General features: G+C 49.8%; 1 protein-coding gene across 2 annotated transcripts; it reads left to right on the forward strand.

Annotated features, from left to right (window-relative positions):
- Positions 1–16,516: 16,516 nt before the first annotated feature.
- Positions 16,517–56,588, forward strand: FAM167A (family with sequence similarity 167 member A). Of its 2 annotated transcripts, XM_087866594.1 has the most exons (5): positions 16,517–16,830; positions 21,409–21,491; positions 23,047–23,132; positions 33,427–34,223; positions 53,993–56,588. In XM_087866594.1, the coding sequence occupies exons 4-5, from the start codon at positions 33,855–33,857 to the stop codon at positions 54,254–54,256; spliced, it is 633 nt and encodes a 210-aa protein (XP_087722720.1). In that variant the 5' UTR covers positions 16,517–16,830; positions 21,409–21,491; positions 23,047–23,132; positions 33,427–33,854; the 3' UTR covers positions 54,257–56,588. The 2 variants fall into 2 exon arrangements, with proteins under 2 accessions (XP_087722720.1, XP_045655360.1); XM_045799404.2 differs by lacking the exon at positions 21,409–21,491.
- The last annotated feature ends 14,576 nt before the right edge of the window (positions 56,589–71,164 follow it).

The raw sequence follows: 71,164 nt of genomic DNA on the forward strand, positions 1-71,164 counted from the left end.
CCGATAACAAATGGAAATTGAACACACAGGGGCACTGGGTGGCTCATTTGGTTGGGGGTCTGACTGTTGATTTTGGCTCAGATCATGATCTCAGGGTCCTGGGATCGAGCTCCTGTTGGGCTCCATGTTCAACCAGGAGTCTGCTGGAGATTCTCTCTCTCCCTCTCCTTCTGCCTCTCCTCCTGCTTGTGTGCATGCATGCTCTCTCTCTCAAATTAATAAATCTTAAAAAAAAAAGAAATTTGGACATACAATAGAAACACAAGACATGCAAATGAACAAAGGCAAGGTCATGCAAAGACACAGGGTGAAGTTGGCCATCTGCAAGCCAAGGAGAGAGGCCTTGGAACCAAAACCAGCTAACACCTTAATCTTGGACTTCCAGCCTCCAGAACTGTGAGATAAATGTCTGTTGTGTAAATCATCCAGTTTGTGGTATTTTGTTGTGGCAGCCCTAGCGAACCAATACAGAGTTCCATGACACTGAACTTCAGATGGACAGCCACAGGCTAAGTGCTACTGAAGTATCCATTTAAGTTGACTACCGTTCTCTAAGAGAGTAGACAAAACAGTTTGGTGCAATCTGTGGAAGATTGTAGAAGTTGTTGTTTTTTATTTTGTTTTGATATTTGTTTTGTTCTGTTGGCTTTTTCTATCTGCCTGTCAAAATTTCCCATCTCTCTATTTCTGGTCACAGAGGAGGGCAACTCAGGGCCTGACCAGCCATAATACCCTACCTCTCTTGACAATAGGGATTGGTCTTAGACCCCAGCACGGCCAACAAGAGCCCCTTGATTGCTGTAGTGATAGTAATGACAGCTAACTTTGATTGCACCTTACTGTATCCACCTCCTTTTTTAAGCCCTTTATGGGAATCATCTCCTTTAGTTCTCAAATAACTTTATAGGATGGCTTCTTTCACTATTCCCTGAGAGGTTAAGTGACTTACCCAAAGTCACAAGATTAGCAAAAGGCTGAGCTGAATAGATACCCAGAGAATCTGGCTCTAGTATCCATGCTGTCTGTGGAGGACACCAAGCTAGAGACACTGGATGGGTGTTTTCCCCACCAGGCAGAGGACAAAGAAGCTAGGTCATTCAGTGTGATAGTACCCAAAGGGTGAGGCAGCAGAAGCACTGTATTTGAAAATCACCCTCCATGAGATAACATTGGCATCCTCTACTCTCCACTGGCCTCCTTTGGCTGCACTGAGATGGGGTTGGCCCCTGAGTCCCATCTTGGTCCCTGAGCATGAACTGTTCTCTGCTGGACCCTTGGGCAGGTCAGAGCTCACCTGCCTTCTTGCAAAAATCCCAGGCCTTGTCCTGTGGATGAGGTAAAGATTCCAACTTGGCCAACAGCCCCCTGGTCTCTTTCTAATCGGCCATCCTGCCCCTCAATTGCAAATGGAGATGTCAATACCTACCGAACACAGATTGTGGGGTTTAAAAAGAACTGACAGGGAAAGAATCTCATATTGAGCAAGGAGCAGATGCTCATTGGGGAACCCTATCCCTGTAGTACAACCTGGAGATAATGGAGCTTATTATCTGTAGAGTTGTTAAGATGTTTCTTTATCCCAGAGTTCACTGATCTTAGCTGTATCACTGGAACCCAAACCTATAATTTCCATGCCTGATGCAAGGATAAGAGCTTCCACATGGGGTCTTTGGGGCACCCCCTTACCAGGAGCCAGCAGCCTTTTTGTCTTCTAAAGTTCTCTCTGGGAAAGGAGCCTACCCCTGCCCCAGAAAGCTCCTCACATGGAGATTCTAAGGCCTCAGAGGATACTGAACTGCTCAAAGCCAGGCTCCAACCTAAAACATCCCAACAACTTCATCAATACTGTGTTTGGATTGGGACATTGTTCCTGTGACCCTACATGAACCCTCTCCCTGCCCTCCCAAAAAGAGAGGGAAAAAAATACCCTACCAGAGAAAAAGATGCCCAGTGTCACCGGTAGTGAAAGGTAGTCTGTGGCTGTTTCCTACTTGGCAGCTAACTGGGCCCATGGGTCCAGGATGGAACGGGTATGGATTTTGTGCCAAGAAGTGAGAACGGCCCCAGAGCCACCTACAGAGGAAGTTTGGGGCCAGCACTGGGATGCTCGAGGCACTGGGAGAGGGGGCCAGTGAGAGGACATTTGAAAGGGGATGGAATGGGTGGGACATGTGTAAAGAGGCCTAGAAAACTGTACCCATACTTCTGCTAGCCCTTCACCATGTGCGAGCCCTTTGAATCTGCTCTGCATCTCTACACAACTCTCTGAAGTAGGGAGCCCGACTGCCTTCATCTTATCCCCACTTGGGTGTCAACTTAGGATCTCAGACTTAACATGTCTATGACCAATCTCTCAATTTTCTCTCCCAGACCCACTTCTCCCATTCAATGCATCAATACCATCATTGACTCTGTTACTCAATCTAAAATGCCTACTAGCTGGGGAGCCTGGGTGGCTCAGTCGTTAAGCATCTGCCTTTGGCTCAGGGCATGATCCCGGCATTCTGGGAACGAGCCCCACATCAGGTTCCTCCGCTGGAAGCCTGCTTCTTCCTCTCCCACTCCCCCTGCTTGTGTTCCCTCTCTCGTTGGCTGTCTCTATCTCTGTCAAATAAATAAATAAAATCTTAAAAAAAAATGCCTACTAGCCATTCTCTTGATCCCAACCAGCAAATCCTATGGACACTACCTCCAGTGTGATCTAGAATCTGCCCATTTATCTCCACTCCCATGGCTATCACTCCAGTACAAGCCGTTAGTGGCCTTCTCTGGCACTTTTAACTCCGCTCTCCCGAGGATTCTCTTTTGAGCCACCATTTTATTTTCTTGATCATACTTATCAACGGCTCAAGTTGCTTCGTTCATTGGTTAATTTGGTTGCTACTGCCTGTCTTCACTCACTAGAGTATAGGTAAACCCCACAAGAAGGATTCATTGCTGTATCCATAGCCCTTTGAACAGTCCTTAGCACATTGAAGGTGCTTGGTCATGGTCATGGTTATTGAATAATTGAAGGAATCGTCATCTGGGTCTTATCGTCCCCATTTTACAAGGTTAAGAGAAGGAAAGAGATCTGCTCAAGGCTGCAAGCTGGCAAGCAGTAACACCAGGACTGGATTCCAGGTCTCCTGACCCACAGTCCAGTCCTCTTTTCTCTCCAACACTTGGCTGCTTAGAAAACTCTTCCCAGACTTCCATTCCACAATCCCACTAATGACTGGTTTGAGTTGAGAGCAGATGTTCCAGGAGCTTCAAACCCTGAAGGCTGAGCTGCCACAAATCAGACTTTCTCAGTAGTTTAAAGAGAGGTCAGCAACGTCTGCAGCTTGGCAACTTTAGGCCCTCCCCAAACCACCACTCCCCTCCACCAGGGGCCCCCAGGACTGCTGGGGGCCTGCCGCTGGTGAGTCATGGCTGAGTCACTGGAAGCTGTTTCAGGGATGAGTGCCCAGGAGTGTCCTGGCCTCTCACAGAGCAGTAGCAGAAGCTGAGACAGAGACGGGCAACTCAAGCCTTAGACAGACCAGCTCCGGGGCTGAGGCTGGGAAGACTCAGTGGCTGCAGGGGTTGGAATCTGGAGAATTCTCCCACTGAAGTGGAAGAGGTCCCCACACAACTTTGGAAACTTCTAACTCACTGGGATCAGATCCCAAATGGCTCCCACCACTATCTGAAATATTTTAACTTTTCATTTATAGGTCACCTTACTACTTTGTTCCAGAAGGGCCTGCCATCTCACTAAAAAGAGGCACTTCAACAATGCACTAAAATAAAACCTTTTTTAAAGTAGATGGGGGAAGAATGAGTCAAAGGAGAGAATGAGTAGAAAAGTAAGATGGAGCCAGGACTGAGGACAATAGGCCCAAAACCTGCTATGAAGTCCTCACCACTTGCTAAGGAGGGCCACACACTTGGCTCTGAGTTTTCTAGAACCCAGAGTGAAGAACACAGCACCACAGCTCAAGAAGCACAGTGTCCGAGAGAGAAAAGCAAACCAGCTGTTCAAAGAAGCTCAGTTCTTCTGAGGCTGAGGTCACAAAAAAGTGCATCCAATGCTCTGGAGTTGTCTGAGTTGTCTGGTGGGTCCTCTTGGTGGGGGGGAGGTGGGGGTGGGGAACACTGCATAATGTAGGACATAACTCCTCAGTGCTCCTCACAGAAGCTTAGGGATGAGGCTGTTTTCTGTTGTGCGCCATCGTCAGTTCAGGTCACACCAAAGGAAAACAAAACGGGCAGAGGAATCACTAGAACCCCATTTGAAGCCCATGTCAGCCTTGGGTACTGGATGAGACAGACCATGGACAAATCATGTTAACTCTCTGGGCTTCAATTGCTCATCTGTACAAAGAGAAAAATAATGACCCTTAACAGAATTTCTATGAGGATTAGCAAACTAATATTGGCACTGTTATGGACTGAATGTTTGTGTCTCCCACCCCCACTCCCAAATTCATAATTTGAAATCCTAACCACCAATGTGACAGTATTAGGAGATGCAGCCTTTGGGAGGGGCTTAGTCATGAGGATGGAGTCCTCATGAATGGGATCAGTGCCCTTATAAGAAGAAACATGAAAGAGATTATTTCTCTCTCTTTCATGTAAGGACACCATGAGAAGGTGGTCATCTGCAAACCCGGAAGAGGGCTCTCGATAGACCCCAGATCCACTGTTCTTTGTCCTGGGACTTCCCAGCCTCTAGAACTGTGAGAAATAAATGTTTATTGTTAAACCATCCAATCTATGGTATTCTGTTACAGCAGCCTGGAGTGACTGAGACAGATACCGATATATAACAAAGCTATACTTAAAACAGTGTGACATTGACTGAGTCGGGAATAGACAACTCGATCAGTAGAACTGACTAGAATGATCTGTATATATGAACATAAAATATATTAAAATGTTGACATTTGAAACCAGTGGGAAAAGAATAAATGATTCAATAAATGGTGTTAGAGTATTTGGACATTCAGGTAGGGAAAAAAAAATTATATGTGCAACCTCAGTGGTAACCAGAGAAAGAGAACTAACAGCAAGATCTCATTCTCTCACATCACACACAAAAATGTCAGACCATACCAGGAGCTGGCTTGGTTAATGGATAAATGGGTCCTAGCAGTTGAGCTGTAAGTGGTTACATCTCTATATGGAGGGGAATCTGTCCTTCTCTAGCAAAAAGGGAAAGGGCTAAGTCACCCACAATGTCACCCCCAGGGACCTACATTGGAGCAGCACGGGTAGGTAAGGATGACACTGTGCTCTCGTGACAGGGAGCAATGGAAATATTCATTAGGAAGGGAGTGGATCCAAGTGGCTCAGATCCATGTGTATTATCACCAAACCCTACTGGGGAGGCAAAAGGCAAATTGCCGAGCAATACATGTAGGATTATGCCACTGGGGAAAAAAACCAAAATGAAACTGTGTGTGTGTGTGCTTTGTATGCAGATGTGCATGAAAGTAAAACCATGACTAAGGAAAACGTACCCCCAACTCACGGCAGTGGTTATTTCTGGGAGGAAGGGAGAGAAATAGTTCTGGGGAGGGGCAAGAGGCAGAGGTCGGTCGAAAGGGACTTAGCCTTACCTTAATATTCTAATTTTTTAAAAGAAATAATCGATCTACTTTCAACTAATATACTTGTTAAGATAACATATGCTATGGAAAAATATAGACGCAAATACACTGAAATATTAATAATAATTACGAGTGGTGGAAATACATATAATTGTTCTTTTCTTTTTGAAACTTTTGATTTCCTTATTTCTAAAATTTCCCATATCTGCAAAGAAATGGGGCCAAAACTGAAGCTAAGGCCCCAAAACCTCTGTCCCCCAGGAACAGGGTTCTCTGTGGTGACCCCAGCAGGTCGGGGTCTGGCAGGGCTGGGCCAGGAGTCAGCAGCGAGAAGACTCAGGCTGCCTTGGCCTTTGGGCCTCACTTCTTCTCCCCTCGGGCTTCTCAAGAAGTGGATTGCCACTGCTTTGCCCTCATTGCACCCTCCAACCTAGCCTGTCTCTTTCCCACCGACTCTGGCCTGGCCTTAGCCCTGGCCCCCACAACCCAGCCCAAAATAGTTTCCCAAACACTAAGGAGAGTTTCCGGGCTACACAGGGCCTAAAGCCCGAGGGGGCCTAAATTCGCACTCCCTGGCTCAAGCCATCAGGAGGGACAACCATCACAGGAATAAATTTGAGGCCTGAAACACACTGGGGCCGCTTTCCCTCGCTCTGCCCCCGCTTGGCACAGGAACGTTCAGATACCCAGGTGCGAATACCTCAGCTGCCTGGGCCTGGGGGGAAGGTGGGGCAAGCCGTGGAATTTTCCCAGGCGGTGACTCCTGAATGGAAAACAATTGCGGGGCAACTTGCTCGTGAGCTCAAGGCTGGAGGGGAAGGAAGTCCCAGACTAGCTGCAGGACTAGAGAAGGGCCAGCTTCCCTTCACTTTGGGAAGTGACCTCTCTAGCCTCAGCCTCTCCATCTACAGAAAGGACAAGGTAAAGTTTACCTCTTGCTGATTTCCTGGAAAAGGAAATGAAGTAATCTACTACCCCCTTGTAGCTCCTTAGGAAAAGAGGTCAACCACACAGGTCCATTAATAACAGGGAAGAGACCCCTCCCTGTCTTTCCCTAAGTCAGAGTGGGCGAGGCCGGTGGTGGCCAGACCACATCTGAGGTGAGCTAAAGGAGTCCCAGCAAGCTCCTTCCTAGGGGAGAGAGGACAAATGGCCTAGCCCTCAAACCACCCACCCCATCACCAGCTGCCCAATTACAACATTCTTGGAATCCCTGATTTCCTTCCCATTCCTCCTTTAGGAGAGGAGACTAAGCACAAGGCTTTGTAAGAGTGCACTCTCATTCATTTGTTCATTTACACAAGCATCACTGATTGCATGCCCACCAAGTGCCAGCCCCGTCCCAGGCACTGGGAACAGAAGTAAGACACCATCCTTCACCTCACAAGGCCTGGGATCCATAGGAGACATGGACAGGAGACCCATGACCTCAGGGTGAAGTGTTAGAGTAGCTGTCTGCCTCAGGTGACAGGGAAGCATAGATGAGGGGCACCAATTGCAGTTAGAGGAATGGATATTAGGGGAAGGGAAGAGAGAAACAGATTAATACATTTAGGGAGAGATTGGAGAATCTATGTATTCTAGGATCTGCAAATAGGAACACCTGACCATATTTATTAAACACACATCTCTATTCCCTTCTAACACTTAAGGTAGATCACACAAGTGTAAATGGCCTAGAACCTCGTGTTTTGCAGGTACGGGATATGTTTGTGTGGGCACGTTTGTGTGTGAGCGGATTTCAAAAGTCAAATTGTTCTTCTGATGGCAAGAAGTCTTTTGTAAAGACATAGTTCAGAAGGACGATGATGTTTATAGTTTGGGTCTTATTTTAAACTTGGCCTCTGACTACTTCCTCTGGGGCTCCATCTGATTTCTTTTAGCCTCTGAGATTGCACAGGCCTGAGTCTTTTGCACAGCTGGACTTCAGGGTAAGAAGGACCAGTGGGGGAAGGCGGGGTGGGGGAGTTGAGAGGATTTTGTGTAGTCGCTCTAAGCAGCTCTTCTGTCCCTACTGCCAACAGGTCATCCCCTCATTAGTAAAATTCTAAGAGAACCCAACCTCTTCAGCACCATGAGCCCTGACTTGCAAGGATGCAGAAATGCCCATGTGGGGAATTAGCTCTTGAAATGGAGGTCAGGTTCAAGGAGAACAGAGTGGGTCCTACAGACAGAAGGCATGGTGAGGCTGTCTTGAGGTGGGGGTATACCGTGGCTAAGGCTTAGCTGCACAACTCTTAGCCCCCAGCTGACCCAGCCCTTCCTACAACAGTCAGATCACCCAGGCCTACATGGAACAAGACCTTCATCAGAGGGGCAGGGGAGAGAATCAGGAGGAAGAGTCAGGTTATTAGTTCATTCTGGCTGTGTCATGTTCATAGAGAGGCTCCTGACTCCAGGAGACCAGGCCGCTGAGGAAGAATGCATCCCACTATCTTAGTGTTCGGGCTGCTCTAAGTAAATACCACAACGTGGGGCTTGTCAACAACAGACATGCATTTCTCCCAGTTCTGGAGGCTGGAGTCCAAGGTCAAGGCAGCGGTAGATGGGGTGTCTGGTGGGAGACCACTTCCTGCTTCACAGCTGACTGTCTTCTCACTGTGCCCTCACAGGACAGACAAGGAGAGGGAGCTCTCTGGGGTCTCTCTATAAGGGCACTAATCCCATTCAGGAGGGCTCCACTCTTATGACCTTATTACCTCCCAAGGCCCCACCTCCTAATACCACCACATTGTGGGTCAGGATTCAACATATGAATTTTGCAGGGACACAGGCAGACCATAAAGCCATTCTGAACATCTTCCTTTTCTTCCTCTCTCCTTCTCCTTCTCCCCCTGCCCCTTTCTCTCCCTTTCTCTCTCTCCCTCTCTCCCCTCCCTCCCTCCCCTCTCCCTGCTTCTTTCTCTGTGTCTCTCTCACTCTCCTTCCTTCTTAGAGGCTTATGACATCATCGCAAACAACCGTTTTCAAGGAGGGCTGATTCTGTTTGCTAAACATTGTGAGCCAATCATGAAACATTAGCCTGAAAGTGATTTATCCAGGGGCGTCCTGCAGAAGTGATTTCTCTGTGTTCATCAACTGTCATTTGTACCTTGGCTTCTCCCATCCTGGAGGGCGGTAAAGAAGTCCTTCTCTGTGTGCCTGCATCTGTTCTCTCTCTCTCTGTCTCCCCCCATCCCACCCCCGTTCTCTCTCTGTGAACCAGGAGCAGTCCTAGTCATGAGCTACTAGCCAGGAGAACGGTCGCTGACCCTGCTGAAGTGGCTTGCTACATTCCCCACCACGATGTGCTCTGGGTCTGTGCCTGAAAACTGTGGCCCAACCAGGTGCATGTTTATCTGCCTGGAGCTTCCTCCTGTTTTCTTGATGTCAGATTCCAAACAAACAGAACTACCTCATGTTCAAAGCAGACAAATAAGGCCACTAAGATATTTGGGAGGACTGCCAGCTTGATCGTTTCACATTTGCTCAGGCTGTGCGTTAGACTAGAAAGAGCAACAGGCACGCCTCGCTTCAGATGGTACAGGATCGAAGCATCAGTTGGCGCACAGACAACGGAAGAGACATCATTTCTTGGGTGCGTACTCTGTGCCAAACACTATGTCAGGCATTTTATAGCTATGAACTCCAATCTTCGCAAAATCCCACTGTGGAAGATACTGTTACCCCCAATGTGTAGGTGAGAAACTGAGGCTCGGAAGGGCTAAATATTGGCCCCAAGCAGCCCAACAGCAAGTGACAGAGCCAGGATGTCCCTGAAGCCTGAACTGCGCACCACAATACGCTTCCTTCCAACCTCGACCATCAGGATGGGGCGGGAGAGGAAGTGTGTATCCCACGGGCTTTCACACCTATGGGGGCAGTCGGTTTGAGCTGTTGTTTAGGAAGCAGTTACTTATAACTGGGGGTTTCTGTCCCCAGGTAGGGAGTTCTGTCCTCTGGCTAGAATTCCTGGAAAAGGGCTGACTATGAAGATCCATGGGCCAGCTTCCCCTAGAATCCCACCCCAGTGCTCTGTGACCGATGACCAACACTGGCTTACCTTCCGTGAGCTGGTCTGGATCTGTCTAGGTTTTCTTTGTGACAGAATGATAAAGCCCGACTTCATGTCTGTGTGCATCATGTCTTCTCCTGACACCCACCCCTGGCTTCTGATATCATCAGACACTGGCTGGTGGAAATGAGAAGCATGAACTCATTAGCGATAGCTGTTGGCTTGGCTGCTAGGCGCACGTTCAGTTTGTGAAGCAACAGGCTTCCCCGTGCTCTCTACCTGAAGGGACAGAGTTCTATTACAGGCCCTAGGCTTCTTCATTCTGCCTGCGGCTCTGTGACCACCTCATCACCCACCCAGGCCCCCAGCCAGTTTACAGCAGGGCAGAGAACCGGCAGGCTCTCCTCCAGGATATGGGGGCATGTCTGTTTGTGTGTGCCTCACCTTCTGGCTCTCATCCTGGCCTCTGTCTAGCTGGCTGGGACCCCTTGCTGGCACAGACATGTGGTATGTCCCAGACCCTCCCGCTTTGCAGTCTCTGGCCCTGCCCCCTGCCACCGCCCAGCATGACAGGTGGGTGGGGAGTATCATGGAATCATGGGTCAGAAGATGCCAGAACTTGAGCCCCTCATTTTGGTGAGAAGGAAACCATCCAAGGCAGAGGTGGGGGTGGGGGTCAGTAGTAATTTGACAAAGGTCTACCTGGTTACGGATCCAGGACTGGAGTCTGGATCTCCTGGTTCCTATCCAGAGCTCTTTCCATTATTCAAAGGAACCAGGCTCCTTGGCTGAGATAATGCTTAGAAGAATCTAGAAGGCTCTCCCCTGCCCATCAGGGCTGCTTCACTGCCATCATTACTGGAATCATTTCTGGTTTCCTTCAAATGCTGTACATGCCCTGGAAGACCTCATTCAGGTGGTCAGTAGGATGTGCAGGTGCTGGGCCTGGAAATACTCTCGGCAGCATCTTCTAGATCATGGTTCTTATGAGTGACCACAAGACAAAAGGACAAACTCCCTAGGAGATACTGTGATTCCATGATGGGGAATACAGTGATCCAGACAGCAGTAGCTCATGATTGCCCGCAGCAGGCAGTGTGCTTGGCATCTCAAACAAGCAAGGCCAGCCTGTAATCGCCCCCCCACCCCAACATTGGAGAGGTTCAAGGCAAATGGGTAAATGGAGGCCTACATGTCATGTGTCTAGATATTTGAGAGTTATAAATCAGGTTAACAAACTGTTGGACAATATTTGTTCTTTCCTCTTGCCTTGACAAATATATCTTTACAACAATCTCAAAGACAGGTTCTAATTCTGTACCCTTGGATTCCTGGAACAAGGAGTAAGGCCTTAGCCCCACCCATGCCCCTCCCTCTTTCTTTTCCTACATGAGGTCCCTTATGCTTAAGCAGGGGGATGCCCCAACCCTCCTCCACATTCCGTAGACCAGGAAAGAGGACTGCACAGGCCCAAGTGTGGGCAGGAAATTCCTGGGTCCTGGATACTTACAGCTTGGAGTAGAAGGGAAGGTGTGGACCTTAAGTGGGCCTGTTCCCTGGCCCCATGGCCAACTACCTGAAGGAGGCCCAGAGCAGGGCTCTCTAAAGTGTGGGATCTGGAGTGTCTGGGTGGCTCAGTCGGTTAAGCGTCTACCTTGGGCTCAGGTCATGATCCTGGAGTCCTGGAATCAAGACCCATGTCAGGTTCCCTGCTCAGCGGGAGTCTGCTTCTCCCTCTGCCTCTGCTCCTCCCCCACTCGCTCATGCTCGCTCACTCACTCTCTCTCTCTCAAATAAATAAATAAAATCCTTAAAAAAAATAAAGTGTGGGATCCAAGGCGGGCCCTCTTGCCCATTATAAGGACAGTACTGTTAAAATTATTTCCATTTTACAGATGAAGTAACTGCAGCTCAGAAAGCTCAGGTGACTTTTTACAGGCATACACCAGCAACCAGAAGGGCCCGGACTTGAACCTGAGTCTGCCCGCCTCCAGACACCCGCTGTTTCCCTTCACCATGCTACTTCCCCCAACATGCATCCTCACCCGGGAAATGCAGTGAGCCCCTCCCTGCCGTGGGTCTAGACTTTTATCGCCTTTCACCCCCAGTAAAATGGAAACAATCTCTTTATTGGCCACCTTGCTTCCTGTCTTGTCCCCACATCTACTTGGCCTCTCTGAGATACAAAAGCCATGACATGCTCCCTTCTTAACCCCTTGCCTTCAGGATCGTGTCCAGAGGCCTTATCTGGGCCCATCATGCCCTCTTGTAGCCTGCTCAAGTGCATTTCTGTCCTGCACACGCTGTTCCCTCTCCAGCTGCACTCCACCTCAGGTCTCCCCAAAACCTCTCCTAACCAGCTCCCACTCATCCTTCTCATCTGGGCTTAGAGGGCATCCGTCACCTCCTTGACTCTGGTTCTAAGGTCAATGCATTGTTAATTATTTCCCTACACTCATCAGCTGCAGACACTGTGCCCCAATGCCTAGCACCCGGTGACACATCACTGAACTAATGAGTTCCCCACATGATGGGATGTTGCCCCCCCCCTCCCATCTCCCTTCTGTGCTTCAGCTTGAATTAACCCCTTCGGAGAGATAAGGGCAGAAAAGAGCCATTACTGTTGCTAGCGTCAATGCCAAATGACCAACACTTCCTGGATCCTCTTGACACACGGGGCCCCTCGATGGAAAAGTCTCTCCTAAAGGCAGATGGTGGAAACTAGTGGACTCTGGCCCAGGCCTGCAAGTCCTAATTGCTCCCCGGGGCAGGAGAGGGTGTCACCCTACAATCGGGTGAAACCTCAAGCAGAAACCTCTTCCTTCATTCTTGCATTCAATGAATGGGGACCAAATCTGAATCACCGTGAGGGATACTCAGGAGCCTTAGACAATGGAGTTTGCCCTTGAGTAGCTTCAAAATACCAGTGGGCACAGATGAGACGAATTTAGACAAAGTCTTGCCATGCAGAAGGGTCAAGGAAGCAGAGACCCAACCCAGTGGTGCATTTTGTGCATTCCCTTGGGAGGAAGGCGAGGCCTCACCACGGTCTGCCAGGTCTGCAGGATCTGCCCCAGTACTTCCACTGCGTCCCCTCCCTGGTGTCATCTAACCACAGCTCTTGTCACCCTCTCCCGTCACAGCACTCCAGCATGAAGCCCCCTCACTCTTTCCTGATTATATCAGACACATTTGCTCACGAGGCACCTTTGCCCTGGCTGTTCCCTCTGCTATTTCCCCAGAAATCTCCTGACCAACGCCCTCGTCTCCTTCAAATCTTTGCTCTAAAGTTACCTTATTAACTATGGACTATGAGAAACAAACTGAGGGCTACGGGGGGGGGTGGGGGAATGGGATAGACCGGTGATGGGTAGTAAGGAGGGCACATATTGCATGGTGCACTGGGTGTTATACACAACTAATGAATCATCGAGCCTTACATCGAAAACCGGGGATGTACTGTATGGTGACTAACATAATATAATAAAAAATCATTATTAATAAAAAAAATAATAATAATAAAGTTACCTTATTAATGAGGTCATCCCTGCCTGTCGTCCATGGATCGAGCACATGGCGGTCACTGCGGCTGCCTTGCCCGTTGCTCGCCGGGACTGTAGGATCCATGGGCAGTGACAGGCCATGCCCTAGACTCACGGTCCAACAGTGGGCACAGGTGAGATGAATTTAGATAAATTCTAAATGGGAGCCCTGCCACTACCAGCTGTGTGACTCTGAGTAAGTCCCCTAACCTCTCCAAGTGTGGCACCCTCATAGCTAAGAGGGAGAATATTTCTTGACTCCCCTATTTCACAGGATTTCTGTAGGAACAAGAGAGACATTGTCCCACTCCTCTTGGGACTGCTGGAAAGGAGACGGCTCCGTAAGCTGTAAAGGCCTGGGCTAATGTCAGTGAGGCTGCTGCGGGCCAGCATATATGCTCAGTAAGGTACTCCAGACACCTGGGCCGCCCACCTCAGACATCATTTCATCTTGTCCCTGGAAAGTCAAATTGGATAACTGGACCGACCCAAAAGGCAGCCCTGGAACCAGTGTACTGTCCTGACTCATTCTCGCAGACTTGGCCCAGCGTTCCCTGGTCCACGCGGCCAACTGTGGGGGAAGATCCCCTAGATGGCCCTGCCGCTCTGGGCTGTGAGGATCCCCCTCCCTCACCGGGCTCCAGCCTAGCCTCACAGCACCCCACATAAAAGGCATAAAAGGCCATAGAAAGCAGGAGACATCAGGTACCCCAACCCCAGGACCATTTTCAGTTGGTAGTGGTATTTCCTGATATTGCTAATCACAAAAACTATTCATTGTAGAAAACACAGAAAATTAATGCAAGTTTGTAGAAGAAATTTTAAACCTTGTTATTCTGCCACCCAGAGATAACCACAGCTCCTATATGCATATACCCTCCTAATCTTTTTTCTCCACGTATAAAAAAATTAGACATTAGATATTAGAATTAAAGCTTTCATAATGTCTTATTTACCTAGACATTTCGTATTCCTACTTTATTTACTTAGCATGAAATCAGTAGCATTTTCCTATGTCATCAAATATTTTTTGAAAATATTTGTATGGCTACATGCTACCCTATGCTAGAGCTCTAAACATAACTCATTTGACCACTGAATATGGTTAGATACTAGGGTTGAGACTGTGCCAATGGACACCTGGTTCCTTCTCCTGCTCCTCCTCTCCACCCTCCTCGCTGACTCTCCCGGTCTTCATCACTGACTACCCTCCTGCCCAGGCATATGCCAAGCTGAACGGGAAGCACAGGGTAAGATCCCATCCCTGCCCCGGACAGGCTGTCTGTGCTCGTGAAGACGGAAGACAGTGCACTCTTAAAAAAGCAGAAAGGGAGCCCCATGCCGAATGAGGGGTTAGGAGGGTGAAGGTGGTAGAAAGCATTTCCAGATAGGGTGGGATGGCTCCACCAAGAAGACACTGGAGCACTTACCACACACTGGGGCCAGAATACAATGGACAACATGGGGCAAACGCTCAGTAGTCAGCACAGGCTAGTGTGGCCAGGTACACCCAGCCCAAGAGAAGGCTGAGCCCCTGAGTCTGGACCAAGCCCTCTGCCTGCAAACATGGCTCCTGTCCCGCTCAGCAGACAGCCTCGGAGGGAGACAGATATTCATCAAAAACTTCACAAGTAAAGACAAAAATTACAACTGGTCCCTGAAAGAGAAATAGGTAGGGCTATGAGGACATATAACCTGGGGTTCCTTCAGGAGGCAGAAGTGCGGCCAGCCCCATGTGGAAGGAGCAGGTGTGGAGAAGGACCCAGAAGAATGTTTGTCTGGAAAGCAGAGCAGAAATGTAAGGTGGAATCCAAGGGGTGGGCAGAGCCAGACCATGCAGGCTTGATGGGCCATGCTTGGTTTTAATCTTGGGAGGAACAAGAGGTTTTGGAAGGCTTTAAGCAGGGAGAAGGCAGGACTGGATTTCCATTTTGAAGAGTGTGCTCTGACTGTGGACAGATCACTGGCTCAGGAGTGGGGGCAAGAGTGGTGCAGAACGGCCAGTAAGAGGCTGTGCTGGAGCTGGGGCAGGCTGATGGCGACTCGGGGCAGGGTAGTGGCAAAGGGGATGGGAAGAAGTGGAAGGATTGGATCGATATGTCTAGAATCAAGGTTGGGTCAATGATGTGACTTTTCAAAAAATCCCTGTTCAAGTACACTTGCGAGCTAGAAACATGGACCTGTTAGCATGAAGGGGTGCTCACAGTAGCAGGATGTCTCCTTAGACAAAGTCCCTTGGCAGACGTCCTAGTGAAGGCAGAAAGGAAGGAAGTGGGACAGGGCCCAGACAGGGAGTTGCGGTGAGGGACGGGGCACCAGGGGGCAGCACAAGGGGCTCAGCCTCTGAGTTGCCACAACCAGACCAGCCCATGGAGCCTCAGCCAGTCACTCTGCAGCCCCACACCTCAGTGTGTACATCTGTTCCTGGGGAACACACCAGGCCTGCAGCCCCCCACCCCCACCCCAAGTGGTTGTAAGGATGGCAGGTTAGATCATTTTGAAGGATCCTGCCAACCTCAAGTGTCTTAGGAAAGGAACTTGGCCATGTCCCAGGCCGCCCTAAGAATGAAGCCAACTTCCAGTAATCAGCCCTGGGGTCAGAGGTTCCAGGGGGAAGTGGAACCCTTAAGCTCTGGACCGGAGCCCTGGGTCTCCAGGCAGGACTGACCCTAAAGGCCAGGATAGGGCAGCCCTGGCTGTGTCCCATATGGGTTGTAAGTGCCTGGAGCTGTAGGCTCTGGTGCAGCACGGACTGGACCTTAGAATATAACTATCGCTAGTGGTTGACACAGCACAGAGAAGTCCATGCTGTAACGCACCCCATGGTTTGTGGGGAAAACACGTGCTCTGGGGCAGGCCCCTCTGGACTACTCCCAGATGGTCTGGGAGACAGATCTGGAAGAACGTCTGTTTCTACTTAACTTCTGGTTTCTGCAGAGCCTCTCTGAGCCTCAGTTTCCTCATCCGTAAGCTGGAAATGCCCACACCTACCCTGCCGCGTCGCTGGGATGGTGTGGCATGTATTAGGCACTCAGTAATGGGCCATGCTGCCGGGAGTTTGAACTCAAGCCGCCTGTGGATGGGGTGTAGGCTCTGAGCTTGCTCACGTGCGCTGCAAGGTCGTTCTCTTGCCTCCTCCACGCAGGCAAACTGCTGACAGTGGCAAAGCCACGTTGCCATGCTTGGGGGGAAGACTGCCTTGGTTTCGGGTTTAATAAAAAAAAAAATTTAAAAAAAGGATATTTGGGTTTGGTTTCGTCTAGGGTTTGGCAAACTCGTGTGGTTTGCTTCTCCTTGCGGCTGGGCGGCGGCTCCGGTTCAGGTCCTGGTGGGAGGGAGCAACTAGCGGGGCTTTAGGACCCGGCTGCGCGTCTGCGGGCCCCCGCGGGTCCCGGGTCCCGGGAGCTGCGGGCGAAGAGCCTTGAATGAGAGGCTGTCGGGGATCGGACTGAAACTGCTCGCGGTGGAATAGCTCCGCCGTCGCCAGGCAACCGCCCTGACGCAACGCAAAAAAAAAAAAAAAAAAAAAAAAAAAGAAGTCCCTTAAAAAAAGAATAGTGCTGAGAATTCACGGGAGCAGAGAGAAAGGGAGGCGGAAGCCGGCTCAGCCCCCGAGGCCGGGGCCAGAGGCTTCGGCGGGCGCCGGGAGCCCGCGTCCGGAGAAGGAGGCGGGGAGCTCGGTGACACACTTGGAAAGGGCCTTGGAGCGCCTCGGAAGGTAGGTTTGCAACAGGGGCGGGGATGTTCCCAGGACTGGGGTCGGGGCTGGGCGCCCCGCTGGGGGTGGTGCGGCGGTGGCCCGCGGCGCCCGCAGGGGAGGGGGCTCGGGGCCGCAGGTCCCTAGAGCAGGCACTGGCAGAGGGCAGCCTGGCCCGGGGCTGGGGAGCACCGGTCCCAAAGCACCCTGGAGTGGACACCCCGCAACCCGCCCGCAGGAGAGCAGGTTCTCTCCGTCCCTGGGGGTTCACTTGTCTCATGGGGAGTGGGACAGCCTGCTGGTCTCCATCTCCCACCTCCTTGATGGCCCGTTCCATGGCTAAGATCTGGAAGCAGATTTGGGGTGCAGGGTCTGAGAGGCGGGAGCCCCCACTCAGTATCTCCAGGTCTACTCCCAGACTGCTTGTCATCTCTAAGGCCACCCTGTCCCCTCCAACCTACTTCAGGCACAGTTACTACCCCAAGGAAGCAATCCCTAACTCAGAAGAAATGACCCAGGGCACTTGGGCCCTGGGTGTTCTGAAGGGCTGAGGCCAGTGTGGTTAGAGGGAACTGCACAGCCCAAAGAGCCCCAGGGGAAGGAGCAGATCAGCCTTGAGACTGGGATTCCTCCCTTCCAGGGATTGTCACTAAGAGAAGGCAGGAAGGTCTATGGTAGAGCACAGGTGTCTCCCTCCACCAAGTCAGGTTGGATGTTCTGCTTTTAAAATAATCCCTTATTGTCTGTATCTGGTTTTCATTCTCTGTGGCGTGTGGTTCCTCCTGAGAAGGTCTGGAAGGGAGGCTGATTCTTGGTTGGTGGGCCACGACCTCCTCTTAAACCCACAGGCATGTTCTCCCAGATTAAGCTGCCATCCACTCCCAGCCATTCCTGGTGAATCCCAGGTGGGAGCAGCCCAGGTTCCCATCACCAGGGGAATCCCCTAAGTGCCCAAGGGAGCCAGGCTCCAAAGCAGCTTCCCTTCTGATGCCCAAGAGATGGTCCTGCCGCCCACCAGGCAAGGGACGGAGAGGGGAGAGTGCTGGGCAAAGTCCTGGAGGAGCGAGGTGGCCACGGTGCCTTTAGCCCAACAGCTCGTTTCTGCTAGTATGTTTTTAAGAGGTTTGGCAAAGCAGCCATGAGCTGTGCTTGGAGTGGATAAAGATGACAGCTCTTTTCTGAGTACATTTACCAAGCAGGCACTGCTTGAGGACCCTTCGCATCCATTGGTCATTTTATTCTCACAATGGCCCCTGGCGGGGGCACTGTATCCCAGTTTTGCCAATGGGACTCCAAGAAACTCAGTAACTCTGTAGGGCTCAGGTGGCTGCTGAAAGTGCAGGGAGAGTCAGCCTCACGTGCCTGACTCCTCAGACAGTGCTCTCAAAGGAAGGTTGCTTTAGGAGATCTGAGGGCGGAGGCCCAGAGAGGGGGAAGCCACCAGTTGCACCCAGAGAAAATGAGAGCGCTGTGGCAGGGCTGATCCTGTGTCCGGGGACTGTCCCTTACCATCCTGAGGGATCCTGTGCAGCCAGGAAATCCATTTCTTGCATTAGGAGTCTGAAAGGCTCTTCAGTCCAGCCTTGCTCACTTCACCCGTACTTGCCTGAAGTGGAGACAAGGCTTCGCCCTCACCCTCTTCTCCTCCCTGTCCACCCGAAGTCCCCCAACTTTTCATGCACTTGTTCCTGTCTTGTCCTCCCAAATACACGCAAGGATTTCCACAAGATAAATCGTCCCGTTTCCGTATCTACCAGCTTGACCTCCCTCCAAAAAGAGACTCTGGCGGGGAAGTAAATTAAGGCAATGCCTAACTGTTTGCTCAGAGAGATCCACGGAGCCCCAGGCCGAGGGGGAAGAAATGGCTTGTTAGGCTCCTCACACACTCGGGTGGTTTTCTCTAGGTAAATTTTGCTAGTGGAAAACTCCCGTGGCCCCACACAAGCATCTGGAATTTTCAGACCCCTCTGCGAGCTCTGCTCTAACTGGCCAAGGCTCTTTGCTTGACTGGGATGCTGGGCTACTTGCAAAGCTGGAAGATGAATGATAAGCTGCACGGTTTGTTCCCTGGTTTATAGACTAGGGTTGAGGGAGTTCGTACTAATTGGAAATCTCCTAGGATTACCCTGGATGGCTCTCAATACACAAATGCACCCTGGGATTTGGATTGGGGTGAGGAGAAAGGACGGAAAAGGCAAATTTTGAAGCAGTCCTCAGGCCAACCTCGAAGGCATGGGGAGGGGCTGCAGAGAGGGTGGGAGCAGGGAGGATGAGGTGGGAGGTGGGAAAGGGGTTTAGCGGGGAACTTGGCAATCAGCCTGTAGAGTTTGGGCTGCCCTAGAGGGTTGAGTTGCCAACATGAGTTTGGAAGGCTGCAAATGTCAGCTTTTCCATGGTCAGGACAGTCGCCCTGGTGTGTAAAAGCCCAGAGCTTCCCCCTCACTCCCCCACCCCCGTTTCTCTCTGGACAAGTATGGGAGAGAAAGGAAAGAAAAGGGGAAAGAAGGTGGGCAAGAGGAGAGGTTAGAAGCTTGCACTCCCCACATCATCTGCTTTCCTACTGAATGCTCCCCGACCCTGCAACAGCAGTCACCCAGGAAAAGCCTTTAGAGAAGGGAGCGCACAGCCCATCTCCCTGTGGGCACTGCCCATCGAGGAAGGGCGCTCATCTCTAGGGGTGGAGCAGTAGCAAGCACTCCAGCCTCAGGGGCCCCTTCACCTCAGGACACCTGCCCAGCAGCCTTTGCAGAGCCCCAGGAAGGGGCCAGCGTTCAGCTTATCCAGGGGTACAGCCAGGGGTACAGCCTGAGCTCCATTTCTTCAAGACAGTCTCCAGTATGGCCAGAAATCCCCCCCACACATACAGCCACCCCCAGAATCTGATCTAATTGTGGGAACTAGTAATGGGTCCCAAAAGACTTCCTCATAGGGCTTGCCCCTTGAGATCTCGAAGGGAAGGCCCAGCTCAGAGCCGGTTTTCCAGGTACACAATGGGCCCTGACAGTGACCTCCACTGTGGCCACAGTGTCGGGGCTTACTGAAGGCTGAGCAGCATTTCCTCATACCAGGAAGCCAGCAGAGCTTCTGAGTATGAGCCGGGCACTTCAGCCCCGGAGGCCAGCTGGGGAGCTCTCAGGGCGATGAGTACACAGTACGATGAGATCCTTGCTTGGAAGGCCTTTCAGGGCCCAGACTATATCCCCCTACCCCCACGCCCATAAAGTGAAAAGTGACAGTACCTCCTTAATCCTGTGAGCATTGACATATGCTGTGCCCTGGGGACCCTGAGACACTATGAAGTGACTTACGCCCATTCGGTCATAACTCCAGGGTTTGGCTGGGTGGGTGGTTGTTTATTTGCTGGACGGCAACCGCTGCAAACTTGAAGCAAGGGAAGGTGAACCTCATTAGCAGGTTGGATGAAAACAAGCCCTCAGACCACATTCTGCCATCTATGTAGACATTTTTTAAAAGATCTTATTTATTCATTTGAGAGAGAGAGACAGAGCACAAGCAGGGGGAGAGGCAGAGGGAGAGGGAGAAGCAGACTCCCCACTGAGCAGGGAGCCTGACTTGGGGCTCCATCCCAGGACCCAGGATCATGACCTGAGCCAGAGGCAGACGCTTAACCATCTGAGCCACCCAAGCGCCCCTATGTAGACATATTTTGAACAACTATTTGCATTCAGGCCCAGCAGAATTCATTCAGCTTGTTCTGTGGACTCAGTGAGGTCGCAGCCATCTGTCTCTCTAGGTGTCCTAACCACACCTCCCCTGAGAGCTCACTAGACTCTTTAGTCCTGCCTTTCCAGGTCAAGAACGTCTCAAGTAATTTTGGCCAACCCACATATCCTGAATACCTCTGTTTTCACCAAGGAGAATGCGTTTCTAACACTTACTCTGTTCATTATTAAATGCCCGGTGTTGAGCAGAGAGAAAACCGCCAAAGCCCCTGTCACAGCCCCCTCTGGGGCACAGACCCTCTGCCTGAGGCTGCTGGCCAGGACTGGGGAGTCCCGATTTGAATGCACCCTTGCTGCAGCTAGCCTAATGAAACCACACAGAACATCTCTCTCGCGACGACGTCTGTGAAGGGTTTTAAGATCAATAGTAGGCATTGTATCCCAGGTAAGACAATGGTCTTGCCCTCAAGGAGTGTGGAGTCTGATCCGGGTTGCAGGTTAGAAAGATGATTTGAGCAGCCCAGAGTACTGAGCTGACAGGAAAGTGATGCTTCGAGCGTTCTGGAGCACACAGACACACAGGAGCTAACTTGAATGGTCTGGCAGCCATTCTGTCCTTTGGTAGGTCAAGGAGAGGCCCAGTCAAGTGTTGTCATGGACGGGAGGGGACAGTCCTATTAGAGGCCTGACTAAGAATTCACATACACTCTATCGCATTGGGACCTTCCAAAGCTTTGAGGTAGGTTCCATTATGAACACCATTCCATGGATGAGGAACTTGAGGCCTAGAGTGTTAAAGCAATTACGCAAGGTGGTAGAATTGGTGAAATGTTGGGACTGGGCTATCAAGCCCTGTCCCCCAGCACGCAGCCCTGCCCCATCCCTAACCTGCTCTATCTCTTTCTCCTGCTACCAGTCCCCGCCCTCTGTGAGGGATGAACTCAGGCAGCTCCACAGCCCAGCTACATGCAGCTCAAGCTGACACGAGTGGGGAGCAAGGTAACACATCCCACTTTCTGTTCTTCCTGAGCCAGTGTTCCCTCCAAACCCCAGGGTGGGCACAGTCCTGCCCCTCGGGTTAGCTGCAGGCAGCGCTGGACATTGCTAGGCGGCCAAGGACGGGCCCTGCCCAAATACAGGGAAACTCTAAGGGCACTTCAATCCCTGGAGAGGTCAGCACGCCCAGACAGAGTATGAAAGAGAAGTGACTTCAAGAACAGAGCACACCACGAAACTTCTTAGGAAGTCCTTGCTAAACCATTAGGCTTTGGAACTTGTAATGCAGAGTAAAATAGAAAGCCCATCATCAAAACAAATTCCCATTTGAGCTGGACTTGGTTGATTCTGCTTATTTGAAGTGGAAGCCAATTATCCTGTGGATTTGGATAGTCCTAAATCTGCCTTGTGTGGGGGCTGAGACGCATCCCCATCGGGACACACTTTGGTGGGCTGCACTCCACAGGGGGACAGTGTACACCCCAGCGCCCTTAGCTGTGAAGTGGCACCCTGAGTTTCAGTCAGCTGTGAAATGTTCCCTACTTTTATAGCCAGAGCACCGGCTTGAACTGCCTTCTACTTTGATCTCTGCCAATTGCTGTAAAGGCCACTCTGCGTCAGCTTTCTACCCCCTAATCCCCAATGCCATGGCCTTTGGCCAGAAAAGTGCTGTGGTCACATGCAGCTGTGGGCCGGGTTGGCAACAGGCTGCCTCAGCCCCCTCCTGGGCAGCTCTGCCTCATCATGCTCTCCCTGGAGGAGGGCCCCTGATTCAGACTCCTCATTTCCCATGGCTCCTTACCCCCCTTCCTCCCCCTTCCCCTCCCCCTGCCCCTCCCCCTCATGGGACTTGAGGATTCTCAGATACCTTTCTTCCTGCCTGTCAGAGCAAAGCAGCCCTTTCCCAGGGCCTCACAGCCTTGGAGGGGACACTATGGCTTTGACTCCTCGACTCCGGGTGGCCCAGCAGCCCCCTCCCTGCAGCAGCCCTGCACTTTCTCCTCTCCTTTCAGTGAGGCAGTAAATTAGATCTGGGGTGGGGGGGGTTGCTGTCCCTGCAGCAACAGGGAAGCACAACTCTTTCTTGGTGATTTTCTGGGCAACTTTTTTCACTGGGCAAAAAGATAGGAAAGGTCTCCTGTTCCCAGCCCTGCGTGTGGCAGGAGGCCTGTGCATCTGCTCTGAGCTGCGGGGAGCAGAGCCCATCAATTATTCAGCATGGGCTGAGGACTCAGAATGTGCAAAGGTCTGAACAAGTGGTTTTTTTTTTATCGAATCTTGCCTCACAATATCCCAGCGAGTTGAAGCAAGGTTTCCAGGTATTCTAGACAGTAAAAGCTCAACTGGGAGTCAGAAGAGGAACCCAAGCCCAGAAAACCCCACTAACGGAGCTGTGTGACCCCACGCATGTCTCGAGATGTCTCTGGTCTGTGGTTTGTCTGTGGCTGAACTCTGAGGAAGGCCTCTCCAGCCCAGACTATCGTGTGTGGGGAAGAACTTGTGAACTTTCGTGTACGGGGTGATTTCAAAATCAGTGTGATCGTTCTTGTTATTCCAGGTAAGGAAATAGGAACTTTGAATGATACGTGGAGGTACAACCATTAGCACTGGACGCCGGAGACCGAGCTTCCCAGGGGAGTGTGGGTAAGTGGGTTCCTCTGCCCCCTACCCTCCCGGGTGCAGCTCGGGGACATGGTGACCACCCACCGGCTGCTGCGGTGTAGACTCTGCGCATGTCAGGGTGGAAGGAAGTGCAGAGGCCGCTGCACCCACACTGCCCATGTTGCAGGGGAGAAGCAGAAGCCCTGAGAGGGGAAGTGAGCTGCTGCGGTCCCTCGGGATGGGACAGGGTCCCTGGAGCTGACTCTCAGGCGGGGGACTCTTTTCTCTCCCACCCTAGCTAACTAATGCAATCCAAGGAGAGACATGGCAAATACCTAGACTAGTTGGTGCAGAAAAGTACTAAAAAGATTTTGTCAGGGGAAGAAGCGATTGGTTCCACCCAGAAAGAACATAGAAGGCTGTAGAATGAGGTGGTGTTTCAAGTAGCCTCAAAGACTCAGCCACATTCAAACATGAGGTTACAGGGGAAGGATAAAGCCTCAAGGGGAGGCCAGCCCCCCAAGCCACCTGCTTCCCCGTCAGACTCTTTCTGACCCTGAAAGTCATGCCTGTGAACTTGCAGGAGGTCTCCTGCTGGGCAGATTTGGAGGCAGAACGACTCCAGCTGGCGTGTGTTCACTAATTCACAGCCCCGCCATCCTCAGCATTTATTGAACATCTACTGTTTGTAGATCCTTGTGTTCAGGATGCAAAAGAGGAAGCGATGCTCTTCCTATTGAGAAGCTAGACATCTGGTCAGGGAGGCGGGACACTTCCACGGCTCAAGGTCGAACAGGCTCATGTGCGGTGAGCATCGTGGAGGCCAGTGCCAGGGGGGATTCAAAGAACGACCTGGTGGGTCAGGCACCCGTGAGGACTTTTGAGTGGAAGCAACCCCTTGGCTGAGCTGGAAAGCAGAGCTTTAGTCTTTGTGAGGAGCAGGGAGGCCCCAGACAGGCTAGTCATTCATTCCTTCAACAAAGTTACTGACACCGACTGTGTTGGGAGTGCTAGGGTCACAGTAGTGAGCAAGAGAACGTCACCGTCCTCGTGGAGCTTACGTTCTAGTGGGTGAAATGCACAGTAAACAAGTAAACAAATCCACATATACCATCATAGTTGTATGATGGGTGACAACAGCTAGGGATTGAAACGAAGAAGGATATCTCGGTACGATGGTCAGAGCCGGTGTCTGTGTGGAGGGGGCATGTGAGCGGACACGCATGAACTGGGTGCATGCAATCAGACGGAGGCCAGCTGACCGAGCCGAGGCTTGAGGGCAGGCAGCCGAGCCTCGGACTCTCAGATGAAATGCCTGGATTCTCACAGTGACTTGCTGCCAGGAGGGGTCATCCAGGCAGCAAAGAGATGACTTCCAGGAGCGGGAAATGAAGTGTTCTTCTGGGCGGGCAGCTGTCCCTTGAGGTCTGTAGATCGTGGGGGGCATTTGAGGAAGATCCCACCGACAGGCACAACCCTGGTACCATCCCCCTTCCCTTACTGTCATCCCCCACCATACACCCAGAGCACACATGCGACCGTGTAACACCCCCCCCCTACACACACAGTGTCCCAGCACAGTTTACCCCCACCAGGGTCCAGTCTCTGCAAGATGTCATTCCCATCTCAGGAGCTCCCTCCCGACAGCGGCTCAGACCAAGACATGGAATAAAGATGAGCTATGGAGGGCCAGACCAGCAGGTGTCCCCTCCTGCTTCGGTCACCATGGCAACCTCTGACAGGAGAGAAAACCCGCTTTCTGGCAGCTCCTCGAAGCTCCCTGGCTCCTTTGGGTAGTTCTGTGGGGCACAGGGCTGTATCCCCCGACCCCTCAGCCCGGGTCATGAGCACTCCTGCCAGTGTGCGGAGCACACACTAGACGTTCACTAGAAGGCCACCATGGGCCACCACCGGAGGTCAGGCCTGAGTCGGCCTCCCCTCCCCCCACTCCTCCATTTAAGATAAGCATTGTGGGTTTATGATTAAACCTGGCTGAAGAAGCCTGCCTTGTCAAACTCCGCCTCCACACCCCAGACCTATTGACCCCTCACCCACCTGGGGAAAAAAATTAGCTGCTTTAGAAAAGGAAAGATAAAAAATCCAGGTGTGAGTTGTGGCCTGAGCTGCCCTGAATTTAAGTTTCTAAGATGCATAACAGTCCACCAAGCCCTTCTCATCCTTGCTATAACTCTACAGGGGGGGCACTGCACCAACCCCACTTTCAAAACGGGTCCCTGTAATTCTCAGCTGGAGGGGGCCCCGCCTGCCTCTCAGGGAGGGGAGAGTTTTGTAGTTGGCATGCTGTTTTAGGACACTGCTGAGCCCTCAGGGATGGATTCTGTCTCCCCAAATGAATTATACATCCCCCTCTTCTTTCAGTCAGGGCTCTCGGTCTAAGCACCAGAAAACAGTCTTGCTGCAAGGAGTTCACAGAATTGGCGGAAGGTAGAGACCCAAGGGAGACAACAGGCAGAGCCAAGGCAGCTCCAGAAAACAGAGTGGGAGGCAAGGCCCTGTGAATTAAACGGTTTGCCTGACACCGACTCCGTGGGGTTTTAGGTTTTTACTCACATAATACCCCCAAAACACTTCTGATACCAGATGTGTGATTTTTCCACACCAAACAACCCTCCAGCTCTCTGCAGGCAGCAGTTGGTGTCCTATGATCTCCCTCAATGTTGACACCATCGAGCTGAAGTCAGTGTCAGAACCCGCAGGTGAAGGGTTCAGTCCCGCAGACTGCTCCCGGCTTTGCACGACAACTATAAGTCCCAGATTGTCACCCGGACTTCTGACCTGCTGACTATACATTGGGAATTGCTCACAACCCCCTCCTCTGATTCACTAGTTTGCTAGAATGGCTCACAAAACTCAGGGAAGCATTTCCTTGCATTCACCTGCCAATAAAGGGGTACACAGGGCAAGGTGTGAGGAAGGGGTGCAGAACTCACGTGCCCTCTCCAGGTGCGCCACCCGCCCCCCCCCCGCAGAATTTCCATGCGTGCACCAATCCAGAAGCTCTCTGAACCCCTTCGGGTAGGGTTTTTATGGAGGCTCATTACATAGGCATGATTGATTAAATCATTAGCTATTTGTGATTGACTCAATCTCCAGCCCCTCCCCCCCACCTCCCAGGGCAGAGGCTGGGCTGAAAGTTCCAACCTTCTCATCACAGAGTGGGCTTTCTGTGAGTCCCCCCATTAACATAAACTCCGGTGAGGTTGAAAGGGGCTTGTTATGAATAGTAAGACACTCCTTTCACCTCTCTGGCTCTAGAGCTATTTCAAGAACTAAGGACAAAACCCAGACATTACAACAAGAAATATTCTTAATTGCTCTTATCACTTAAGGACATTCCAAGGGTTTCAGGAGCTCTGTATCAGAAATTGGGGATGGAAACCAAATATATATTTCTTATTATATATCACGTCCTGCAACTGTCCTTTAGCAGGGATGATCTGGCTAAGATAATGCCATTTCCCCTGCACTTCACATCTGCCTCCAAGGTTCATCTGGCCACAAATGAATCCTAACCATTTCTCCTTCTGGGCCTCAGGCACACCACGTCCTTTTTTTTTTTTTTTTAAGATTTTATTTATTTATTAGAGAGAGAGAGATCACAAGAAGGGGGAGCAGCAGGCAGAGGGAGAGGGAGAAGCAGGGGCTCGATCCCAGGACCCTGGCATCATGACCTGAGCCGGAGGCAGACGCTTAACTGACTGAGCCACCCAGGCGCCCCACATCCCCCATTCTGAGGCCTGGGCCTGAGCATCGGATTGGCCAAGCTCAAGTCGCCTACTCTCAGCTAGGTGTCAGGGCATGGGACAGGAAGGAGGGAGGAGCTGATCCTCTCTGCTCAGAGGACAGGTACCCTGCCTGCCTGCTGTCCGGCACAACATGGAGAGCCCCTTGGAAGCAGGATATGGTAAACAAACAAGACAAATACCAACAAATATCTACAGTGTTATTTTATATTCTTTGTCCAACACATGCTTATGTTCGTGATAAATGTCAGAAACACAGTTTCTCCCTGTGGTGACCAAGATGGCCCCCAGCAACCCCAGGTCAGCATGGACCATGGCTGGTTTCTGGATAGTTCTGGTAAGGAAACCTAGGAAGACTCTGATTGGCCCAGCTGGGGTCATGTGACCACCTACTCAGGCCGGAGAAGGCATGCACATCCTGAAAGGGTTTCGGGGTTCTTGTCTCACTGAGTCAAAAAATTAATCTCACAGACACAAAAGGGTGAAGTGAAGTGGAAGTTTATTCAGTGAAGGTGAGAACAGAAAGGAAAGAAAAAATCTCCCTAGAGTGAGAGGGCTCCTGAATAGGGACCCCTGAGGGCTTTTATGGTCTGTCTTTTATAGAAAACTGACCAGGGAACTTGAATCCTCTTGATGTCACCCCTGATAGCACCATGATTACTTCTCCTTTGACTATCTCGTCTCTGCTGTTTAAGACAAATGAGGTGGTGTGGTTCTGTTCCCTTATCTCTGGTTGTTACGCCTCAGCATTTCTGGGATTTTTGGTGGGCCCAATCACCTAGCCCCCTACCTTTCTCTCCCTATCTAACCCCGCCTGTCCCTTACTCAACAGGAAGCACACAGAGAAATTCTCTTTCCAGAAGAGAGAAAGGACCCAGGGTGGAAATTACCTCACAATGCTGGACACAGAGGAAGTCCTCCAGCTACACCTGTGATGCTGGATTGGCCCACGTGCCAGCTCCCAGTCCTGGCACTTGAAGCAGGATGAGGCTATTCCTGTCTTCCTAGGGCCTGAGGGTCTGGGACTCTGAGGTCAGGGCAGGGCTCATGAGGACAGGCGGTGAGGGGACCAGGTCCCCTCTGCTTCTGTGAACCTGCCCAGACTGGCTCAGACTTGAATGAGCACAGGCCACAGTGCATGGAGTGGGGGCCCAGGTGGCTAACTGTTCTATTTGCTCGTTCATTCCACAGATGTTTAGAGAGAGCAGCATGGTGGCAAGTGCTGTGTGTTCCAGGATGCAAAATCTGGTTCTTATCCTCATGAAGCTCAGAGTCTTATGAAGGAACCATCAGGAAAGTTCCTTGTAGCAGTGCTATGGTTTGAGAGGGCCAGTAAGCCCAGTGGTAGATGAGCCAGCCTGGAGCTTGACTGCAGAGGTGAAATCTCCACTTTCCCATTCATTAGTTCTGCTACTCAGCCTCTCTGTGTCTCTCAGTCTCCTCATGTGTGTAATGGAGACAACGATACTACTTGCCTTGTGGGGTTCTTGTGAGGATTCCTGTGTTTGTACATGTAACGCTCCTAGAACAATGCCTGGCATGGTCCGCTCTGAGTAAGCGTTAGCTAATATTGTTGTGGTGACATAATTGTTTCTCTGATGTGCTCTCCTTGCATCCCAGGCACAAGCAGCTGGGGCAAGTCAAGGAACACTTCCTGAAAAAGAAAACCCCTGAGAAATGATGGGTAGAGGAAGGGAAGGGTGTTCCAGGCCGAGAGAACAGCTTATGCAAAGCCCCGAGGGGGTGAGAGAGCGAGCTACTCCATGGGACAGGAGCACTGGGGAAATTGCATACCGTGGAGAAGAAACGAAACAGTTCTAGGGAAGAACCTCAGACAGCAGGGAGCAGGCATGAGCCTGGGGATCCAAACAGGGCGAGGGTGGCTTTTGAGTGCCTTAGACCGTAGAGCAACAGGGAGTGAGCGCAGCCAGGCAATGGGCTCCTCCTACCTTCGCCCCTGAGAGAGACAGAGACAGGGAGCGACAGAGAGAATGGGTTAGCAGCCCCTGCGCCCTTCCCTGCCCATGGAGTCCATCTAGGAAGTGGGTCTGAAAGTTGTCCAAGTGAACAGATTAGGTCATAATGACACAAGGGCATAATTGGCTGATGATGGAGCTGCACCCACCTGGCTCCCCCAGCAGCCTGAGAATTAGCTCATGGCTGGCGCAGCCTCCCTTGCAGCAGCCACTGTGGGCGCGAGTGAGCCAGGAGCGTGTTTGAGCAGCAGTCCTCCTGGGCAGCGTAGGTCCTGGGGCGCTGGCTTCTTGCTACTACAAAAAGGTGGATGCGCCCCTGAGGCTTGTCTTCTGTTGCGGGAAATTTCACGTTTCCCCCGGCAGCCGGGTGGCCTGACTGGCAGGGCACGCCTGGGCCTGGTGGGATTAGGGTCTGACCTTGTTTTTCTGGGCGCCTGGTTCTGCCAGTATCCTTTGGCTTTCCTCCCCAGGCTGTCTGCCTTTGCAAGGCTCAGAGTGAGAGAAAATGTGTTCCCCAGCGTCAGGAAGGACTTAGGTTAGATATAAAGCAAGCCCCTTTGCCCAGGTGTTGGAGGGCTCTTCCTCTCAGGGCCAGCGCTCCCACATCCCTGGTTTGTCCAGGGGAAAGGGAAGTCCCTACTGCCCTTTCAGACCAGGGAGCCCTCCAGGGCTGGCGTTGGCTCCCCTGCACCCAGCTGAGTGCCCACATCCCTGCAGTGACCTGAGTCGGTGACATTCCAGCTCAGCTCCCAGCAGCCTAGCTGGAGAGGGAGGGAACAACTCCACAGGGGCTCTCGGACACCAGGGCATCCAGAGGGGCAGCGATCCCTGGGACACCGTCTGAGGACCAGGCGGACTGAGAGCGGGTCCTGTTTCAACAAATCTTCACCACATGCATGTGCTGGGGGCCATGGGAAACAGTCTAGGGCTCTGTCCCTGCCTGCTACGGGTGACCACGCCCCTCACGTGGCGAGTCCCTGACTCAGGCCTCTCCACACCCCGCACATGCCTTGATGCTAGTAATAATCCTCAGGTGGGTACAGCTCTTCAAAGGTGGCAGCGAACTTTCATGTACCAGGTTTCAGCGGATGCTCACAGCATCCTCATGAGGCGGGTTGGGGTAGGAAGCCCACTTGTACAGAGGAGGAAACGGAGGCTGAGAGGAGAGAGCTGAGCCCCAACACTCGGTTTCTGGGGAGCAGATCTGGGGCCAGAGCTGAGGCATTCAGCCCCCCTGCCCTTGCTCTTACTATGTGGATAACACACTGTCAAAGCTGGTCACTCTGGGGCACCTGAGCCATGGACAGGGGTGTTTAGAATAGGAGCAGGGGGGGAAGGGAGTGGGGATAGAGAGTGGTGTTTTCCTAAGCTGAGCTTTTTTCCTCTTTCCTGTGGCAGACCTGCTAGTCACCACTGCGGGATGAGACTCTAAAGGGGAGACCTGAACATCTGGGGGGAGGTGGAGCCCATCGACTTCATCTCAGTCAGCTTCCAGGGAAGGATGCAGGGTGCATGGAGTGCCCAGGCCACCCAGCATGTCCGGGCTGAAGGGGGTGACTGCTCAGTGCAGCGCACAGTTTATCTGGTCACATGACTGATGTAGCACTGATAGGTTTCATCATCTTAGGAATAAGTTTTAAAGTACAACGTTGTCTAGGGTTCACCATAGATTAGGCAACGTGTGAAGGGCTCGATTATTTGTTACTTCAATCCTTGAAATGGCCCATGAAGCTGATATTATTAGCACCAGGGCTGGCTTCATGAGCAAGGAACCCTGGCAGCCCCTCTGGGCCCCGTGCTTGAGGAAACGCTCTGCGCTGCCGTCTTTAAATTCTTCATACTTTTCCACAAGGAGCTCTGCATTTTCATTTTGCACCGAGCCCAGCAAATTATGTAGACGATCGTGGTTATCCCCACGTCTTAGAAGAGGACGCAGAGGCACAGAATGGTCGAGAAGCGCCCATGGGCGTCTAACCCCAAGGCCCATGCCCTCTGGAGTCGGCAGAGGCCGGCCAGTGTCCGAAGACTGTATGCAAGTCTGGCGACCGGCACCTGTCTGTGGTTGGGGCTGACTCACTTCACTCCTCCCAACCTCGATTTTCTCCTTTGTGGAATGGGGTGATCCCACCTGCTCCTCGGGGCCACTGGGTGGCTTGAGCGAGGGGATGCGTACCTGGGTTCTTCCACACACTCCCTAAGCTCCGCCGATCAAAGGATCATCATTAGCTGACTCACAGCGCATTGGCGCTCCTGTTAATGCCTCCAAGTCCTTCTGACCCCGTCTTCATAGGCCTTCTCTGGATTGCTTTAGAAACCACCAATTAAAATAAACTCCCCTACCCTTGGAGGCAGCCTCATAAAGTCACGGAGTCATAGCTCTTTCCCACTCCAAAGGGAAGACCCTCCCCTAACAGGTTCTCCCTCTAGCCACAGCTGCCCCTGCCTTCTGCAGTGAACTGTGCAGCTCAGGGAGAGCAGGGAGGACTTCCAGTCCGTGTCCTCTGCTCACGCAACTGTGGTGTGGAGAGAGCTTACGGTCTGTCTGCGATTAGATCCTCTCCAAAAAGCTTCACTGGAAACCATCAGAGCTCCCCTGTCTGGCGGAAAGAAGTCCTGTAATGTAGAGCCGCCCCGAGGCACACTCACAGCACTTTCTGGCATCTCCGCAAAGAGGCAGCTGGCGCCTGGGAGGGGCTGCTAATAGGTCTTTAGATTCGGAGAGATGCTAAGGAAGCCTGTGTGACCTTGAGACTGCACAGAAAGCCCTTCGTGAGAACACCCTGCATTCGCAAAGCATGCTAAACCTGCAGAAAGTGCGTATAAACCTCAGTTCTGCCAATCCCCCAAACCTAGGAGATTATCACCCCCATTTTATAGGCAAGAATACTGAGGCTCAGCAAGCCTGACAGCACCTACAGCGTGGCCATCTGATCCCTGGTCTAGTGTTTCTGGCTCAAGACCAGTGGTTCCCAGTCCTGGCCACTCACTCACATTCCCTGGGGAGCCTTAAAACCATGCTGATGGCTGAGTCCCACCCCAGATTAATTGAATCAGAACCCCTGGGACTGGAGCCTGGAAATTCATTATCATGGAAGTTCCTCTGGGGAGTCCCATCTGGGTGGCTGGAGGTGAGAACTAGCTTTCTCTGCCATTAGTTGGGGTAGAATATTCCCACTCATTCCTCAGGGATGCCCCCAGATGGGCCAGGCTCAGAGCTTGGGGAGGACATCCAGACTTCCTCTGGTCAGATGGAGTTTCAGGCGGGGATCACAGATTGTAGCAAGCTTGGTTCTTCTTGAATGTCTCCCCCGCCAGGTGGGAGAGAAGCCCCAGAGCCTCCCTGGGGGACCGAGTATGTGTTTTTTTTTTTGCTCCGCTCCAATTCTCTGTCTCTTCCTATGCCTGTCCACCAACACCCTGTGCCCAGTTTCCATCACCCAAACAAGTAATCAGTTTTAGTTTTTCTCCTCGCAGAGATCTTTTAGGCACATAGAAGTCAATAAGAATCTGCCCCTTCTCCTCCTTTCCCACACCAACAATGTAGTCTCCAGACTATGAATGTCTTGGTTTTTTTCATGTTGGCTTTATCTTGGACATCATGCCATACAAATTCATTCTTTTTCTGCATGCCCTCAGCACACGTTTTTAAAGATGAGCCTGAGAACCAAGGATTTCTCTCGTCCGTCCAAGTGTCCAAGTCAAATGTGCCCTACTCTGATCTACCCATCTCCACTTGCCTGGACCCTGTGGGCACAGGAATGTGGCTGGGAGGCTGGGGTCTCACTCAGACTCAGAGTTACTTCTCTACCCTGCGCTCAGACCACCTCCCCAGAGATGGGAGGATCAAATCAGATCAGAGAGCCTCAGCCCTTGTCCATGAGGCACTGCAGTGTGGGCGTTTTAGGTAAATGGGAGAACCATCTTTCTAGAACTGTGAGTCACAATCCTCGCTCGGTTTAACAATCCTTGAGTGAGTTCGGCTCTTCCCTCAGCCGTTGCAGGTTTATTTGCTTCCTCCTCGGAAGAGGTGAGGTAAGGTGTTGTTCTTGGAGGAAGGAGCTGAGAGTGTGTCATAAGAGCTGGAAGAGCAAGCGCCTGAGGACAAGGGCTGTGGTGGGCGGGGTGGGGCGGGGTCAGCGGTCCAGGGACCCCAAGGCACAACTGTGCCTGCCTGGGGACCCACAGTTTCGCTGTCGCTCAGAGGAGAGACCTGATCCTTCAGAATCAGACAACCCAGCCTTGTCCTTGCTCATCGCCAGGAGCTCTCTGGTGAGTCATTCAAACTCTCAGAGCCTCAGGTTTCTTGCGTGTAAAATGGGGACAGAAAGAAGTAACTACAGACTTGCCTTGAGAACTGAATGAGATAATGCAGGTGGAATCATTTCGTAAATAGTGAACACTGTGTGTGCAGAGCATTGATTTATTATTAACTTCTCTGTGTTGAATGAAGGCTTGAAATTGCCTCTCTCGTCCTGTGCGAGCAATGTCACCTAACCTCTTGGAGCCTCAGTTTCCCCTCCTGAGGAGCTCAGGATTGTGGCGGGCCTTCTGCCAGGGGAGGGATTAGTACTGACATCATTTGCGTCCTTCCTGCAGGGCCTCCAACCAGCCGGCAGCTCCTCAACGCCTGCCCTTGCCCATGAGGAGGGAGCTCAGTCCTGCTTCCCCGCCAGTCTCTGATCTGCCTGCACCTCAGCACCGATAGATCTTCTTGGCAAATCTGCCCCCAAGATTCCTGCTGACGCTTGTCTGTTCCTGCCTTTTGTGAAACATGGCACCCACAGGACTCCGGGAAGAATCTTAAATCCTGAGCCTCCACAGCAGCTCTGGAGAGGGCACTCGGTGTGGCTCAACCACGGTCCCTGTCAGCTCCGGGAGCTGCTCACATACCAGCAATGCCCTCAGGATCCCTGACCCCAGCTGGATGAGACCCTTCCTGAGTGGGACCCAACCTTGCCACCCACTAAGATTCCCACACCGCCCCCCACCACTTCCCATGACTGGCCGCCCCAGCAGGCTCTAGAATGTCTGTGCCTCAGATCCAAGTAGAAGAAGTGGTAGGTGGGGAAGAAGAGACGGCAGGAGCAGCCCTGCCTCCCGACGACCACCTTCGGAGCCTGAAGGCCCTCACTGAGAAATTGAGGCTGGAGACCCGAAGGCCCTCCTACTTGGAATGGCAGGCCCGGCTGGAAGAGCAGACATGGCCCTTCCCGAGGCCAGCTGCTGAGCAGGAGGAGTGTGGGGAGGAGGAGCCCTCATGCCCCAGGAGAGAGCCCAGGCAGCATCCCCCACCTAACGGGAGTGCCAGCCAGGACGCTGGGCCCCAGCCCACTGGCAAGCTGGAAGGCTTTGAAAATATCGACGAAGCTATAGCCTGGCTCAGGAAGGAACTGGTAAGTGGCTGCCCCTCCAAGAATCCCCGGAAAAGATGCCCCCCCCCTCTTTCTGTCTGTCTCCTCTGTCTGTGTCTCTCTTTATCTCTGTGTCTCTCCCCCCATCTCTATCCCTCCCAACTGCATGGCTTTCATTTTCCTAGTAAATCAAGGGTAGACCTCGTTACTGTGTGGTTACATGAGATCCACATGCCAGTCAGCCCCTAGTCATAAGTACTTACGGAGGAACTGTGTTTAAGGAGCTGCCCAGAGGGTGGCGTGGTTGGTTGGGCCTGAAAGCTTCAGGCTGGGTCTTGGAGGCGGAATTCGAGTCTGTCCAGAAGTCAGGACCCGGGGGGTGGGGGGTGGGGGGGGTGTGCATCCGAGGAAATGAGCATGAGCAACAGGTATGCTTGTGGAGAGGGGGGCAGCAGCTTGACCTTTTCTCTGCCCAGGGGCACAGCAGGCTCCCATCAGGGGCATCTCTCAGCAGGTGGGAAAGAGAATGGGTGTTCAGACCTTTGTGCTCATGGCCCAGGGGAGGACCACTGGTTCCGGGCAAAGCTGGGCACGATGCTAATGCTCCCCATGATCTCAAATCCTGCCCCTCCTCATCACCTGTGGCCCAGGTCACACCTGCCCAGTCAGGCCACTCTAGCCACAGGTGAGCCAGCAACCAATGGCTTCGAGAGCCACTCATAACTCCTGTGTCAGCAGGGTAGGCAGGGGCCTGCCTGGTTTGTTCTGCAAAAGCCTGAAAAATAAATCCCCTTTGGTGTCTGGAATTCCTCATAGGTTGAAATAAATCGTTGGGGCTGGGGGAGGGGAGGCTCAGGGACTCAGGTGTCTGATCCATTGGAAATCTTTTTTGGTTTTAATGTGTCACCTTGAATGTTGAAACGCCTTCCCAGAACCCACCGTTCCACTATGTCTGTCTCTAGTAACTGGAGGGTCAGTTGGCTTGCATAGCAAATGGGGTACCTGTGGATTCACACTGCGTCTCTGGGCACTCCGCTGCCACTGGGTGCTCCCGGGGGTGTTTAAGAGGGGAGTTAAGAGGGACATGCAGTGGGCCCTGCTCTCTAAAGCTACTCTTTAAACTCCTGAGGCTGAACTGCTTTATTTGGTTTTCACAAGGAGAGCAAAAATATCCCCATCAATCAAGGGTTCAAGTATTTGGCTCTGGGTCCATTTAATGTTTTATTGCTTCTGGGAGTGGAGGCGTTTGCTTTTGAAATAAATTAGCATTCCTTGTGGGCCCCCCTTTGGGGTAGAGATTAGGGAAGGTATTCCTTGCATATAAACCAGGAGGGAGTTCCTCCTCTTCCTCTAGATAAGAGAGGTGTCTCTCAACCCCAGCTGCATTGTAGAGTCACCTGGGAAGCCCTAAAGCATCCCAGAACCTAGACACACCTCAGATCAATCAAATGAATGTCAGTGGGTGGGACCCAGGCATCGGTAGATTTTTAAGTCCCCCCCTCCCCAGGGCTTCCAAATGCAGGTTCAGTTGAAAAGCATCGCTGTAGGTCTCCAGGCTGTGCCCCTTTTTCTCGCCCAGCCATTGCAAGCCAAGCCGCATGAGTGCCCCAGCCAGACTACACTGAGAGAAAGCAGGTGGGGCCAGGTCAAGGACACCTGTGGGTAATGTAGAGCGCAACGCTCTGTAGGCAGAGGGAGAAGCACTAATTGTCAGGACTAACTTGGCTGCCAAAAGCTGTCTGAAATAAGCACAGGGAATACCAGCATTGATAATGCTTTATATTTGTATGATATTTTCTTTTTTTTCATATATGGTGTAGTAGTTTTTTTTCTAAGTTTTTATTTAAATTCCAGTTAGTTAACATACAGTGTAATATTAGTTTCAGGTGTACAGTATAGTGATTCAACATTTCCACGCATCATCCCCTGGTGCCCATCACAAGTGCCCTCCTTAATCCCTGTCACCTATTTCCCCTACCCCCCACCCCCTCCCCGCTGGTAACCATCCATGTGTTCTCTGCAGTTGAGAGTCTGTTTCTTGGTTTGCCTCTCTCTCTTCTTTTTTCCCTTAGCTGGTTTGTTTTGTTTCTTAAATTCCACATATGAGTGAAATCATATGGTATTTGTCTTTCTCTGACTGACTTATTTCACTTAGCATTATACTCTCTAGCTCCATTCATGTCATCACAAATGGCAAGATTTCATTTTTTTTTACGGCTGAATAATATTCCGTTGTGTATATATACCACATCTTGTTTATCCATTTGTCAGTCAGTGAACACTTGGGCTGCTTTCATAAGGTGGCTATTGTACATAGTGCTGCTATAAACATTGGGGTGCATGTATCCCTTAGAATTAATGTTTTTGTATTCTTTGGGCTGATACCTAGTGGTGCAATTGCTGGATCATAGGGTAGTTCTATTTTTAACTTTTTTTAAATTTTTTATTTATTTATTTTTTATTTTTTATTTTTTTAAGATTTTATTTATTTATTTGACAGAGACAGACAGCGAGAGAGGGAACACAAGCAGGGGGAGTGGGAGAGGAAGAAGCAGGCTCCTAGCAGAGGAGCCTGATGTGGGGCTCGATCCCAGAACGCCGGGATCACGCCCTGAGTCGAAGGCAGACACTTAACAACTGCGCTACCCAGGCGCCCCTAACTTTTTTTTTAAAGATTTTATTTATTTAAGAGAAAGAGCCAGGGATGGAGGGGAGTAGGGGGAGAGGGACCAGCAGACTCTGCACTGAGCGTGGAGCCCAATGTGGGGCTCAATCTCCCGACCCTGAGATCATGACCTGAGCCGTCACCAAGAGTCAGACGCTTTAACCGACTGAGCCACTCAGGAGACCCTCTATTTTCACCTTTTTGAGGAAACTCCATACTGTTTTCCAGCGTGGCTGTGCCAGTTTAAGCTGTGCCCCCCTCCCACCATTTCTCTGTGCTACCGGGGATGGGTAATAATAGTAATAATACCGAGCTTTGTCACTGATAGTGTTTGTTGTGTGCCTCACACTTCACATGCATTACTTACCCCGTTTGATTGTCACATCACTTCCCTGTCACACCCATTTTATAGAGGAAAAAACCGAGGCTCAGAGAGGAATGTAGCAATACACGAGAGAGTTGATATTTGAACTCTGGCCCATTTGGTTGCATTGCCCATGCTCTTCTTAGCCACCGTACTACATAGTATCTTCCAAAGTCAATGGATTTTGCTGGGTGATTCCTAAAAATGTACATTCACAAAGAAGCCAGCAGTCAACAGAATGCATGGGAGTGGGGGCCAAGGGAGAAATGAGACTGAATGAGAATCCCAGTCTTCACGCCATTATTTCTTTTTCTTACATCAGACCTGTGTGATTGCTGTAATTGTCTCCATTTTACAGACGAATAAAGTGAGGGTCATAGAAGTCAGATCCCCTGCCTAGGATTGTATGACTAGTAAGTGCCAGAGCCAGAGCTTGAACCCAGCCTTCACCATTGAAGGTAGAGAGCTATGGGGAGAGAAGCAGGAGAGCTGGCCCTCCCACAAAGGGCCCAGTTGGGCATGCCGAATGAGCAACGACAGGGGCAGATTTGTGCTCTTGAAGTCCCTCAGGAGCACTTCTTAGAGCAGTGACTCCCAAACTAATGTGCATACAGATCACCTGGCTCTCCTGTTAACATGAAGATTCTGATCCTGTTGGTCTGGGATGGGGTCCGTGATTCCAAATTTCCAACAAGCTCCGAGGTAACGCTATACTGCGGGTCCACGGACCACACTTTGAGAAGCAAGGACTGAGAGGCAGGCATGACTAGAGCCAGAGGACCAAGAAGGGACCTCAGAGGGAAGCCCCAGGGATCCCCAGGCCTGCACCCTGAGCTGAGCCACTGCCATAGCTGCCCTTTTGGCTCCAGGCTCAGTCAGTCAATGGGTCTCTGGGAAGGAAGTCCCAGCATCCCACACTGAGTTGTCCAAGAACCAGATTCCATCAGAGAGTGTATGTCTGAGGTCAGAAGCAGCTCAGAGGCAGACTGGCAGGCAGGCCAACTTGAATGTGCAGTTCTGTCCACTTCGCTTCGGGGATTAAATAGTAACAAAGGCAACTCGTAAAATCCTTGGATTGGGTGGAAAACACGGAGTCCAACATCTGCGCAGCAAACGCATTCTCACATTTTTAGAATTTCAGTCAAAACATTCAACTTCATGTCATTTGTTTTCCTAATTTGTCATCTGTCAACTCACTGGAGATGTCATTAAAAATTAACCTGTTTTTTGGGGGGCGCCTGGGTGGCTCAGTCGTTAAGTGTCTGCCTTCAGCCCAGGTCATGATCCCAGAGTCCCGGGTTCAGAGCCCACGGCCCGCACAGCAGGGAGCCTGCTTCTCCTTCTCCCTCTGCCCCTCCCTCCCACTCGTGCTCTCTCTTGCTCTCTCTCAAATAAATAAAATCTTAAAAAAAATTTAACCTGTTTTTTGAACCCAGTGAAAGTAGTTTCAAATAACCTTTGTTTTATTTTAAGCCCAGAGTTAAGTTTTCTCTACAGCTGGGCAGGCTCACTCCACCAGTTTGTCAGGCCCATATGCAAATTCGTCTTTTCTCATGTGGCTAAGGTAGCAGATTAAAAATCTGTAATTCAGACAATCAGGTGGCTGTTTTCCCTCCAGAATGCCAAACCCTCAATTCTTGGGAAGTTTTGGCTCCGGAGTGGGTTTGCCCATAGAGGGCAGTCCCCCAAACAGCTCTGTGATTACCGCAGGGCTGTCCCAGGAGCCACTAACAAAACCAGTGAGACGTTTGTTGTCATTGTTGACCCTTCCAGCGGCAGGCCATGCTGGGTCTGGACAGACGGGCTAGTCCACCCCATCTCCTACCTGGCCAACTCAGAGGCAGAGAGTGACTGCCTGAATCTTATTTCCATGGCAAGAAAGGATCCTAAGAGCTGCCTCGGTGGGTTCACTCTCCCTCTCTGCTCTCACCATGTTCCAGGGACCTGTAAGTAGGGCAGACTTTTCTTCCAGTCTCATGTGTTGGAGGTACAAGGAAGGTGGAGATCCTCAAACCCTGTTGGCATTACTCCTCCAAGAGAGGAAGGCCTGACCTTTGGCTTCCCCAAGTATCCCGGGCCCCTGTCGCCATCTGGCTATGGCAGGCAGGGCTACCACCTCTGTGTGCAGGGGACGGACCCGGAGCCCGGCCCAGGGGCCATGCTGTATCTTTGCTTGTTCTGGACTGCTTACGTTGGCAGAGAGTCCCAGCCTCCAGCTCCTTGCCTTTGGGGCGGCCTCACTAGGTGGCCAAGGGCTGGGGGCAGTCCTTCAGGAAAGAGTGAGCTAGAAAGGGCACGCCCCAGATCCTGTGGGACTCAGCTCTCTAGAACATGTCACTAACCTCTGCGCTTGGTCCCAGAGCTTGCAGCACAAGGGGAAAGGGATGCTCGCTTGTCTCCTTTCTTCGACCAGGCTAAAATATTCCCCTTGCAACATTTTCCCCCGAAAGATAAAGAAAAGGGAAAAATCTTCCACTTGGCCTGCCTGGTGCTGAAACTAAAAACGAAACAGTCCAGCTTCCTAAGGGGTTGTCTTTGTGGCAAGAATCCTTGGGTGTGAGCAGATGTATTTCTTTTAGTTTCATGCAGGTGTTTGATACCCACAGAAAGCCCCCCGAAAGGTGTTTATGGTTGTTAGAAAAAGGGAAGAGGAACCTGACACGTTTTAATAATTCTAGGGCCTGCGTGGCAAGAGGTCATGGACCTGAACTCGGCTGGCCTCTCTGTGTCCACAGCTTGATTTCAACCTCTCCTGATTAAGCCTCTCTTGCTTGTGCTGCCCACTTGGCAAGCACATGACTGGTGTGTCCCAGGCACAGCCAACAAGGCCAGCGTTACCCATTTCCGCTGAATGACACAGCCGAACGGCGGCAGTTCAAACGCACTGAGCTTCATCTGATGACAGCTGCAGTAATGCCTCCCATCTAGGGAGCATGGTATGGTCCCCAAAGCATTTTAACATTCAGTGTCCTGGGAGAAGGCTTGGAGGTACTTGCTATTCCCATTTTACAGAGGGGAAGACTGAGCCTCAGAAAGATGCTAAACCTGGGATCAGAGAGGTTAAGTGACTTACCCAAGGTCATATGCAAGGATATGGCCAAACCAAGACATAGACTCACATCTCCTGGCTCCGGATCCAGATCGCTTACCTTCATACTAGGCATAGGTACTGACACTCAGTGTTCTGTCAGTGGGGCCGGGAGTTGTAAAAAAGCCTGTATTTAAAACCCAGCTGGGCACCTGGGTGGCTCAATCGGTGGGGCATCTGCCTTCGGCTCAGGTCCTGAGGTCCTGGGATCCTGGGATCCTGGGATAAGGTCCCGCATCAGGCTCCCTGCTCAGTGGGGAGGCTGCTTCTCCCTCTGCCTCTGCCTGTACCCCTGCTCATGTTTGCTTGCCCTCTCTCTCTGTCAAACAAATAAATAACATCTTTGAAGGAAAAATAAATGAATAAAACCCTGCTGATTAGAGAACAGCACACACATAAAGGGTGAGCAATGCCTTATAAGGACCCTGTCGCAGAGCCGGGACAGCTGTGGCCGTTTTATGATAAGGGTATGCTCAGAGCCGTCCAGGGAGCTGCCGGCTGAGCCAGGATTCGAGTCCCCAGACTTTCTAGTCCAGCTGTTCCTTTGCCCGACTGTGAATCTTCTCAGGGTAGCTGGGAGCTCTCAGCCTGCCCGGCACGAGCAAGCTGCAGGATGAAGACTCTGTTCTAGTGATCTAGCCACTCACTTTAGTAACCCTTCGGTCATTACTAAGGTGTGTATAAACAGAGGCACCAACAAAGGCAATAGGATGAAACACCAATGACCTTCATTTCCGAGTGCCAATATGATTCTTTGGATTTTTCTCTAGCTTCTGAGGTTTCTAAAATAGGAATACATTATATATCATTAGGGAAAAAAAAGATTTAAAAATCAAAGGCAAAAGAAAGAAAAGTTCCAAGTTCCTCTCTGTCTTGACAATGTAATCGGTACACATGCCTCACCTTGTAATCTACAGGTTTTAAAAAAGGTATAGACTCTCCTAGACTAAGATAAGAAAATTGAGGCCTGGGTCCCCCGAAATTCCCCACTCACGGTGAGAGCTGCAAGGTGGGGACTGTTGGCCATGAGATGAAGCTGACTCCAAGAATAGGTCCTGCCTCTTTCCTTCCCTTGACTGTCTTGCAGTTGAAAAGAGAGGAAGGTGGGAGACAGGAGCAGAGGCCTGATAGGGGCACCCACCCAGAATAGCAGCAGAAGGCAGGCCTGGGGCTGTAAGAGACAGGCGGGCGGGCAGTGGGGGGATCCTGTGATCCAATCCTCCATTCATCCAGTATAGCCAGAGTTCACGGGGCGGGGAGTGGGGGGTCTGAGCTTAGGAGCTGGGTGCAGGTGGGAGCCAGGGTGAATGGGACAGGGTTCCTGCCTTTGTGGGGTCCCCTTTTTGTGGAGGAGACAGACACAAAACACAATGACACAGCGTGACAAGCGCTATACCAGAGGCATAATAAGTACAGTTCAAAATGCTTTGGGGAGCTGAGGTGCGCGCCGAGGGTCGCTGGGCGCCAGGCACAGCAGACAGTGAAATTAACCAAAGGGAAATACACAAATCCCGACCTTCTTCAGCAACCAGATCCATGTCTTTAAGTGTGATTGACATTAGGCTGCTCCTTATTTCCCGATCACATTTTTCCTACAATAAGGAAAGCCTGATTCCTGTGAGGGGCACCCTCCCAGTTATAACAACTACACAATATGTTAGTGTGTAGAAACTGTTGCAAGAGGCACCCAGGGCATTTGTTAAAAATACAGATCCTGCCCAACCCCCCGTGGAAATTCAGATTGCATAAATCCGGGGTGGTGTCAGGAATTTAACAAATGCCTGTGGGCGACTGTAGTGCAGCTGGGTCACTAACCAGTCACAGGTGGAGTGGGAAAAGCATCAACTTTGTAACTAAACTAGACTTCCGGTCAGGTTCTACTATATCCCAGCTGTGCGATTTTAGGAAAACCGATGAACCGAGCCCCAGGTTTTGTCATTGTAAAATGGATCTAATAAATACCTACCTAGCAGAGTGTATGTAATAAATACCTACCGAGCTAGTCAGGTATTCTGTACTAAATGTCCTGTGCACAAGTCTGTTCATCACATCATTTAATACAGAGCTCTTTTAAGGTAGGCGCCATCCCCATCTTGCAGGTGGGAAAACTGAGGTAAAGTAACTTGGCCAACATCAACCTTCAGAGCAGGGGTTTGAACACAGAGCTGCCCGACCTCAGAACCCCTGTGCTTTGAACGGCGGCTACACAATCAGTTGCTTCTGGGATCGAATGAGCATGTATCCACTTTGTATTTCACTTAGTTTTAGGCTCATTCAATACATCCTCTCAACTCCTGGAACTCTAGGCTATTATTCTCCAAAGTTCACTTGATTTTGCCCTTTTTCCAAGAACTCCCCTGTCCCTCTGAGAAGTCTTCATTATTCTAATACAAAGGCCAGGTCTGGTGGCACAGAGGTTCAGAAGGGACTGTTCAAGCCTGAGACATCCCCCTGGGCTGAACATCCCCTTTTGCAGGGATGAATATTATTTTATAAGCTTCAGGACCCAACCCTGTCCCCAAGCTGCCACCAGCACACCCCCCCCCCCAAATCAGAACAAAACCCGAGCGCTGCCCAAAAGCTGTTGTTGGTCATGTCCCTGGGCACAGGCCTGAGCCAGACATAGCCAGTGAGCAGGCAAAAGCCAGGGATGGTGACAGAGAGGCTCACTCAAGGTGGCTGAGCCCTTGACAGGGGAAACGGTTTCCAGGTCTGTGCCAAGGGCCTGGCACTCAGGAGCCACGGCAGCCCAGGGAGAAGGAGAGTCCCAAGCCAGCGGGAAGTCCTGGCTTCTCTGCCTCCCGCACCCTCCCCCGCAGGGCAGGCACGCCCGCCAGCCCCAGCCCTGGAGGAGGACCCCCTCTGATAGAGCTAGCTCTAACAGGGCTAGCTAGAAGCATGCACAGAGCCACCAAACACGAGAGCAGGAAGGAGCCAAAGGGCTGATCACCCTCATTTTTCAAGGAGGGCAAGAGTTATGCCCAGAGATCCTGTGAGTGCCCATCAGTCCGCTGTCACAGGCTTGGCCCAGCCCTCTCCAACCTACCACCCCCTCCCCCCCAAGCTCACACTCTGCCAGCAGCCCCCAGGGCCACCGCTGGCCTGGCCGCATTCCACAGCACTCACCAGTTGGTGACCTTACTGAGCACCTGGGGCATGTGGGGGAGGGGAGCAGCCCTGACTCCTGCCCTAACTCTGTACTATGAAGGGGGAGCTGGGTCACAGCCCCTTCCCAGGCACAGCAAATACTCTCCTGAGGTGGGCTTTGCATTCACCCCAGTGCCCTAAGCTGCTTCGGGTTCCCTCAGGCAGATGAGGCCCAAACCATCTGTTCTTTCTAAGGAGGCAGGCTCCAGGTTAATGGAGTGTGAAATGACTTTGGAGAGCAAAATGGCCTCAATCATGCCTGGAAGGTGGGGCAGAGAATAGATTAGCTTCACTTCCTCTTGAAGGTACCGTGAGAATCTATATATAGAAACTACAGATGCACGGGAGCCTTGATTACTCATACGAGCCCCAGCTCCAGAGAGCTCTTGTCCCACCAGCAGCAGTCCCTCACTCGTGGTCAGTGAGTGTTTCTGGCTGGTTCGTGGGCTTGCTCAGCACCCCATGTGAAACTCCCACTCCGTCCGTTTCCAAGCTGGGGAGCCCAGAACCCAGAAGTCTAGAAGCACCAACACAGGTGCTCTAGGGGTCTTCTCGGGACTCTCCACAGAAGTCAGGGCGCCTCAGCATCCTTCCTTCCATTGACAGCTGCCCTGGCCACAGCTGATTGATGTCCAGAAAATGTCTCAAGGAAGCACAATCCCCACCCTGGACCGTAAGTGCTCCCTGTAGGTACAATACGAAGGCAGTTCGAGGAGCTCGTGGGGGAGCAGGAACACGATCCCCGCAGGAGGGTCTCCCCTCCGGCAGCTCTCTCGCCCAGAGACACCCCAGCGGGGCCTCTTGTTCAGAGAAGCCAGGAAGCCAGCCCTCCCTGCAGCCTGGCTGGAGGCCTTGCTCCAGCAGCCTGCCTTGAGCGGCACAGCTCCAGGACTGGCTGTCGGCCCCACAAGGCCCCCACTGGCTGTCCAGGGCAGTGGCCGGGAAGCTGGGGAAGGCCCCACATTGGCCAAACTGAGGACACCCTGCCCGGCAGGGTCCCCTGCCTCCATTTCAAATCCTGAAGGGCTTTGCATTACCAGCTCTGTGAACCCAGCTAGGCCACGTGATAAAGGGGATTCTAACACCACCCTGCCAAGCCCACGGGGCTGTGCTAAAGTATGAGGAGCAACACAGGTGTCAGGTGTGAGTAATCATCTGCGAAGTGTGTGTGGGAAGCGTGATTTGGCAACTAGCTCTGCTCCCGGCCCTGTTGGTGACCAATGAAGAATCCTACGGGGCCTCAGCACTCAAGGGCTCCTGTTAACTTAGTAGGGGATATAAGAGTGTCATACGGGAAATACTAAATACTTAGCTCTGTAGTTCTGGGGGATAAAGTGGAACTAATACTTATGGAACCTCGTGTCCTATACAGAGAGTCTTATATATGTGTTATTCATGTCATTCTCGAGAGCAGATATTATGATTATGCCCATTTCACAGATAAGGAAATTGAGGCTCAGACGGCTTGAGCACCTTGCCCAGAGTTGCACCACCAGTGAGTGGTAAATGAAGGCTTTGAACCCACAAGCCAGTGCTCTGTTCATTCTACTCACTGCCTCTCCACAGGCCTGGAGGGCAGCCTGGGTGAGAAAGTCAGGAAAGGTCCCCTAGGATTGTCCCAACTGGGGAAAATCAAAACCTGGCTCTGGGGAGGTATAGTCCATTGATTGATTGGTTGATTCATTCATTCATTCATTCATTCATTCATTCATTCATTCATTCATTCAACAAATGGCTTTTGAGCACCAGAGCTATGCACCAGGCACTGGGATGGGCCTGGTGAATACATGGTAGTCATTTCTCCTTGGTGTTTTGCCACCTGGTCAGGGGACAGATGAGTCAACAAAGGCCTTGTGTAAGTGCTATGGTAGGAGGTACCCATGGTGGGGATTGTCACCCAACCTACAGGGTTTGGAGACAAGGGCTGGGCCTGAAGGATGATGGAATGGGAAAGAGTGGTTCTAGGGGAGGGAATAAGGACCCAGTGAGACTGCCATGGAGGGTAAGAGGTTCAGAATGGGAGAGCTGAGGCTGGAGAGAACAAGGGAGCCAGGAGGGCTGGTGGTACCTTTGAAAGGTTTGAAGAAGGGGGAGACCTACCCATCAGCCTTTTGAGTGTAGGGCCCAGTGCAGACAGTGGGAGGGGAGGCAGGAAGGAACCCACAGCATGGAGTGTGGGGTGCGGGGTGACTGTAGGCATGCTGATCTGGGCTTGTCCTTCCCACCCTGGCCACAGCGCCCGTCTCGTCTGCTCTCACTCAATCAAAGCACACAGGATTCCTTTCTTGGGTGTTTAGCTTCCAGGCCCACCTCATGCCCAGGATGCAGTCTTACCAGGGAGGGGAAGGTGGTCAGCATGCCCTTTCCATAAAGGGGTCACATCACTTCCCAGAGCCACTCATCTCACTAGGGGCTGATCTAGGATTATGTGTTAGTCTCTAGGTGCTACTGCAACAAAATACCCCAGCCTGGGTAGCTTCTGAACCACAGACACCTAATTCTCACAGCAGGAGGCTGCAAGGCCAGGATCAGGGGACCAGCACTGTCAAGAGAGGCCCTCTTCCGGGTCAGAGACTTCTCGCTGAGTCCTCACATGGGGGAAGAAGAGGTGAGGGATCTCTCTGGAGTTTCTTTATAAGAGTGTTAATTCCCATTCATGACTTAAGCGCATCCCCAAAAGCCCCACCTCCAAATACCATCACATTGGGCATTAGGGTTTCAACATGTGAATTTTGGGGTCACACAAACATTCAGACCAAAGCAAACTGGAACCCAGAGCCTCCGGGGATGGATCTGGGGGCTATTTGGGTTGCAGTTTGTCCTTGAGGCCAGCCTGGCAGGTGAAAAGGCAGTGTGACCTGGGACCTTTCACGTCTGAGACCTGATATATACGTAGAGCTTGACTCTTGCCACAGGGGACGGATAGTCCCTGGCAGGGTCTGAAGGGTGTCCTGCTCTCTTCCCTGGCTCTGGGCTCCGATCAGACTTTCCCTCCCAGCAGACAATGGCTCCAGGGGGAGCACGAGAGCCCCTCGGGGGAGCTGAGACAGACGAGTCATCTTCTGCCCAGGGGATGGGAGCCGTGGTGCCCTTCTGTCCACCCACACCCCGGGCCAGGGACAGCCTGGCGCCTGCCCGAGGCCGGGGGCTGCAGAGTGGCAGCTGTGAGCACAGCCTCTACTTTGCCAGCAAGCATGGTCTGCTGCCACCAGACTGGACGCCTTTGGAAAGCGTGTTCCAGCTTTCACTCGAGTCAACAGCTTTGCTGGAAAACCGGTCCAGCAACAGTTTGGTTTCTAGGGATGTTTGAAAAACATTTTTTAAAAATTTTCCCAGACCCTAAAGTGGCCTCTAGCAGCACATTTCAATGACCCCACTTGCTTTCTTTCCTAACAGCATTATTTTGGCTTTTTCTCAGAGGCCAAACCCAAGATCAAATAATGAATAATATTTTCTCCAGGTTTCTAAGTGTGTTCCTACACAGCACTGATGAAAACAATAAGCTGGACCTTTCGGTTAAGTTCTATAAATCACCAGACAGCTTACAAAAACTATTTCTAAGGTTCAAGAATGAAGTCTCATGGAGAATACAGCGTATTCTGTCCTTTCATGCACTGCTGAGAAAATGGCCTGGATTTTCATACTCAGTCTCTCTTCAACATCAGTCAGAGCCTAATGGTGACTGCGGGGCTGAGGTGGCTTAGATCCAAGCCTCAGAAACCGGGATTAAACAAAATGCCTTGATCACCTCGAGATTTTTCTGTCTTCCTGGATCTGTGCTAATCCCAGCGCACCTCAATCCAGCTCATTCATAGCTCCTTGTTTGCCCTGGGCCTAGGGCCTTTTCTGGGGTGAGCTTTAGAGATAGACTTGCAAACCTCTGCCCCTAATGTGCTGGCTGGGGTGCACAGGGCCGAGTCTCAAGCCATGGTTCCCGTCCTGTTGTTTCTCCAAATTAAGAGAACAGAAGCTTTCCGGGGCAAAGGCGCAGGATCGTCCAGAAAGCAAAGGACTGGAGACTGGCAATGAGGCAGATCAGGAACAGGGCTGCAGGGAGGCCCAGTGCTGGAGAGAGGAGGGTGTGTCCCACAGGCCATGCACTAGCACTCGCTGCCGGAAGCAGGAGCTGCGGGGGGGACAAAGGCGGCATGTTCAGAAGAATTGCTTCTTGCGCTCAGTTACGTGTCTTTTGTATTTTTTCAAACTCCTTAAATCCTCAGGGCATTTTACCTGCAGAGAGCAGACCCAACAAAGCGTCTAGTGTATCCCACTGACCAGGAATAAAGGTGTTAGCCAGAACCTCGCTCTTTTAAGACTTTATTCATCAAGAAACAGACATGCTGGCTTCCCTGGAACGCCAAGACATCATTCAGGGTTTGAGACTGAGCAGGTGAACACAGGGCAAGTGGGCAAGGAATGCTGAGGCGGGAAGCAAACCATCCAGATTGCCACAAATTCCCGCCTCTCCCAAATGCTGCAGGGGCCGTTGCCAAAGAACGAAACTCTCTCTTCCCCTTGCCCGTTGGTCTGAGCCCCTCCTTCTGTGGTCACTGCTCCTCCGACCTACTGAGAGAAGCCTTCAACCTCCCAGACCACTCCACCTCCTTCAGGGTCTGGTGGGTTCCCAGTGCCACCCACGTTAAAGACTGTGTCCCACAGACTGGGCTGGCTGGCCAAGACGGATCCTCCTCGCCAACTCCTGCAATGTCCACACGCGCCTCAGGGGGGTGTTTGCCTGGGACCAGGGGAAGGCTTTTAGGACACGGGACTTGGGGGTGGGAGCTAAAACCAGGAAGGTTCTGGGCAAACCAGGTCGGAGTGATCACCCCAAATGTGTAGCTTTTGTTGTTTCTTTAATGGGGGTAAAATATATGACTATTACATAAAATTACCATTTTAACCATTTTTAAGTGTACGATTTGTTAGGTACATTCACAGCGTTGTGCTGTAATCATCACCACTGTCTATCTCCAGACGTGCTTTCTTCTTCCCCAGCTGAAACTTTGTCCCCAGTAAACACTCACTCTCCATTCTCCTATCTCCCCAGCCCCTGGCAACCCCCATTCTATTTTCTGTTTCTATGAGTTTGACTACTTAGGTATGTCATTTAAGTGCAATTGTAAAGTACTTGGGCCTTTTGTGGCTGGCTTGTCTCTTATATATCGTCCTCAAGGTCCCCCATGCCGTGGCATAGGTCGGGATGGCGGAATGATATGCCATTGTACACACAGACCATAGTTAATCTGTACCTCCATCAATGGACACATGGGCTGCTCCCACCTTTTGCCTCTTGTAAATAATGCTGCTCAGACACGACTATACAAGTTAATGTTCAAGCCCCTGTTTTCAATTCTTGCAGGGCTATACCCACGAGAGGCCTTGCTGGATCATGTGGCAATCCTATGTTTCATTTTTTGAGGAACTGCCGCATGGTTCTCCACATCAGTTTACTGCAATGTTGGTTTCGATTCCACCCCTCCCAGAGGCAGGAATCAGCCCGTCTTCTAACTCCCCCTGAGACTTGGCTGCAGAGACCTCCCAGCAACGCGCTGTCCCATGAGGTCCTTCCGTGAATTTCCTCGTCTGGCCATCCTACCCTCGTTGGCTACAGCCAAGCACCGCTATTGCCGCGAGGCCACCGATCAGCCGCCTTCTCCTTCATGGGCCTCCTCGCCCGGTAGGAACATGCCTCTCACACAATGTGCTGACAGCCGCCACACACTGACATTTCTCCCCCTTTCACCGAGCACTGTGCCCTAATTACAGGATTACTGTGATTGCAGGCGCTCCTTCGAAATTGCAGCAAGCATCTTTATTCTGCAGGAACGACAGTCTACCCTGGGCAGGGGGATTAGAAATCAGCACGTCCTACAGTGGAGTCTTTGCCAGGGAGAACATTAACCCACACTGATCGTTGAGTCACCAAGACTGGGTTTTAGGGCCAGCGTCTCAGTTGCTTTAATAAAGTCTTGAATGTGGGAGGATCTGGCTGGTTCCCACGTTCTGCACCTTGGCCCGGAGAGAAAAAGCTTGAACGGGGAACCTCTTACCTTTGTTTGACTGGCAGCGTTCAGCTCACTTGGATACCACTTATTATCTACTATGCTTCTCTCGTAGCCCTTTGGAATAGACAGTATCCCTTCTCTCTAGATGAAGACAGACGTTCAGGCAGTGTTAGTGACTCACCCAAAGCCACACAGCTAGTGACGGCAGGGGGTCCACTGGAACCCAGAGTCTAACCCCAGAGCAATGGATTTCCCACATCTACTGCCTCTGGGACCCAGCCCACCTCCAGGTAAGCAGAAGCCATGGAGAGGCCCCCAGCTCTGGGTTCTGATGGGCCCCTCGGTGATCCAAGTGTACCACGCCCCTGTTGGCTGATCCTGGACAGTCCCTTAAACTTCTCTGAGCTAGTTTCCTCATCTGGAACACAGATCGAAATAGCTCTCATCTAGAGCTGTGAGCAGATGCAGTGAAGTAATACGTGTCGACTGCACCTGACGGTGTGTGGCAGAAGATGGCGTGGGAGGTCACTGCTGCCAGAGTGCCTCCTTGGCAGAGAAGAAAGGAGAAGGCAGGACGGCCTCGATCCCCAGCCCAGACCCCCTCTCAGCTTTCCCACCTTTCTCCGGAGCTGCCATTCTTCCAACTCACTGCAAACAGGAGCAGCGATGACATATGTTCACTGAACATTTCTGAAAAGGTTAAAATCTGAAAAGCTTCTTAGCTGTATGAACCTTGTGGACATGAGGCTGAGTGCAATAAGCCAGTCACAAAAGGACAAATTCTATATGAGTCCGCTTACAGAAGGAACATGGAGCAGTCACGTTCAGAGAGACAGAGAGTGAAATGGTGGTGGTTGCAGGGGTGGGGGGAGCTGTTTAATGAGGACGGAGTTTCAGTTTGACAAGATGGGAGGTCTGGAGCTGGACGGTGGAAATGGTTGCGTATCGAGAACGTGCTTAGTGCCACTGAATTGTCATCTAAATGTGATGAAGACGGTAAAAATATTATGTTCTGTGTGTTTTACCACAATGAAAAAATGAAAAAAAAAATGCTGGGGGGCATCTGCATATTTTGCTTAAGTTTTTTTGGTTTTTGTTTTTTGGTTTTTTAGGTTTTCTTTTCTTTCTTTTTTTTTTTTTTTTTTAGCTGTGGGAGCTCATTTCTGTATGGATCTGGTCTGATCACAGCAGAGTTACTGTTGGGGGAGGGCTCAAATTAATGTTCAAGGCACAGAGTCACCCTGTGATATTGGAACAAGCACTGTTTCTCTGAGCATCAGATGCAGCGGCTGATTTACATTCAGGGATCATAACAAAATATATAATCCCAGTGACTCCTAGGACAGGTGCTCACACTGAAGTGCCCGCAGAACCAGGGTCTCGGAAAACAGCAGCTTCCCAGTCCCTCGTGGTCCTTTGGGGCACCAACAAGTACAATGGCCAGGATCTTCAGCCCTGTTCGAAGTGTGGTCTAATTCCTCTTCTTTCCCTTATGCAGAGTTGAATGAATCCAGGCTGAATGAGTGTGTGAAATGGCTCCACCAAGGTGGGCTTTGTCCAAAAAGAACTGGTCACATGCTTTACTATCACCCTTCTTTCCAGCTAACTCTGATGGGATTTCAACCCTAAATTGTTCTCTGACCTCTGACTGGATCTATGAGCCATAGAAAAAGAGACCTTTTCCTCCACCAGGCACCCCTGCGGGCCACATCTCACAGATCCTCCCAGATACCTGCTCAAACCCGAAATTCTCCAACTTTCAAGGATTTTTTCAGACCTAAGATCCAATTCTTGGGGCCAAAATTCAAACCTAAACCATGAAGTTCCTATCTTTTCAAAGAGTTCTATCTTCAAATTATAAAATACTCCCAGATAAATGGTTCAATCAAGACTCCTCAAAGACCATATTAGATGAAGCAATGGGTGTGAGCTGGCACTGCCTTTCAGACAAATTTGACCAGCATCTCCTTCAGAAGGGTTTTAGACAACAGCCCACTTCTGGGCATGACTAAGGGCTCCGTAATGAATGAATGACCAACTGCCTTGTGATGAGCCCACCATCATTAGTTTGGTGCTATTCTAAATCAATAGGATATTTTTAAAGATTTATTTATTTTAGAGAGAAAGAGAGCAGGGGTGGGAGCAAAGGGAGAGGGAGAGAATCTCAAGCAGACTCCCCACTGAGTGGATCCCAGGACCCCAAGACCATGACCTGAGCTGAAATCAAGATCAGATGCTTAACCCACTGAGCCACCCAGGCGCCCCAAAAGAATTTCTGATTGGCAATAAATTTGGGTTTTTGTGCCCAAGGATTGAGAATAAACAAATAAACTGGGGGCTATGAATGTTAATCCCAATTTTGCCATTAAATACTTTGCTGATCCCCATGCAAGACTTTTTATCAAGATCATTCTCATCTATAAAATGGAAAGAAAAGGTACCTGTAGAAATACATTTAAAAATAAAAGAGAAAAAAAAAGAACAATGGAATGCTTACTGGTAAAGTCGTTTTCTACCAGGCAATGCACTGGATTCCAAACCTTAACAGGTTAAAGTGAGACCGTTTGTGTTCACTTGCATAACGAAGGGGAGGGTCCCTCTGGGATCTCATGGTTGATTTCTCCACATCAGTTTGGTTCCAAGCACCAGGTAAAGGACATGGCTGAGCTTGAAGACACAAAACTGCGAAAATAATAACCCCTTGCAATGACAGAGTGAACAGTGAGAAGGAATCAAATATCGTGTCAAGTAGGAGCAGTTGAGGACCTGTCTTAGGGATGAAGTATTGTTAATGGAAAGTGCTCTGTGCTGGGAGCCTGAGGAGATCCTGCGACCTCCAATCCCTATCACTGTCATGGCACAACTGTGAAACAGAGAACTCACTGACACTCTTCCAGACTTGTAAACTACTCAGCCAAGCTGTCCTGCTAATCCTTCGGGGCTGGCTGTACAGTACTAACAAAGTTGGCACACGGATGAATTTTGGAAACTGTAAAGATGTTAAAACAGGTGTGGGGTTATTATCACTTCCCTCTTCAATAGAAAAAAAACCCTGAGTCCCCAAAAAGATCATAAGCCTTTAGTTAGTTCACTGAGCCCGGGACTAGCTCCATACCCGCCCTACTCAACCGTACCTGAAGAGGCGGGGCTTCCTTGTCAGTGGCTTGGGCTCTGGAGTCTGATTGGGTTTCTCATCTCAACTTGCCATTTATGCCCTTTGTGACTTGACACAATGACTGATTTCATTAGTTTCTGCCTCTTCATCTCTAACTTGTGGATGATGATGGTGATATTACTTAACAGATTTGTAGTGAAGAGTAACTGTAGCATGTTGATATACCCATTATTGACTGAATTTTTGTGCCCCCCCTCCAAATTCATATGTTGAAGCCCTACCCCCAGTGTGATGGTATTTGGAGGTGGGTCTTTAGGAGGTAATTAGATTTTGAGGTCATTAGAGTGGGGCCCCCATCATGAAATTAATGTCCTTATGAAAAGAAAGAAAGCTGAGCTTTCTCTTTCCAACATGTGGATATACAGCAAGGTGGCCATTTGCAAGCCAGGAAAAGGTCCTTAGTAAGAAGAGCATCAGCCCACCCCTTGATCTTGAACTTCTTGACCATGAGAACTATGAAAAATAAATGTCTATTGGTTAAGCTTCCCAGTCTGTGATGTTTTATACAGCAGCCTGAGCAGACTAATACATACCTGAAAAGCTTAGAACAGTGCCTGGTTCATAGTAAAGCATTCAGTAAATATTAGCATATATTTACATATTTGTTTGGCTTTTTTGAACCCTTATTAAGAAATATTACAGGCAGTGGTGCCTGGGTGGCTCAGTGGGTTGAGCATCCAACACTTGGCTTAGGCTCAAGTCATGATCTCATGCTCATGAGCTCCGAGGTGGGCTTAGTGGGGAGTCTGTTTGAGGATTCTCTCTCTCTCTCTCTCTCTCTCTCTCTCTCTCTCGCTTTGCCCCTCCCCCTGCTTGCACTCCCTCTCTCAAATAAACAAAATCTTTTAAAAAAATATTGCAGGTATTCTAAAATGTTTAAAGTTTTAAAGAATAATCTAACAGTATACCCACCACCCAACATAAGGTATAAAACATTACCAATACAACTGAAGCCCCCATATACTTTCCCCGACCACCTTCTTTCCTTCCCACCCAGAGGTAATCATGCTCCTGAATTTGGTACTTATCACTCCTTTATACTCTTTCTCTGTCTGTACCTATCTATTAACAGTGAGACTGAACCTTTAAGCCAGAACTGAGATGTGCCTCTTCCAGAAGGATTTAGACATAGTATCTAGCTTAGCACAAAGTATTGTTTGGAAAACCCATCTGTCCCCATTCGTCATCTTGCTTTGTGTGTCTTTTCACCTTCCTGAGCAGGGAATGTGCCAATATCTCCAGGTGGACCCAGTGATGATGCAAGCCATTAATTAGGTCTCCATTCAGCAGGTCTGTGTTTGTCGGAGACTCTGGAGAGGCAAGCCCCAGCCTAGCTCTTTGCTGATGCCTCCCCTCCTCCCTTCCAGATGGAGATGCGGCTGCAGGACCAGCAGCTGGCCAGACAGCTCATGCGCCTGCGCAGTGACATCAACAAGCTGAAGATCGAGCAGACCTGTGACCTGCACCGGAGGATGCTCAACGATGCCACCTACGAGCTAGAGGAACGGGACGAGCTGTCTGATCTCTTCTGTGACTCCCCGCTCGCCTCCTCCTTCAGTCTCTCCACCCCACTCAAGCTCATTGGTGTCACCAAGATGAACATCAACTCCCGGAGGTTCTCTCTGTGCTGAGAAGCCCTGGAAGGGGGTGGAGGAGCCAGAGCTGAGTGTTCGGGAGGCAGAGGGGAGGGATCGTGGGAAGGGCGTTGAGGCTGAGTTACCCTGAGTGGGTCTCCCCAGGGGCTTTCCTGTGGCTGGTGAACCGTGGGCCCTCAGACCCACGGCAGGTGCTTTCTCAGGGGCCCCAGCTGTGGAGCCCCGCAACCCCTTGACTATCCGTCACCCAAAGTGTTCTGCAGAAGGGCTGCCCCATCCAGATGTTCAAGGAGACCTGGCTCCCAGCATGACACGTCTCCATCCTCCCCTCGTTGACCCCCATTCCTGTTTCCCGGAATCACTGGTGCTATGATCTGGGAGCCCAAAAAGGGGCCCCCAAACGCTGTGATTCTTGCAGAAAGCTCCCCCAAGGGCACTGAGCATCCAGGGAGGAGGTGATCAGGTGTGCCAGATGAGCCTGTCTCCTGTTGCTGTCCTCTAAGTATGGGCTCAAATTCATCCTAGACGGGTGACTCAGCAATCCTGACAGGGACCCACCAGGAAAGGAAAACCAGAAGGAATGACAAAGTGGAGCTCGGGAACATGGGCCCCACAGCCGCCACCAGCACCTCTGCTGAGCGGCTGGTCAAGGCTGCCGTCAGTCTTAGACCTTGGCACTACCAGTGCTGGGTCGGTCGATCATTTCCAGCGCGTGCCAGGACACACCAGAACAACGTGAGTGGAGCAAACACAGATGCCCTCTCTGTTGCCTCCCCTGGCCCCACACACCAATCCCAATCTCCAAAGAGCCCCTTTGCCTCCACCCTGCACCTCCAGGGGAGTGCCTGAGTGAACTAGGCAAGTCTGTCTGTGGATTTCCCATCACCGACTTCTCCTGGTGGCGTCACCTTTGTCCCCTTCTTGCCCTCCCCAGAAAGCCTCGAGGGAGCTCACAAGCTCACCCTGAGCATCCTCTGGCATTCTATGCCTGATTTAAACCGCTAATTTTAATTGAATCAGACTGTTACTAATCTGTTGCTAACTTGTTCACAACTGTTCGATTTTTGTCCAAATGGTGATGCCAGTTGGGTAGGTCAAGTGCAGTAGTTCAGGATGTGATTTGAAAATGTTCTCCCTAATAAAAAGCATGAGGATCAGCAAGGTGAGGACTGAGACCTCAACAGGGAGGAAAGTTAGCCTCATAGAATGGCACATGGCACAGGGTCTCCTGCCAGCTTGAGGGGGTGGGGGTGGCTTTTGACATCATCTTCTTCAAGCCTCCTTGTTCGTAAAGGAGTAAAATGAAGCCAGGGAAAGAGGATGACTTCCCTCAGATTCCATGGCTCCTTAGTGGCTATAGACTATCACAGTTTAAATCATTATTAAGAATGCCTAGATAGCTCATATATCAATGAACTTGAACCCCAAAGATGGTCCTAATGCTTTGCCAAACCCACAAACTGCCAAGCCCTCTACTCTCCACCTCACGCAGCCCCCGCGGGTACCTCTCACTTTGCAATTCAGAATATTTGGGTCCAACTCAGAGCAATGCCTGGAAAGTGGACCCACAGAACATGTATCACCGATCACATTTCCATCGTTGAAGTAAGGTGTCCTGATGTTTTTTCATGTTTCATCTTCCCATGTAGTCTCACTGGGGTCCATGCACACTTCACACACACACACACACACACACACACACACACACACACACACACCCCTTGACCCACATTGGGAAGGTTGTTTTTCTTTTGTGGGCTGGCAGGGGGAGGAGGTGAATGAATGGTCCCTAGTTAGAAAAGAACCTGGTCTCTTTCTTGTGATTTCGAAGATCCAGAGGCTTTAAGCTTCCTTCGAAAAAGGTATAGCAACATAGCTGTGTTTTCTGCCTGACTCTGAGCAGTGACTGAAGTCTGAGGCCCAGAGGACTGGTCCACATGGGTGGAATGCCAGACCCTTTAGAGCTCTTCCCCCTCAGGCAGGAAAGGAGGGGGATTTTCTGGACCCCGCCCTGTCTCTCCTCAGAGATTATGTACAAGCACTGCCAAGTCCCCCCGGAGGCCTTCCTGCCAGGCTGCTCTGAGATGCGTCCTTGAGATCGCAGGGTAGCAGGCTGGCCTACACACGCCCCTTGCTCTGGAGGGGCACACGTTTACACACACCCACACAGGAAAGCCCATTCCATATGCTGAAAGTAATGCCAAACTGGGTTGGTTTTTTTTTTCTTTCTAGAAATCAGTCGTTACAAGAATTGAAAATTTGGATTCAACTGAAGCTGATTTAGTTGATTTTGTCGATCCAGTTGAATTGGAGTCAACTGGGCAATTTAGTTGTTCAGCTCACCTAACATCCCCTTCCTTTCTTTTTACCTGAGAGGAAACTGAGATCAAGGCACACTTTTTGGAACAGGTTCAACGTCTCAGCTCTTTTGCTTAGTTAACCCTAAGAGAATTTAATTTGGGAATGAGGACGGAGGAGAAAGGGGAGGGGACCAGAGATGAGAGTGGAGGGGATAGACGGGGTGCGTCTCCTTACTCAGTATCCAGCTTCTGTTTGTTCCCTTATTCCCACAGGGAACACAAATAACTCACCAAATTAGTTCAGTGTTGTAAAGTCCCTACCTTGTTGGGGCCAAGCGATGGCTGCGGGTCACCTGTGACCTGACCTGTGTCGCCAGCATTCTGGGGCCGCCTTCTGGCCTACCACATATACACAATACTGTTTGCAGCTTAACTCATCATCTACCCATCTCTGTGTCATCCCCAAGGACCCTGGGTGTAAACCACCATGCACGGCAGTGTGTGATGCCTTCACGGACTCAGCAGAGATCACAGAGGCCCGGAGAGCCTGGGGAGGCTTGAGAGGGTCTGGTCCAGCCCCGGGCCTCCTCCTTGTAGCAATACCAAGTGCTATTACATAATCGATGGACAATTTATAATCTTATTTTTTATGATTCTTTGTTTCTATATTGCTGTTAGAAGAAGTGAAATAAAAATATTTCAAAAGAAGATACTGTATAGGGGGAGACATTTGTTTTCTTTTGCCTTGTTCCTATTATAGCATGCAGAGAAGGAAAGAGAAAGAGAGAAGGAGAAGGGAGGGGGGAAGGAGGAGGGAGGGAGGGAGGGAGGGAGGAAGGGAGGAAGGAAGGAAGGAAGGAAGGAAGGAAGGAAGGAAGGAAGGAAGGAAGGAAGGAAAGGCGAGAAGGAGGGAGGATGGGTTTGGGATTTACTTTGGGACATGCTTTGGGACATGCTTTGGAGGTAAAGCCAACAAGACACACTGACAGCTTGGCTGTGGAGTGTGAAGGAAACGGAGGAATAAAGAACCATCCTGTGGCCGGCAGCTGGATGGAGGGGTGCCATTTACCGAGCTGAAGATGCTCTGAGAGGAGCACGATCGGGGCAGAGGGACAACACCAATAGTTGGGTTTCGAGCATGGCACACTTAAATGTGTATCAGGCATCCTAGTGGGGAGTGAGTAAGTGGCTGGGTATAGGAACCTGGACTTCAGGAATAGGCCAATGTGGGAGAGATAAATTTGGGATTCTGGATTTGGGTATTTCGACGATATTAAAAGCACCATGCCTATATAAATTCCTCAAGGAAGAGAGAGAGGACATAAGAGAAAGGCACTAAATGCTGCACCCTGAGACTCTGATATTAGAGGTCTGGAGACCAAATGGAAGGTGATGACCGGACTCTGGGGGAGCAGAAGTGACCTTTCAGGGCTGGTGCGGCTCCTGCATTCAGGGACACAGCCTGACGCTACCCTAGCTGCCTGCTGGCCCCAACTAAGGGTATCCTCCGGGACTGGCGACATCGGTCACCAGTCACCTCAGTGGCTTCCAGAGCTTCCTGCAGATCTTATCTAACTTATTTAGAGTTTTGAACTCTGTTGACAACATTCCCTTTGGCTTCTCAGCAGGAGCAGAAGCCTGCCTCCCCTTGCTGACTCTCCATGGCAAAGGCGGGAGTCCTTGACCTGGGAGGCTGGGGGAGGAAGGCCTCAGCGGGCACTCAGGGGGAGGAGGGCCGTGTGGCTGATGGGGGCCCTGCCACCAGCACAGACAGGCCTGTCACAACCACAGGCCCTCTCTGTGGGGAACTGCTCGGGCACACTGCAAGTTTTCAGACCCGGCTCTTTTTAAATACCCTGTTCACAGGCTCAAAGCCAACAGTGACAGAGACAGCAAGGCAGTGAAGGAAATTGCTTCAGGAAAGGAAACTGCAAATGTTTGACGGCTCTGACAAACAGGGGTCCCCTCCCCCACTGCGAGGTGCCAAGTTCACTGTGGACATTTCCCTGACCAGCAGGGATGGGCATCGGCAGCATGGACAAACTCCCCGGGCCAGCTTCACGGCCCCCAGTGTGTTCTCTAGACCATTTCACCACACAGATGGATGGTGCCCCCACTGCTTCCCTGCCTCCCTGCTTCTCCACACAGCAATGGCTGAAGCGCTAAGAAAGGATGACCTGCCTGAGAGCATCCAGGGTCCCAAGGCAAACCTGCATACATGCGTGAGGGAATGACAAGCCGGCCTCCTCACCTCCACAAACCCCCCGCCCCCCCCCGGCGCAGACCCGCTTCCCCAGGCTGCCAGCCCAGGCACGGGGAAGGGGTGCCATGGTTGGGAGGCACGGGCTGGGGCTGAACAAACACTGTCCACCCTGTTCCACCTGTACCAGTCATGGTTGGGGCGGAAAGTGGAAGTGGCCGCCAGCATTCCAGGAGGGGAAGGACCTGACATGACGACTAGGGGGCTACAGAATCATCGGAAGGGTCTGGAAAGTGGCAGCTAGGAGAGGTCATCCTGAAAGTGTGCTGGGTTTCAGCAGGCTCGGCAGGCACCCTCCACTGGGAAATAACGGCCTCACTCGCGGTCGTGGGCTGGGCTCTGTCCCCTCAAAATTCAAATGTTGAAGTCCCAGTGCCCCATCGCTCAGAATATGACTGTATTTAGAGATAGGGCCTTGAAAGAGGTCATTTAGGTAAAGTGAGGTCACGAGCCGGACTGAATTCAAAAGGACTGGTGTCCTTGCAGGAAGAGGACTTCGGGACACAGACACACACAGAGGGAAGACCATTTGAGAACACAGGGAGAAGGCAGCCGTCTGCAAACTGAGGAGATGAGACCTCAGGAGAACATGCTCCTGTGGTCACCTTGGTCCCAGACTTGCCCCCTCCAGCCCCGTGAGACAGCACATGGCTGTTATTGAGGCCACAAGTCTGGGGGACTCGGTATGGCTCGAGCAGACTGAGACACTCACTGTTCCTCTTTATCTCCCTCTTCCTCTAGCCCTGGCTCTTACAGCTTGCACCGGAAGTGATTCAGACCACTTCTGCTCATATGTCTTTGTCCAGAACAAGTCACACGGCCCTACCAATCCTCACGTGGAGGAGGAAGCACAAGCTTACAGGAGCACTGGAATGTTCGAGACCAGGACATGAATGATCACGCCCCCCATTCTTCCCCACCTCACCCTGAGCCACCTGCAAAACCTCATCAGCCCGTAGCCCTAAGGACACCTTGGCCAGCAGACTCAAAGGTGTGAGACAGTCCCCTGGGACTGTGCAAGACGGTGCGGTAGGGGGCAAGAAGAAAAGATGAGACCTTGTATGAACATTTTTATTATTTTTTAATTTTTATTTTATTTTTTTAAAAAGATTTTATTTGTTTATTTGAGAGAGAGAGAGACAGCCAGCGAGAGAGGGAACACAAGCAGAGGGAGTGGGAGAGGAAGAAGGAGGCTCCCAGCAGAGAAGCCTGATGTGGGGCTGGAGCCTGATGTGGGGCTCGATCCCATAACGCCAGGATCACGCCCTGAGCCGAAAGCAGACGCTTAATGACTGAGGCACCCAGGTGCCCCTGTATGAACATTTTTAATCTCTTTCTATCTTCAGTATGTTTTAAATGTTCATAATGCATTGGCACAGTAATACATTTTGTGAAGTGTGACTCTGTCAGGGGGACACTCACGAAACTTCTTACCAAAGGGGCACAGCATCGATCACGTGGGCCTTAGCCTGCAGAGACTGGTCCTGGATCTCACCCTGCTGCCCGACGCTAGGCTGGGCCACACGGAACTCAGGGACCAATGCTCTTCTCCTGAGACGTCACACAGGTATGTCCTGTGACAAATGTGCTTCTGTGGACACCAGCAGCTGGTCCCTGCACTTGAGTCCTGTGGTAAAGGGTACAACATTCCTTCCAGTTAGCTCTGGGCTCTGTGCCCCTTGGCCACAGAGCAGAAAACAGAGGGTGGGCGAGGAAGGAGAGGGAGGAAGGGAGAGAGGAAAGGAGGAGAAGGCCAAGAAAGAAGGCACACACACACACAAAAAAAAGCAAAAGAGGGTAGAATTTTCTAAAGCATAGAGTTGGCACCAAGTCAGAGAACATGAAATAATCTCCCATTCCTGTGCTGAATCCCCCACCTTTCTAATAAGGTCCTGGTCGATTCTAAGAACAAGGCCCAGAAATCACAGTTTCCGAGATTGAGTCCCGGGGGGCAGGCGTGGATCCAAGGCCCAGCAGCCAGAGGAATTGCCAGGCACCCCACAGCCTGTTGGAGTCCACACCCCAGCTGGAGCAAAGCGACTGATCTCAGTGCCTGCTCTTCCTGTCTGCCAGGCCTGTGACAGGGCCCCCTCCTGCACAGCTCCCCCAGGGCCCTGCTCAAATGACCAGGGCTCAGCCCACAGAGGGAGGGGCACCTGGAAACCCCGGGGAGCCTGGGGACTGGCCACAGGAAGGGAGGAGGTCCCCACGGCTGCTTCTGGTAGGAGACAGAGGACCACAAAATGTCATCTGCTGAACCCCCACCCCCCCCACCCCAGCCTGAAGTTGCAGTGAGCTCTGCTCACTCTAAGGACAGACAAGACTGAATGAACCATCATAAAGATGCCGCAGGGCACCCCAGGAGGTGGGACTAGATTTTCTAAGAGCAAGTTTCTGTTAGAAGTTTCCAGCCACTTCTATTTCTAGCAGAGGAGATAGTGAGTCTCCCTGAGAAAAAGCTCCTGAGCGGTCCCTTCCAGGAAGAAGATGAAAGGCAAGTCAGCAAGAACTCCCCTCTGGACGGTGAGCCAGGACTCTCGGCACTGACAAAGACCATCCTTCCCAGCTCCCGCTGCGACTGCTGGGAAGGAGTGGACAAACTGTGTCAGGGTCTAGAAGCCTTCCAAAGAAAGGGATCTCGATGCCTTTACAGATTCTAAAGTATTGAAGCATCTCTAAATCGCCTCTAATGCCGAATGTCTGACTCCTCCGGGGGGGAAGGCTGGATGTCATCAATCACAGCCATGCAGAATGGCAAGACATCTGTGAGCCTCATCACGGGGGCTGGAATGCTGGGAGCCCAGACCCTAGAGGAGATGACAGTCTCCACTTTAAGGCCAAGCAGAGAGCCAGGAGCAGCCTCAGGGAGGGATGAGTCCTACGAAAGAATGGAGAGGAGAGACATGGACTTGCCATGATGAAATGGGGCTCAGGATGACATCCTACAAAATATAAAAGGTGCCATGGCCTTATACCGACCCCAGGCTGCTGAGGTGGGATACATCACCTGCGGTCAGGTCAGAGGGCCTTAGCGATCAGAGCTTGATCTTTTCCTAGTACAAAGAAGCAGGTCCAGGAGCTGAAGTGGCTGGCCAAGGTCACTGCCCAGCTGGTACAGAGCTGGAAATGCATCCTGAGCCTGGCTCTTCCCAACACCTTCTCTTCCCTGCAGCCTTTCCACCTCCCATTGCCTTGCCAGAACCTCGCAGAGGTCTGAGAAAACAAATGAAGTTCTTTCTTCTGTAAACGAACGATTTTTTTTGTTTTTTGTTTTGTCACAGAGACCCATTGTATTACAGAAACCCTAAAGTGCCCTCTGTGGAGACACCGAGGAATCTAGTCACGTGTGGATTTTTCTTCCCCAGAGTTTCAGCAACACCAGTCACTTACACCTTGATATTTGCTGATTTTCTTGGCGTGTGCGACTGTCATCACTTTACGTGTTTGCTAAAAAAATTCAAAGTTCAGACAGTATTTCCGCCACTCAAAACCCCAAATCTCTAGTTGAAGCACTCTGTCACCATGCAATCAATCTGCTACTATTTTTTAATATCTAGTTTGTGCCAAGTACTGCGCCAATTCCAGGACACAAACACTGTGGTTTCTTTCATGCTATCTAAAGTGAAACTAGGGATGCCTGGGTGGCTCAGCCGGTTAAACATCTGCCTCTGGCTCAGTCATGTTCCCAGGGTCCTGGGGTCGAGTCCCATATTGGGGTCCTTGGTCATCAGGGAGTCTCCTCCCTCTGCCTGCTCCTCCACCTGCTTGTGCGTGCTCTCTCTGACAAATAAATACATAAAATCCTTAAAAATAAATAAAGTGAAACTCATGTTTTATCTCCATTCTAGAATGCAATCCTTCATAAAGAAAATCAGCTAGCCACTAACCTGAAAACTGTATGTGAAGTTTTTAAATCTCTTGTTTCATTTAGTGCTTTCCTTCTCACCTTTCCAAGCTACAATTCCTAAATATCGGGGCCATTTTCCCGATTACAGGTGAGAAGGGAGAAAGCTTCCCATCTTTCTGTGACTTGTTCTCTCAAAACGCCTGAGCTACTCCGGGTTTTTCCCCTCACTGCCTTCACTCAGTTTCAAAGCTCTAGCAGTCGTCCTCTGCCCTTGTCCCCGTCTTTCTTCCCATGAGTTAGAAACAAAATGATCACATTCGCAAGCCTTTTCCCTTTCTTATTGTGTGTTTCCTCATGACTAATTGGATGTGTCTTGATTCATTTTGATTTTATGGTCTTGCTTGCTTTCTTCTGTTTTTTTAACCTTTAGGATGCCTCTCAGATTTGCAACCCTCGCTCCAGATGGCCACCCGCCTTTCCAACAAACAGCATATTTTCACCTTAATTGGCCCTGGCAGCCGACCAAGATCTAAATTAGCACCCCAGCGAAGTCCACGTGATACATTACTAACAGAGTTCGTGAAAACAAACAAACAAAAGTGTGGGGGAGGGGCTTTCTGGAACTTACTCTTAACGCGAGTTCAAGAGATAATGCAATTTATACCTATCATTTTTTTCTCAAAACCCGAGTGCAAAAATGATTGAAGGGAAAGTTTAAACAACCCAGACCATCCAAACAACCTCTATAATCTCAGGCGCTGGACCTGTGATTGTCTCTTTCTAGACCAGCGCAAATTCCAAATTGACGATGTCACCGAATGTTAAATTGTTAAGTGTGAACACCTTCACTTTAAGCAACAAAACCATACAGTAACTCTTAACATCAGACTATCTGTGACCTACTCTCTAGATCGGTGATGAAGGTATATTAATACGCGCGTGTGTGATTTTACGTCTGCCCCTTTGCGCATTTGAGCCTCTTTTCCTGTGTTATCCTGACTCCAGAATAAGACTGAAGTTTCCTCTTTAAACGCCTAGTGCCTAACTCAGTACCCAGAGCCATCAGGGCCCTGAATAAACATGAGGAAAATGAAAAGGCTCAGAATTATTTTATGAGTCTCATCTACCTCAAGTGTTTAGAGAACGTGGCTATCTGGATCCTGAGAACGGACGGCATTGTCCAGCGGTTATGACTGAGATGAGCCAGAAGCAGGGGTGCAGTCACCTCCCCTGGCCTGAGTCTCGGGCCCCCTCTGCTGGTACTCCTTCCAATTGTCCACGAATAAGGCAAATCAAGACAGCCTTCTAGGCATGGCCAACCTCAAAGCATCCTTGGTATGAACACATCACACCTGGTTCTCAGAAAAAATCAGGCTTAGAAAACATTAAACAGAAAATATTATTTTAGAACACATTAGAGAGAACTGATAAAAAGAAAAATCTTAAGCATGCCATGTCCTAGAGAAGCCAGAAGGCATGGGAGGTAAACCAAAAGAACCTGTGCAAATTTGTCCTTCCCTAGACCTAGCCACTTGAAAAATCCCCAAATAATTGGAAAATGAAGCAACATACTACTGAATAGCCAACGAGTCAAAGAAGAGAGCAAAGACGAAATCAGAAAATATTTTAAGCCAAAAAAAAAGAAAGAAAATATTTTAAGCCAAGTGAAATGGATACATGGTATATCAAATTCATGATACTCCAGTTAGTGCAATCATTAGAGGGAAATTTGCTTTAAGCATTTTTATTGGAAAGAAATAAAATTCCTAAATAAATTTTCTAATTGTCTACGTTGAGAACTTAGAAAAAAGAGCAAATTAAAACCGCTATATAAGCGGGAAGAAAACAATAAATATTAACACAAAAATCGATTAAATAGAAACAGAAAAACAATAGAGAAAATCAATGATGTTGAAAGTAAGTTAATTGAAAAGATCAATAAAATTGATAAACTTCTATCTAAACTGATCAACTAAAAAGAAAGGGAAAATACACACAAATTACCAATAGCAGAAGTGAACGGAAACAGTACCATAGATTCTTATGGATGTGATAACAAGGGGACATCATGTAAAAGCTTCTACCTAAATTTGACAACTTACATGAATGGAAAAACACCTTGAAACACACAGATTATTGAAACTAACTAAAGAAAAAACAGAAAATCTAAGTAACTCTGTAGTCACTACAGAAATTGACTTCTTAATTAAAAGCCATCCCACAGAGAAAACTCTAGGCCTAACTGGTCTCATCAGTGAAAGCTGTCAAATAAGTTTAGAAAGAAAAAGAAGACCATCCATTGGAAACTCTTTCAGAAAATAAAGGAGAGCACACTTTCCATCTCATTTTATGAGATCTTCATTATTCTGATATCAAAACCGGACAAAGACATTACAAAGAAAGAAAGAAAAGTACAGGTTAATATCTCCCATGGAAAAAAAAAAACTAGCAAATTCAATGTAGCAATACACAGAAAATGAGATTTATCCCAGCTATTTAAGGTTGGTTAAGATTAAAAAATCACATTTCACCATAACAGGATAAATTTTGCTTTAAAGATTATCTTCATAGTTGTAGGGGGAAAAAATTGAAAAGATTCTATTTTCATTGATCTTAGAAACTCTTAGCAAATTAAGAATAGAAGACTTCAAACGGATAAAGAAATATGAAAAACCTAGAGCTAACATTATACTTAATAGCAAAAGACTAAAGTGGTTTTCATCCTCGATTTGAGAACAGGCAAAAAATTCTTGCTCTCATGGCTTCTCTTCATCAAACTGGGAATTCTAGCCCATGTAATCAGGCAAGAAAAATTAATAAAAAGCAGAAAGAGTGGAAAGCAGAAAGTAAAATTGTCTTTTGCGCAGACTCCATGGTCATGTATACAGAGAACCCTAACAAACCTACAAAAAAAACTACTAGAACTAGTAAATGAGATTAACAATGTCTCAAGTTACAAAGTCAATATACAAAAATCAATTGTATTTCTATACATTAGCAACTAGAACTTGCACCTTTTTAAATTAGCATCCCAAAACATGAATAATTAGGGATAAATTTAACAAAATCTGGCTACGACTTATAACTGAGACATATACAACATTGTTGAGAGAAACCAAAGAGGCCCAAAATAAGTGGAGATATATACCATTTCAATGGATTAGAAAAATCGACCTCCCTAACTAATCTGTAGATGTGACACAACTCCAAACAAAATTCCAGCAAGGCTTTCTAGTGGAAATCGACACGTTGATTCTAAGATTTACGTGGAAATGCAAAAGACCTACAAGTGCCAACATAAACTTGGAAAGAAGTACACAGTTAGAGGCCCTCGCTGTCTGGGTTCACGACACTGTGCAGTGACAGTAATTAAGACTGTGTGGATCACTGTGAGGATAAACACACAGATCAACGGATGGAAGACAGAGCACAGAAACAGACCCCCACATATATGATTAATTGATTTTCAACAACTTACCAAGGCAATTCAGTGGGGGGAAATATAACCTTTCAATAAATTGTACTGGAACAACTGAACTGGACACTCATATTATTCATACAGAAAAAAAAGTGAACGCTAACCTTCACAACATACATAAAAATGAGATAAAAGATAGCCTCTTTATTCATAATAGTAAAAAAAAAAAAGAAGAAACAAACAAAAATGTCCTTGAGTAAATCAATGGATAAAAAATTGTAGTGGGCACCTGGATGGCTCAGTCAGTTAAACGTCCGACTCTTGGTTTCAGCTCAGCTCATGATCTCAGGGTCGTGAGATTAAGTCCTGTGTGGAGCTGGGCATGGAGCCGGCATGGGATTCTCTCTCCCCCTCTCCCTCTGCCCCTCCACCCTCCGCTCCAGCTTGCGCCGTCTTTCTCAAAAAAAAAAAAAAGTGGTATACAATAGAATACTACTTAGCAATCAAAGGAATAAACTACTGATACGGTAACATAGATGAATCTCAAACATCCTGCTGAGCAAGAGAAGTGAAATGCAAAAGAGTACATGGTGTATAATTCCATTTACAAAAGACAAATTCCATTTACGGTGACAGAAAGCAGATCAGTGGTTACCCGGGGCAGAGGCAGGGACACAGGGTATTGGGGGGGGGTAATAGGAATAACCTGTATCTTGGAGGTGTTTGTATGAAGGTATAAATGTGTTCAACCTCATCGAAATGGTGTGTGGACACATAGTAAATTATACTTCGGTAAATTATAACTCAATAAAGTTAATTAAAAAAAAACCCTAAGTAATCGGGGAGAAAAGGAGGTTTAAAAAACACAAATAAGTAACATATGAAAAGGAAAACCACAACTTTATGGAGTCCTAGAGGCAGGGGCCAGAAGAAAGGAGACGTAAGTCGGTGGAAATGCCCGTGAAATGCCTTTCCCCTCCCTTGGCTTCAGGTGTCACTGAGGGCGCAAAAGACCGGATCCTATCCGCGGTCAGCTGTAGGTCCTTCTGACGTTTTCTCTGCCAGCAAAGCCGACACACAGTTACAGTCACCATTACGGGGAGCCTGCCACAGCCACGCTGGCTCTGCTGGTCTGCGGCCAGACGTCTTCCCATCCACTTCTTACTCGACCCTCACCTCCACTCTTGACTCAGCTACTACAGTGTCATCTCCGTTACTACAGGGAAGGAGACGGAGGCTCACAGAACTGAGCGACTTTCCCAAGATCACACAGAAAACAACAGACCCCGGATTTAAGTCCAAGGGCCAAGGATCTTTGCTTTTCGTATTTTCTCACGCCCCCTATCCTGCGTCCCTGGGAAAAGTAACTCGGTTGTCACGTAATTAGACTCAGCAGCGGCGATAACATCGCAATCACAGACTGATAACAGATCTAAAATGTACAGCGGTGATAGAACATTCGATTTCTTGCTCACGCCATCCCACATGTATTTGTCAAAGAAGGGAGTGCCTGTCACTCTGCTTGCTGTGTTTAACTAGGCTTTACTTAGTAGTTCAATTCAACTAATAGTCTGCGGGTGAGGCATAGTTAGAAGCCAGGCGTTCGGCAGGGAACAAGACACGGTGTTTGCCTTCCAGGAACTCAACAGTCGGTACTAGACACTTCTGACCAGCTTAGGCCTGTCCTTTCCTGTGCGTGGGCCTAACCCCAACTGTTACTTCCTACTGAAATCCCATGAGCTCACTCCCAGCAACTCACAGAATGGGGACGATAAGAGTCCGTGTCCAAATTTTCTGTTTTCCAGGAAGTAGCATGGTGTTTTCCAAATCCAAAAGGAGGCAGGATCTGACAAGTACAAGAGCACTGGTGGCCACAAAGGGAAAGAGTGATTTAAATCAGACAGAGCGTGCGGAATCCAGAACAGAGTGATGTTCTGTACGGGGCTGTAAGCCTCGAGCCTGACATCCTCAAGCTACTTGAGTATTGTTAATCTTGTTATGTTTGGGATTGTCTGTCAACATAACTGCCAAATCTGATAAGTCAAGGAAACAGTCCACGGGTCTCCTTATGTCTCCCCCTATAAATTTTAAAACACCTCTTTTACATATGATCACATATACCTCGAATCATAAATATTTCTCTGGGAAAGGAGGTGGTATAGAGAGAGACACTTTTGTGATAAGCATCATTCCTTTTATTTCTGCCCAGGCTTTTAAAGGCAGGGGAAGAAAAGCAGAGGCTGTTACTCTGTTTTTCAGGATGAGAAGCTCAGACACCAAGAGGGTAGTAGTATGAGGATAGAATGGACACCCCTTGGTTTCATGGGTCTCAATCTTTTTTAAAGTTTTGACATATTCATCTTTCTTTCTCTCATGCTACGTCACACACATTTATTTGAAAAATTAAAGTGAATTATGCCTAGCTTGTATTACCTCACAACATGTAAAATAGGGACTCCTGGGGGGCTCAGTCAGTTAAGTGTCTGCCTTCAGCTCAGGTCGTGATTCCGGGGTCCTGGGATGGAGTCCCACATCTGGCTCCTTGCTCAGTGGGGAGCCTGCCTCTCCCTCTGCCTGCTGCTCCCCCTGCTTGTGCTCTCTCTCTCTCTCTCTGACAAATAAATAAGTAAAATCTTTAAAAAATTATAATAACATGTAAAATAGTAACTTTGGGTGCATTTTCTTTATGTGAAACACATATGGAGCAGAAAGCATGACACAAACCTGATTTCTGGCTTCCTCAGACACACATGGTTCCTACACAAGTGGCCCCTTGCTCATGATACACAAAATAACCTTCGCCTGTCTTCTCAAGCTCAGCACGGGCCAACCCATTAAATCCTTTCTCCAGTTGCGTTTACCCGGTCAACGCTGGGGTGCCCCCTGGTGGCAGAGGCTTTTATAACTTTCAAACACTAAAACTTCAATTTTTAAAAAGTCACTCCATATTTGATTATGTTGTTCTGCCTTGATGTAAGGTCCGTGAGGACAGATTCTTTATCTTTTTAGGTCCCTGAGGTATCCCTCACAGTTAAAACAGCATCTGGCACAGAGTAGGTGTCCTGTAAGTATTTGTTTAATGACTGAAACGATGAGTAAGCGCTCCTGCCCACATTTGGCTGTCCAGTGAGCCTGCTGTATCAGGCTGTTTTGAGTGTTTTTGCTGGTATTCATGTGCAATGTGTAGCTGAAGCCCCTCTCCCAACTTATCCATTGAAACTTAGCCCCAGCCTCTCCTCAATGAAACGAGCTTCCCGCGCAGCTGCAGTCTGAAAATATTTAACAGCAAGAATAATCATGTAAATCGTATGCAAATCAAATCAGCAAATACACTATTCTATTTCATATCTAAATAAACTGAATTATATGGATTCCACAAACCACAATGGCTTATCAAGAGATATAAATTATTATGAAAATAAGTCATCAAATCATTCTAGTAGTTTCCAAATCATGTTTTCATTTTTAGAAGTTTTTACAGTAATTTCTTTTTTTTTTTTTGTGGCTACCTGTCAGATGATAGCCTTGCCTGAGCCATAATTCAGCTTAGGGAATCATATTAAACTCTTTCAATAATTTCTACATTAGGGGCGCCTGGGTGGCTCAGTCCTTAAGCATCTGCCTTCGGCTCAGGGCGTGATCCCGGCGTTATGGGATCGAGCCCTGCATCAGGCTCCTCTGTTGGGAGCCTGCTTCTTCCTCTCCCACTCCCCCTGCTTGTGTTCCCTCTCTCGCTGGCAAATAAATAAATAAAATGTTTAAGAAAAAAAAGAATTTCCACATTAGATTGATATTTGGTGGTGGCTTTTTGTCTTAATCAGTCCATTTCTCTTAGCATCAACAATTTAGTTTTTGGTGCTGTCTTCTCTTGGCTTCTGAACTAATGGGAATTTCACTAAAGAGCTTTTTAGCCCTTATCATACTGTTTGATATTCCTACTTATTCAGTATTTCTATTATCAACTAGGCCATATAAGTGTTTATTGAAAAGTCATATTCAAGAATTGGTTTAAGTGTATCAACTTAGGTTCATTGGCAGTTCACAGAGCTTTGGGAACATCAGTCAGGCACACTGAAAGGACTTTAAATTCATTATGACTTTTGTCAGCAAAAAAATGCATTTACATAGGGGTGCCTGGGTGGCTCAGTCGTTGAGCATCTAACTTTGGCTGGGGTTGTGATCCCAGGTCATGATCCCAGTGTCCTGTGATCGAGCCCTGCATTGGGCTCCCTGCTCAGTGGGGAGGCTGCTTCTCCCTCTCCCTCTTCCTGCTGCTCCCCTACTTGTGCTCTCTCTCTGTCAAATAAATAAATAAAATCTTTAAAAGAAATGCATTTACAAATAATTTATTTAAAGATTAATAACCTTTCTCTTATAATTGATATTTTCTTTTATTTTAAAATGACATTTCTTCACTGTTTCCTTGTTTATTATATCTTCTGCTTCTCTTTCTTATTTTCTCTGTTGAGATTGACAGTTTAGTGATTTTATCTGTCATCAAAATAATCTATCAGCTTTGATATTGGAAATATGTTTCTTATATAGCTAAACAAAGTTTTAAGGTTTGTTAGAATATTATTTACTTAAGCCAAATCACTGATTTAAAAAGTTTTTTTCCAAATCTGCAACCACTCCTATTTCACAGTTTCTATGTAAGTGACTATTTTTACATCTTTTTTTTTTTTTTTAGAGCGGTGGGAGAGGGCAGAGGGAGTCTCAAGCAGGCTCCACGTCCAGTGTGGAACAAATGCAGGGCTTGATCTCACAACCCTGAGAGCCAAAATCAAGAGTCAGATGCTTAACCAACTCAGCCACCCAGGCACCCCAACTATTTGTCATCTTAATGTGATTTCCAACCTGCTTTGCAATACTAGCAATTCAGGTTATCACTTAAGGTTATTGAACATTTCAAACATCTCCTCCACTTGTTTGGAAATTTAAGCACATTATCTGTAGAATCCACTCATTGGAAAAGTTTTCCGCTTTTTAGGAACTCTGTAAGTTTCACATTTGGACCTAGAGTCCTCAACTATTTAAGCCAAAGGACCCTTTCCCTCTATAAATTGTCTGATCACCAAGTAATACTCAAAAACATGGGGCCAGGCCACCTGTACCCATT

The sequence above is a fragment of the Ursus americanus genome, chromosome 13 (assembly GCF_024610735.1).
Source record: "Ursus americanus isolate L20-20 chromosome 13, mUrsAme1.1.p, whole genome shotgun sequence".
Taxonomy (NCBI): Eukaryota; Metazoa; Chordata; class Mammalia; order Carnivora; family Ursidae; genus Ursus; species Ursus americanus.

Bases quoted from the DNA above. Each gene is read 5' to 3' on its own strand.
- FAM167A (XM_087866594.1), top strand. From the start codon at position 33,855: ATGTCTGTGCCTCAGATCCAAGTAGAAGAAGTGGTAGGTGGGGAAGAA. The intron at 34,224-53,992 runs GTAAGTGGCTGC...CCTCCCTTCCAG, and splicing joins CCTGGCTCAGGAAGGAACTG to ATGGAGATGCGGCTGCAGGA.